Source organism: Manis javanica, chromosome 16, assembly GCF_040802235.1.
Source record: "Manis javanica isolate MJ-LG chromosome 16, MJ_LKY, whole genome shotgun sequence".
In the NCBI taxonomy this organism is placed as follows: domain Eukaryota; kingdom Metazoa; phylum Chordata; class Mammalia; order Pholidota; family Manidae; genus Manis; species Manis javanica.
In genome coordinates this window covers 39331515-39395731 of record NC_133171.1, presented here as the reverse complement: position 1 = coordinate 39395731, position 64217 = coordinate 39331515, and the positions used below count along the sequence as shown (strand labels likewise).

The window sequence follows — 64217 nt, the reverse complement described above, 5'->3', positions numbered from 1 at the left end:
AATAAAAAGGCAAGTTAACAATAAAGTTATAAAATGGAGCCAGAAATGAGGTTAATAAAAAATAGAGTTACGAGTATTTGCTACATACAGATGGGTAACAAATTTAATTCTGAGCTTTCTAATACCTATTACAAAATGGAAAAGTTGATCATTTATTCAGTTCACTGTGCTTGTGTTTAAGACTAAGCCCAAACAATGGCTCAGCAGATGAGTTTATGAAAAATAAAAAAGTTTTCCAAAGAATCCTTGGACGAAAGAACTATGAACAGCATTCTTTCAGCAGATTAGAGTTCTCAACCTCAGGACCTTTGACATGGTAGCTGGGTAATTCTTTGCTGTGAGGGAAGTCCTGGGCCCTGTAGGATCCCAAAGAGCAATTCCTGGACTCCCTCCACTAGATGATAGTCTCCAACCCTCCAGCTGTGACAACCACAAATGTCTGCAGACATTGCTAAATGTCCTCCAAGGCCAGAATCACACCCCCACCCACAGTCCCCACCCTACTCCCTGTCCTTCAGGAACCAGTGTAGCAGGTCCAACAGGGGGAAAGACTTTTTCTTAGACAAATGGCATTATATTGAAACACAGTTCAAAGAAAACAAGATCTATTTTGGTTAGAGCAATAGTCCAATTACTCAGCCATATATTGGCCTGACTGATCCACAGGTTAATTGGTGTAACTAATTGACATCCACTGGTCAGAACTTTAAGAAGACTGTTCTCTCAGCTGAACTTCTGATAGATGTTGGGTTGCAGTAACTTCAAAATTGTCATTTTAGGTAAATACTATTCCATGTTGTGTTTTTTTATTGCATTGATGGCCCTAATTTTCCCATCTTCCTGTCCCACACCCTTTGGTGATATCCTCCCACCCCAACTCTGGCTTAGCTATGTGGTTTTCTTTACCTTAGCCGATGGGAAAATAACAAACAATTCACACAGAGCCTTGAATAAAGCACGTTCTCTTTCTCTGTTTTTCTCTCTCTCATTCCTGCCTCTGACTGAAGGACAAATCCAGACTAGCCCACTGGAAGAGAAAGGACTTTGTGGAGAAGAGGTGAGTAACCTGCCAACCTGCTTTCCCCAAATGCATCAGCAAGACCAGCCTAGCAGAGTGGAGCTGAACCTACATCAGCAGAATAGCCCACGTAACCCTTCAACTTATGAGAAGTAATAGCCAGCAGGATGTAACTGACAGTTGCCAATTAAAAACTGCTATTCTAGAAACAGGTTGACAGATACCCTTTTTGATAAACCGAGGATCCAGTGAAGGATTCACTTTTGCTCTGAAGGAGTTGACAATGTGCCCACTGGAAATGCTCTGTATAGTCCCCAAAAACAAAGGACCAGTGATCAGAGGGGGGGACACCGTTTCACAGCTTACTATAAGAAATGTGTTGGTGACTTTTTGGAGAATAATATCTGATAATAAAATATATGGTGGTTTGAGCAGGCAAAATTTTCAGCCACAATGAAAAAGATCAACACTTCTTTTCACTCCTAGGACAAATATATATTGATTTGCTCCTCTGGCCTTAGTATTGTGCTGGACTTTGGTGCTAAATAGAATAGACACCCTTGGAGCCAAGGGGTGAGAGCAGCCCTGGGGTCACATACAGGACTGGTTTAAAGCAGAGGCTGGGATCCAGGTACCTGGATGGTGATCTTGGCTTGGCCATTTTTCAGCGAGGTCTTTTGCTTGTGCAAATATATACATAAATTGGGTAGAACCTTGGCAAATTGCTCTCCATACCTTGTTTTTCTTATCTGTAAAAAGAGGATGATTACACTAACAGTACTTAACTTGCAGGATGGCTGTGAGGCTTGACTGAATGAATTCACGTATATTGTTTACCAGAGAGCCTAGCACAGAGAAAGTCATTTTGGAGGCAGTTCCAACGGGTGAAGGGTGAGGAGGGTGCTGGAGTCAGACTTGTTCAGTTGGAATTTGGGCTCAACCACTTTCCTAGCTATGTGCCCTGGGAAGATGTTGTATTATTGCTTTGCTTAATTTTTTCATAGCACTTGCCACTATCTGAAATTATCTTGTTTACTTGTTTAGTGTTTATTGTTTAGTCCAAGATTTCTTGTCTCCATGGAAGTGGGGTACCTGACACAGAATAGGTCATCAATAAATATGGGTCAAATAAACAAGCAAAGTCTAAATGAAGGGACAATGCTACAATTCTTTTTTTTTTCCAGAGAATATTTGCATTTCCTCTTGAAGAATAGTTGACATACATTATATTAGTTTCAGATGTACAACATCATGATTTGCCAGTTATATGCATTACCAAGTGATTATCACACCAAAGCCTAATTACCCCCTATCACTATATAACACTTTATTACTATTTTCTATTCGCCTAAGAGCTCCACAGGACTGTAAAGTCCACAAGAGATGGGGGACCTCTTCTATGTTACTCTTGTAGCACCTGGGACAGCAGAGAAAGTTGTTGATGAAGGTTGTTCCATCAGTGCACTCAAACACTCAGGTAAAAGGAGCTATTCAGAGAATTTGGAGTTTGAAAGAAACAGATGTAAGACAATCCAGTCTCTTAGTCCTATAAAAATAAGAATTAATGCAAAAACTGAAGGAACAAGATGGAAGCAGACTCACAGACTCCAAGAAGGAACTAGTGGTTACCAAAGGGGAGGGGTGTGGGAGGGCAGGTGGGGACGGAGGGAGAAGGGGGACTGAGGAGTATTATGTTTAGTATACATGGTGTGGGGGATCACGGGGAGAACAGTGTATCACAGACAAGGGACATAGTGGATCTCTGGCATCTTGCTGCACTGATGGACAGTGACTGCATTGGGGTAAGGGTGGGGACTTGATAATATGAGTAAATGTAATAACCACATTGTTTTTCATGTGAAACCTTCATAAGAGTGTATATCAATCATACCTTAATAAAAAATTTTTAAAAAATTAATGCAAGATGGGGTGATGTAGACTCTAAGTCTTACCCAGGGAATCTATTAAAAACTGCTGTGTATATGACTTTGCTCAGCAGACCCTTCCTGGCTCTTTTACTATGGCCCGCTCTGCTCCCCTACCTGTTGCTTCTCCAAATTCCAGTTCCACCTCCATCATGGCTGAGAAGCCGCTGAGAGTCTCCAACAGCAGAACAGCTCAGGCAGTTGTGATTTAGGAGAACATATGGATTTTCTCACTTTTACTTTCTGTCTTTCTAATTGAAAATTGGCACAGACAGTGATAACCACAGTGGAAGGAGGGACAGGATGGTGCAGGTGAGAGAGGTGTGTACACGTGAGTGATGGGGTATGACAATAGTCAAACATGGAGTGAAAGCAAAGGAGAGGACTGCACATCCTAACCTACTTACAGGTATGGCATGAACAAATAAGGTTCGGGCAAAAAGTTATCCATAGAGACTTCGGAACAGGATCTGTGCCCTAAAAACATTTTTTGAAGTTATTTTTTTGATGTTTCTTGAATAATTAAAAAAATTACCTACTAATTATAGAGCATAGATTTATCTGACTACTAAATATTTTAGTAACTGTAAGGCACAGATTTATCTTACTAAATAAACTAGTCACCATAGGGGCAGATTTGGACTCCCCGTAGCCACTTTCACAAGGAAATATAATGAATGAAATATTATTTAAATATAGAAGATAATTAACAAAGATTCTTGAAAAGCACAGATTATGTGGTGATGAATGCTCTTGAGACACACACCAATTACCAATTCCCTGAAGAAGAAAAAAGTTACCATGGGAAATAATTTTTTATTTTGATTTATAGCAGTAATTAATGTAACCCCCACTTTTCCTCTAAATTTGTTTGCATCCAAAACTCTTACCTTACTCTTTCTTCAAACATATCTGAACACAGTATTTCCTTTCAAAATATCAGCAGTAGCTCCCACAGCCTTGATAAGCTAGAGAGCGTATTCTACTGCCCTCTGCTGGAAGATGGGGTGAGTTATCAGCCATGACTAGGTCACTGGAGCAGAGGAGACGGTCGCTCTTTCTGTACTTCATTCAGCTAGCTATTTTTCACCTGTCAGCTAATATATCATCTAATATAGAAGATAGGTAGATAGATTAGAGGATAGATAGATAGACAGGTAGGTAGGTAGATAGATAGATAGATAGATAGATAGATAGATAGATAGATAGATAGATAGATGATAGAGATGGTATGTAGAAAAAGAGGTAGTGGATAGATGATAGAATAATATTCAGAGACAAGACTGAGTATATTCTGCATATATATTAAATCAGTTTACAGAACTAGCTTAAACTACAAACCTGCAAAATAAAACTAGGGACAGCACTTTAAAAGTGGTAAGCATCTAATGAATAGAGAATGTAGAAGGAGATGATCCTAACCATGTGCAGATCGTTGATAAACTGAAGCTGCTCAGAAGATTGAAAAAAAATCTAGAGTAGAACACAAGAAAATTGGAGTCAAGTAAATAAATGTAGAATAAATGGATGGGTGAAGAAGACCAAGTCACAGCATTATAATTCCTTATTACATTTCTCTCCTGACTCATGAGCCCTCCTGGACTGTAAAGTCCAGAAGGACACTCAATACAACACTCAGTAAATCATCACATTGCTTTGTGCCTTAGTTCAGCCACTTTGAAAGTTTTTATGCCAACATTGCAAGCATACCGAGGGTGACAAACTGTGTGTGTTTTCTTCAAATGCGGATGTTACATTTAATCTCATAATTTTATTGGAACCATGAATTTAATCCAGAGTTTCCACAAGGCTTATGTGAAATATAATGGCTTAAAAAGTTAATCCTACCTTGGGAACATGTTGTATCCTCCCATGCCAGGTACTATTGACATTCACTTTGAATGATGCATCTTGACCCACTGGGGTTGTGTGAGGTTGGAATGATGGCTCAGCAATGTTATCCCAATAACTAGAGCATGGATTTCAGATTCAAACAAACTTGGGTTTCAATCTCAGCTCTAACAAAACACTTGATAACTATTAGAGCAAACTCTTGCATAATTTGTACTGTGTATAAGAGCCCCATGAGGGAGATGCCATCATAATCCTCATTTGCCAGTGAGGAATCTAAGGTATAGGGAGTATCGGGTAACTTTCATGTATTTAAGTCACAAAGTGGTGGAATCAGGATTCAAGTCCAGGGCTCGAAGTTCTAGAATCCTTGCTCTTAAGCCCTCTATTTTGCCACCTCTCTGCCCTGAATCTTATTTCCCTCACTTATAAAATGGTAGTAAAGAAACCCAGCTTGCTGGATTTGGGGGAATATTGGAGGAAAATACATATAATATCATATTTGGGGAAGATACTGAATAAAATTGTTGTTGCTAATATTTTGTCCCTTAATGTCTTGATGCTTATGGACTAACCTGAAATTTTTCCAGTTTTTAAAAGCAATGAATGACTCAATTAAGCCTCTACAGAGCCTTCCTGCAGAATTCAGTGCTGGAAGAGGACCGAAAGAACATCTTCCCCAGCCTCTTCCTTTCAGAGGTAAGATGCCTAGAGAACTTTAAAAGTTTGCGCTAAGAAGCACCAGAACTGGACCCCTGAGCTCCTCGTTGTCAGATGGGTTTGTCATTTCCGTCACTCTGTTTTCCCCTGATTTAGTTTGTCTTCTGAATAGCCCCACCTCCTGAAAAGTTTTTTGAGGAAGTCTAGACTGACTTTGTTGTGAGCTGGAATCTTAAACCTAATGAAATCACACATCAGTTGAAAAAGCACAACAGAAAAATTATTCAGTACTTCTTCCCTATTACGTTACTAGACGTCATGGCATCTGAGATACAGAAGGTTTCTCCTTCCTTTCCTTGATTCAAACATCCTTTCCCCTTTGTCAAAATAATTTCACTCTGAATTCCCAGTATGGTCACATTTATTGCCAGGAAAGCCTCACACACACACACACCACCCCCTACAAAGTTTCATAGGAACACCTGCATCTGAAATGTCTATAGTTTTTGTTGAAAAGAAAATCCCTAGGTCCTACTCCTGATTTAATGAATCTTTATTTTTGGAAGTGGAGCCTGAGAATTTGTATTAACTGTACGCCCTATTAAAACACCTTAAAGTTTGAGAACTACCATCTTAGAGCAGAAAACTAAGGTCAAGCATAGAAGGCAGCAAGGAACTCCTCTGAAGCCAGCATTCCCAGGACTGAGGAGTCTGTTTTAATTCTCTAATTTTCTTCTCTTCCCCAACTTCCCCTCTACCCCGGTCCACCATAATATTCCATCTTTTTCTGCCTCTCTTTCTCTTTCTCTCTCCTTTCTGCCTTTTCCTTTCTTGGTTAAAACAGAAACTGTGTAGACCAGAAAATGTCTATGAATTTCAGAACAGTGTTTATGGATATGTGTAAGTGTGTGCTAAGGATTGTTTATTTTAATCACATCTTAAGTTATTGCAGCATATTTAGATTTAACATCATAATTCCTTTCAACACTGGAAAAATATCCATGGAAATCACTGGGTTAATTAGACACAGCCCTAAGATAGCTTCTGTTTTCCCTACCTAACTGAAAGTTTGTACACAACCAGAGGGGCTATGAAGGTGCCGATTTTCTACCTCTACATTTTAACTAAGGGGAGAATCCCATGATCAGATCTGGACCAGCTCATCCTATTTGGACTTATTATCAATGATAAGAATCTCCATGTCCTGAGTACACAGAACAGGTGAAAATCAATTTATTCTTAAGCGTCAGTATTTAGAAGCAATGTAAGATCCGAAGGCCACTGTAGAGATGTGTTAGAGTTGTCATTCCTGACTCATAGAGCACTCTTGAGCAATGCAAGTGCCTCCGTACCATTTCAGGGGTATAAGGAGAGATGTCTTGTTTCCTGATGACTCCATTAACCATTACATAATGTCTCCCACATAGAATGTTTACACTCCTTGGTTGCCTTCAGCCCTTGATGTGGTTCCTCTGAAAAATCAAAATGTTACTCTTCAGATCTTTCTTTCCTGATGTGCTTGCTGTTCCAACTTGTGTAAGTAAATAACAAATGGGAAGTCCTTGCTACATCCTACTTGTAAGTTACAAAATTATGGTTCATTCATAAGCCCTCTAGTGAAATAGGCTTTTGCAACTCTAAGTTGGAAAATTTGAGGGGATCTCCAATTTACTTCAGGTTACTTTGACTGTACTAATGAAGGCATTCCAGCTGCATGTGCTCTGTTTTTTTAATATTCTAAATTCCTACTCCTGTAAATATTTCCAACCAGAAGTCTCACCATCTATCAGTACTGAAGAAATATTAACATAGATTGGAAGGATGATAGGTTAAGTAATCTGGTCCTCACTCCCCATTTATCAGTTAAATTATCTTTTTAAACATTTTTGAAATATGCTTTGCTTCACAAATATACAACAAATAGCAATTTTACTAACCTGTGTATATTGAAGGCTCATTTTATCAGCTAACTAGCAACATGAAGGAGTAGGTCATTCATATATATTTATGAATGTTTTCCTTTGTTATAAATATACTTTCTCTTTTTTGCCTCCCACAGTCAAATGGAATAAACTTTTTCTAGTACCTTCTCAAAGATATATCCATGTTTCTTTTTATTAGAGAGCCAAATTATTGCCTAGACTCAAAATTCCCCATTCAGTTAATCAATAAATGTTTATTGAGAACTTACTGTGTTCTAGACACTCTTCTAGGCACTGGGGATGTATCAACAAATAACACAAACAAATGTTCCAGCCTTCGGGGAGCTTACAGTCTAACTTGTGTTACTAATGGAAGTAGAAGATCTAGGAAACAACAAGATTTGGGTTCAAATCCTTATTTTTCAACTTGTTTTCTATTAATCATTTCACTTCCCATAGCCTCACAGCTTTCCTTCCTATTAAATGATTGTTTTTTTTAATTACCTGTAACCCCTTTATTCAAGTGTTTTGAAATCTAGTAAGAAAGCATGGGTACAAAAAGTCACATACACAAGAGAATGTAAGAGGTATCTATGGGTATACTGAGGGATAAGCCATGTTGTTACCCTCAAGGAAGTGTTCATTTTGCCTAAGAAGATGGCTATGCCATAAAAGATACAGCGATTCTTAATTACTAAACTTTGTGGTGTTGATTCTAAGTGCAGTTGGACCAATCAGTGAGCACTCAGCTAACCAGGAGAGGATTCAAGGAGGGGTGGAACTCGGACTGGCTCCCAAATACTATTACAATTAGGCAGAGAATAAGAAAAATCTAGATGTGGAAATGGAATGATAAAACTGATGTACAGAAGATGAGAATTGTTTAATAGGATTGACAGAAACAACCAGCCAAATAAAGGACATGGAAAAACAAAATCTGGCCTCAAAGACCTAGAAGAGTGATGCAATAGAGAGCCCGTGGGATTCTCAAGCATGGAGAGATGCTGAGAAATTGTCTTAGGAAGGTCTGTGCTGGATGCTGATTCTACTGCAAGTTTCTCCTGACTTCATCAGCCTCTCCCAGGGACTGGAAGCCTTCCCTTTCCAGACCTAGTGAACTTATAAAACCTGGTAACAAGGGGAGAAACATATGTACCCCTTGGGCACCTGAAGAAAACTGGTATGACTACACTGCTGAGTTCTCTACCGATATCTATTTGGGAAGATGAAGTTTCAATCTTTTGACTCAACCTTCCTCCATCAAGCTAAAGGATAATAGCTTAGTCTTCAGACATATGCTCATTCCATGAGGTATGCCAAATTTGAAAGGGAAAATGTAATTAACACAAATGAGATATCTTAATATTGTGTCTGCAGAGATTGTCTTATTGCGAATCTCAGAGTAATGTGGTCAATCAGTTAGGGAAAAGTTTAGCAGAAAATCCAAATATCAGTGGCTTAAGTGAGATAAAAGTATCTTTCTCCTTTATATAAAAAAAGAAAAAAAATTGAGAGGTGGCAGCCCAGGGTTGGTATAGTGACTCCAGTCATCAATGCCAGGCTTCTCCTATCCTTCAGTTTCATTATCCAAGCCCTAGTTTCCAACTTTAAGATTCAGATTATGGTCCAAGATGACTGCCATCGTATCCACATTGCTGACAGCAGGAATGGAATGAGGAAACGAGAAAAGACAAAATACACCCTCCCTCCCTGAGTCTGCGCTCTCTGAGCGGCCCACTTGGTCTCACCACACTACGCTTAGAGTTCAAGGGTCATATGACTATATAGTCGTCAGAGGCTGGGAAAGATAGCCTGTCAGCAAGCTTTAGTCCTAGCAAAACTGAGCTCATTAAGTAACTGCGTTTGAAATTCTGAATGTAAAGTCTTTACAAATAGGAATAGAACACAGTGAAAAATAGAGCAACAGTTGAGGTAGTTAAAGAACAAGATGGCTAAGCATTTTTTCCCAGTTAGACAAGAAATCAAAACAAGGGCCAGCTGCCAAAACTGGGCCTTTTCTTCTGCCTTGTAGGTTGCTGAACTACGTGTTAATATACAATTCACTCAGATTCTCCAAATATTAACATTCTACCTCACTGGCTTTACAAATATCCATTTGAGAATAAACTGCAGACATAATGCTGCTTTATCTCAAGATCCTTCAATGTATGTCTTCTAAAAGCAAAAGCATTATTTTATATTGTCCCAACACAATTTTCAAAATCAGGAACTTAGTATTGAAAGAATACTATTCATCATCTACAGCCTTATTTAAATTCTACCAATTCCACCAATAATGTCTTTTATAGTAAAAGAAAATATCAGCTCATCATTGTCATATCTTTTTAATCTCCCTTAAAGTGGAAGGGTTCCTCAGTCTATCTTCTATATTAGCAGTCATTTTGTAGCATTTCTTTCAAATTGCATTTTCCAGTTTTTCCTCTTCATAAGGGGAAAACAGTGACTTTACAGTGGAGACACCCAGCAGACACCCTTTCAGTCAAGCTATCAACATTAGTATCACCAGCCATGGCACAGATCGACATCATCTGCCTTCTAATATGATGCAATGAGAACACATAATTTTTGTGCTATTTCTGTGCAAAATGCATAATCTGAATCTGATATCATTCGTTTATTGCTTGTAATATGCCAAAACCATTCAAACAAAATGATTTCTTTTCCCTGCTTCCCTTGTCTGTCTATTGTAATGGCATGACGAACCATGTGTAATTACTTCACAAGTACTGAATTCAACTACCTTATTTTCTTCAAGATCTAAAGAGCCTGCAGGAGAAGGGTTAGCACTACAAAGAATGACAAGAATGTTTCTCACTTATGATCGCATATGGTTTTCCGGGCTTCCCTAATTGCCTTCACCCTTTGTATGTAACCAGTTACGTTCTTCTGTCTTTTTGTATATAAACATGTACACCCAGAATCTGGAAAGTTGAAGTGAAAAATTTAGTTCCTATCCAATGTTCCAGAATTTGAAAGAAAATATTGTTTATTGTGTTATTTTTGAACCAATTCCTGAAATTAGTTTAGGCTTCTCACTTGGATCAAAATACCAAAAAAAAGATTTTAAAGTATTTATTAAAATGAAATTTCTGTCTCTTTTCACATGAATGCCCAAAGTATAGTATTCCTATTATTTGCATAGAGAATGAATATATTTTTCCCATTGTGTAATGGCAAACTATGCCAAGATTCAAATTTTCAGAGCCATATGAAGTTTCATTCCTCATGAAACCCAAGTACATGATAATGAAAAGAAACATGTTTTCTTTATCAACATTTGTTTTTTATCTTTCTTCACCATATTTCATTCATTTTATTTGTTTCATTTTGTATCAGAGATTAATCTGGAGTGGCTGATTTTAATTACAAATCCCCTTTATACAGAACTTCTTAAATATGATTTTTAATATAATTTATTCCTAACTTCAAATCCTGTGGACAGGGAATGTCAACAGCTTCTAATAATTTCCTTTTAAAGATCGTATGAGTAATGATCCAGGGAATGGGGCAAATGAGAACCACTGGGAAAAAAAGTCAGAGGTAAAAGCAAACATAATCAGTAAGTGAAAATAGAGCCAGATTTGCTTTAATGACACATGTGATGCCTCTCACTCACTGCAAAGACCCAGGATGGCCCCTTACCATTGCTATTCTCCCTGTTTTCCCTAAAACAAAGATGATAACCAGGCATCTATTGTTTTAGTTCAACTGGAGGTAGCCCCCCCAAAATTATTATGGTAGAATTAGTAGAATATACTTCTAACACATTTTTAATGAACCACATAATGAAATTTCATACCTAGGCTTTGGTATTTTGTTATAATTTCTCTAAAATATTGCCTTCCAGTAATTCGTGTTATTAAAATAAAGGGAGTATTATTGCTGCTTTTTAAAATCAAATTGCTATCTGTAATATTTGAGTGAGTTACGCCTGACAACAAAATCTTTGACTACCTTAGTGAGCCAATTGATCCGTCATCCTATACATATGTCTGGTCACCCAGGAAACTGAATCATGTTTTGTTTTGTTTTGTTTCTTTTTTCCTTCCACAGGATGACATTGCTTGCTAGATAAAGAAACAAACTACTAGATGCACTTTGGAGGTATGTACTGACTCCTTAGCACCATCCTGGAAGGTCCATTCCTTTCCACATCCCGGAAAGTCCACAGTCCCTCTGCTCAGAGCCCCTCCTAGCTCTGGTTGGCTTCCCTCTGGTTTATACACAAAGGCTTCAGGTCCCAAGTTCAAGGGGTTCAAGTTGAAGATTCACCTTGAGTCATTTCATTAGTTTTAGAACTCTACCTTCAAACATAACCATGGGAAAATTTCAATCAATCAAATGCATATTCCAATAGCATTTAACATGGTTTCCCAGTTGCAACTGGGAAGGGCTTTCTTTATATTCTCACAACGCCTGGTACTCATTCCTCCTGTCTCTTTTTGTGTATTTCTTTCTCCTCTGTTTCTCTCAAGTTTTAGCTGTACATCCATCTTCTAGAAACCCTCTCTGATTAAAATCATATTCTAACTATTACTGGCTTCCCTCCTATCCATTTTCCTTTTAGATAGGGCCAGGCATTTCCATATGTAAAAGGGTTTCAGCCTCATATGCATTGCTTCCCTAATTAAATACATATTCCCAAAAGACAAAGGAACCCTACTTTGATTATACTATGGCTAGTGCAGTACATGGGACAATACATGGAACACATACACTTCAAACTTTGTCCAGCACAGCAAAGCACCTAATAAGTGTTACCCATCATTTATCACTACCTAAGGTGATAAAGAAAAATAATAGGCATCTAACAAATGTCCATATATTAATGCATAGTCCATATAGTTGATCTTAACTGTTGAGCTCCATTCTTGCATGGTTAAGTGACACTGATAAGAAAGTTAGACATGTGTAACAACTACAGAGAATTAGTAGTGTTTTCATCAGTTTCTGTGAGTCATAAAAGTTGCCAAACCACCATAATGGCAAAACTATAATCTGGTTCAATCAACTACAATACTTCATTGTTTCTACATGCCTCTTCTCAGAAAAAGAGCAAACATTTCATCTATTAGTACAAAACTTTTCAGAGTCTGTAGATGTTAATGTGTATGTCTTAGGGTATGTGCTTGTGCAGTTGGATGCTTTAGACCAGTGGACCTGAGGAACTACAGAGAAAGATGCATAAGCCATTTCCACAGTGACGACAGCTAGTAGTGAACTGCAAAAGCAAATTTGGTGGAGGGGAAGAATTGGAAGGTAGAAGAACTGGGGTTTTGTCCCACTCCTACCACTTAAGAGCTCAGGCAAGTCACTTCACCTTACTGAGCTCTAACTTTCTCTGTAACATTATGGGCCTGGCACAATGGCCCCTTATGCTCCTCCCAGTTCAAGCCTTTGGCCTCTGAAATGGTCACACAGAACAGTCAGAACATTGTTTAACTCAGTTCTTAGAGTGGAATTTACTTGAATTGCAATTGATACTGAGTAATATATGTTATTAATGTTAATGTTATATTATGTTATTATTTGTTACTATAACAAATAGAAAATGTATCACTCTAAAACTACATAGATGTTTTTTTATTTCTCAGACCTTCAGGAAAAAAATAGATCAATAGTACTAAGGCTTCTCTCTGTTTTTGAGTATTCAAGACTTGTTTGAGGATTATGATTGAAGATCTCTTAGAAAATTACCGTTCTTCTAAAATGTCTCATTTTAATGGTTGGACCTGCATACTCTAGTCCTGGGTTTCTCAGTCTCAGCATTATTGACATTTTGATAATTGTGTATGATGGAAACTGTTGCCTAATGTTTAGCAGCATTCCTGGCCCACTAGACGCCAACCCACACCCTGAATTGTGACAACTGAAAAATCTCTCCAAACATTTCCAAATGTCTTCTGGGATGAAGTTCACCTCCACTTTGAAGGTCACAGCCTAGACAGTCAACAGCCCACCTCACGCTGGATCTGTTTCCTTTCCTTTTCTGTCCATTGTCTGTCTTTCTCCATATATTCATCTTCCTTTCCTTTCCTCTATTTGATTTCTTTTTTCTTCTCCTTTTGTTTTTTTCTGTCTCTACTATATGTGACTTAGTTTTGCCATTGTCCAAACCACTGGCCCATGGAAGTTAAAAAAAAGTTGGCTCTGGGCCTTGATGAACACCCATAGGATGGTATAAGGTTAAAGGGACAGTTTTGAAGCCAAAGTTGGGATCAAATCCTATTTCTGTCATTTACCAGTTCTATGACAAATTGGAAGAGTTTCTTCACCTGAAAAACTACAGTAATAATGCCTTTTTCACAGGCCTTATGAAGAGTAAATGAAGTGAGTGTAAGTACTTGATGTGTTTAGTTTAGGGCATGGACATGGTGAGCTTCAGTAGTGGCAGCTACTATTTAATAACAATAATATTTAAAAAATAATTACCTATTTACTAGGAAGAAGGAAGTTGTATTTCAGTCACAATGAAGAGATTTCAAGAGTAGAAGAGCTCATAATAGAAATTAAAGCATTATTATTGTTAGTTATCAAAACAGGTAGAATCTAATCAGCCTGAAGAAAATAAATGTGAAGAGCAAAGTTAATGATGATTCTCCTTTGAGTCTTTCTGCCCAGTTAAATCCACAAATTGCTAATTTAATTGAAGCATCTATAATGTGACCATTTCACATAGGAATAACTTCATTTATTCTCAAATGTAAGCTGGTGGTAAACTAGAATTTATTAATATCATAATCATCTCAAAAGTAATGGCTCCCTTCTTCTATTGAAGAAAAAAATGTTGACTGGAAAGAATAGTTTGACTCACTAAATAATGTTCAGAGAAAATTTTTGAAACACTCTAATTTCAAAAGGCTAACGCTGGTATGCTGCTTCCTTTCAAACTAAAATGAGTTGGAAGGCCTTGGACCTCTGGTCTCTCTTTGCAGCCAAAGTCATTTTTTACTTTGGAGTCACTTGGGTACAGGGTCACTTTGCAGCCAACATCATCACATTCTCTAGATTATGTTCCTCATTTTCTAGTACTCTCCCCAAAACTGAACTGAAATTAAAAGTATTTGCAAAAATGACATTAAGCTCACTGATAAAAAAAAAGAGTCATTGCCCCCAGACATCAGGTTAAAAATAAACCATGGTCAGACTTGTATTACAGATTTGTGAAAAATCAGTGAAATCTGCCAGGTAAAGGGAGCTTGGGAACAGATCCTTATTAGCATGGCCAAGTAGCTGACCAGTTGCTGACTGAGCCAACTCTCTCCATGAGCTGCCGTTCAACACATAGGCACACGCAGTCACAGAAACTCACTCCTGGATTCTGAGACCCAGAGAGATTGAAAAAAAAAAAAAAAAGACCAGCTAAAGCCAGATAGGGCATTGATGTCCAGGCCAAGACTAAGCCTCCTTATCAGTACACAATTCAATGCTCTTTGCTTTCTTTAAGCCAAGGACCAAAAGGTAGATGGGGATAAGACATGTGGCCCTGAAGATAGGCTTCCACCGGTGAGTACATAAACCAAGACCTGGGAACACTCAGGGCGACACCTTCGGGACAGAGCCACCACTGGGAAAATATGGATGAGTTTCTCCTGTTAAGAAATGAGGAGTCTGGGATTTTTAGAGCCCGATAGGGAAACAATAGACTCTCCTTCACACGCATACACACAGATATGCATTTGATTTACTAATCGCCAATGATGATTTTTACTTAAATAAAATAAAACTCCTAAACGAAACAGTAAAAATGGTCAGAACAAGGGCATCTAAACACTAGATAGAATGTTGTAAGTTACTTAAGGCTTAACTTAGAAACTAAAATACTACCTAGTGTGGTTTCATAGTCAAGATCACAATCTCTTCACATCCTATAGTATTTCACTTCTTTGACTAAGGCTGTGAAATCTTTCTAAGCAATTTCCTTCTCTGATGTATCTTTATAGCTGCATAATGCATTGCAAAGAATAGGTACTTGATAAATACTTAATGAAAAAAAATGGACCCCAAGAACATCAGGTGGCTTCAGTAGCTGCAAATATGACCTAATTCAAATTCCCATTTCTCTGGAAATTTCCAGATAGTTTTCACACTGAAGACCCTTTATTTCATGTATTGACCAAAATTCTGAAGGAAACAATGAGAGAGAAGTTTAGAAACTGCCCATGCTTGGTTGGGCCCTAAAATATATTTTTTAACTCTTTTTTTTAAGGTCATGATGGTGGAGTTGATAAAAATATTTTATAAGACAGCAGGAAAAGAACGTGCTTCATAATTTCTTTATAAATAATAGTACAAGTTTTATAAAGAATCTCCACATTCCTCTGCAATTAAGGGAAGATTTGCAAAGGATTGCCTATTTTTTGTTGTTTAAAAATTTACTTAATATACCTTGCTCTCAGTTAAAATGACACAGATTTGGCATGATATGGAAAGCAAGAAGATTTATTTATACAAAAGAACCCAGACATAAGTTACTGTTCACTGTTTAGAGCAAAAAAACTCTAATAGCTTAAAGAGTTTTGAAAATTGCTCGAAGGGAGTCTGGCTTGGGGTGTGATCATTGGATAAATCTTCTGTAAACAGTTTCTTTTAGGGATCAAACAAATGTGCTTTAAAAATAATTGCAAATGAAAGCCTAAAAGGGCCTTCATCCATACCCTAAATAAATAAATTTCCTTTTTTTTTTCATTCTATAAAGCCACCCACAGAAATTCTATTAAATATGGGAGTGGGGGAAAGCACTAAGGACAGAAGCAAAACAGTCAGAAACTGACAGACCAATAAGCCTACTGAGTGTAATTACTATGATGTTATTTGTACTAATAGGAGTCAGATAACATATGCAGTACCTGCAAACACAGGCTCAGTAAATGTGTACAATTCCCCAATCAGATAATGCTGACACAGATGCAGAAAAAATGGGATCGTCCACATATACCTCTCAATGCCAGTACGTTACAGTTATTAATCTGCTGAACTCCCAGTGCAATATCAAACTGAGCACTTGAAGCAGAATCACAACACCTTGGCATTGTACAGGACCTCCCACCCAGCATCGCACAGGCAGGCTTCCTGCCCAGCATTAACCCATCCCTGATGGAGGTCGCCCAGGCTCTGCTCCCATCCTGCAGGGACTGGCAGTTCACCACAATCAAAGCTGCCCTGTTCAGTTCTTCAGAAATTTAGAAAAAAACTTTCTCACACTGACTTAAATCAGCCTCCAGGGGTAATATCTCTCTGTTGATCTTTATACTGTATCTTTAGAAGAAACAATACTTCTTGCACCTAAAATGCTTTCATCACATTTGGGCCAGCACTTTCTGTATGTATATAAATATATATATATATATATATATATATATATATATATATATATATATATACACACATATATATATATGAGACAAACACTGACTTTTTCCTCAGTTTACTCATTCCCCATGACCAACCCCAAATACTGGACGACAGAGATCATATCCCTAAGTTTTCATGCTCTCGGGTATCTATCCCAGTTTTCTCAACTCTTTCTCCCTTGACTCGGCTTCCTACACTTTCTTCAGTTCAGTTGCTTTCTTTGAGAGACTTTTGGATTTACCAATGGCAGCCTTCAAGCAGGTCAGCCCTGGTGAACACAATGTCTGAAATGCAGTGTGACCAGCCTACGAGGACTGTGGCATCACATTTTCTCTGGACTTGAACACATGATTTTTACTAAGCAAACTGGGATTTCACTCACTATCTGTGTTTATCAGTCTCAATCATTATTGGGTATACTGCTGAAAAGTAAGTATCGTGTTTCAAAACATGTCACGGCCATGAGACCATGGAAAACTGCTGGTATGTCCATATTTTTCCTCTGGCAGTCTCTGATCCTCCCCTTCTCATTTATGTTTGCGTTACTTTTGTGTTTGTTAAACTATGGCCTTGGGGATTTGTTCCAGAATATTAGCCTGCCAAAATATTTTTTTAATCCCTCTTCTGTAATCCAGTGTACTGACTAGTCTCCAATGTTTAACACCTGAAAAATAATGAATACATCCTCTAGTTCTTCTTCTGAGTCACCATTTTAAATATATATATATTAGAAAGAATTAGACTAAGGACAAAGTCCCTTGGCAAACTATTGGAGCAATTGCCTCAAATTGGTTTTCATTAATCAATCAGCCTCTTTGTGGGAGAGCTACTCAAATAGCAGTCGGTCTGTGATGGTAACAGGAAATACAGCGTAACGAGCATTTTCCTGATGCTGGAGGTCATAAGCATTTTTATGTGTATTATCTCATTTAATCATCAGGACCATCCCCATGCGATGCCCTTATATATGGAACTATGTTTCATATAATGAAACTGAGTCTCAGGGAGGTTAAGCAATATTCCTGTTCTCCAAGGGAGTAAGTGGCAGATCTTGACGTCCCATTCCAAAGCTCATGTTCTCCGTCAAAAGGTAGATAGCCTCCAAACACCACGGCATCACTCGACTCAGATTGGGGAGCTGATGGAAAACATTTTAAAAGTCTCCATGAACTCCAGACACATTATGTCCTGATACTCGGTTGTAGATCTATAGCCAAGGGAAAGGAGAGCACACAGAATGTCCTTCCTGAATCCATGCTGCCTCCTTTCTCTTCCAGAGTGTATGACTAACCACTCTGACAACCTTAACTATCCCTTTTCTGGTGAAACAATAGCACGGTTCCTCACCTGTAGTGTCTAGTACCCATCTTTTTCCCTGTTTTCTGAAAAATGAAGTGTTTTCTAGCCTCTGTTATTAGACATTGCTTCCCTTGTGCATATTTTATCAAAGGTTATGGACCATACATTCAAGATCAAAACTGCAAACTCTTAGTACATTAAGATGTAATTCTTCTAGACTTAGAGGCTTCACCTCTTTGAGTGCTTATTAGGTAAAGTACTAAAATGATATCCTCTTCCTTCAAGCTGTGTTTTTATCCTTCCTTTGTTTTTTTATAAAATGATAGTCCTAAAAACTTTTATGTGTGTGATTAGCATTTATCAAAAGATTGGGGTCAACTCTTTAAAACTCCCTCTTACAGGGTCCCAGAGAGCTGAAACTTTTGCTGCAACATGTTCGAAAAGGAGCCACTTTAATTTTAAACTTTCCATTAATTGCTGTTTGATGCTTTCATGAATTTCATAAAGTCCATTTCTAAGGAAGAACTTGGCTATCACACAGTAAATGTGCCTCATTTTATAGATAAGAAAACAGGCCCATATATGACAAAGGAGGCAGGAATATACAATGGGGAAGTAGCAGTCTTTTCAGTAAATGGTGTTGGTAAAAAACTGGACAGCTACATGTGAAGAATGAAATTGGATCACTGGCTTACATAATACACAAAAATAAACTCAAAATGTATTAAAGACCTAAATATAAGACCTGAAACCATTAAACTCCTAGAAGAAAACATAAGCAGTACACTCTTGAACATAAGCATTAGAAATTTTATTTCTGGATGTCTCCCTAGGCAAGGGAAACAAGCAAAAATAAAAAAGTGGGACTACATCAAACTAAAAAGCTTCTGCACAGCAAAGGAAACTATCAGCAAAATGAAAAGGCAACCTACTGAATGGAAGAAGATATTTGCAAATGATATATCTGATAAGGGGCTAATATCCAAAAATATATAAATAACTCATACAACACAGCACCTCAAAAAATAATAATCCAATTGAAAAATGAGAAGAGGACCTGAATAGACATTTCTCCAAAGAAGACATACAGATGGGTAACAGACACATGAAAAGATGATCCACATCACTGATCATCAGGGAAATGGAAATTAAAACCATTATGAGGTATCACCTTACACCAGTCAGAAAGACCACTGTCCAAAAGACAAGAAATAATATGTGTTGGCAAGAATGTGAAGCAAAGGGACCCTTCATGCAATGTCGGTGGGAATGTAAATTGTTGCAGCCACTAGGAAAACAGTCGAGAGGGCATCTCAAAAAACTAAAAATAGAATATCATGTAACCCAGTGATTCCACTTCTGAGAATTCACCTGGATAAAACAAAATAACTAATTCAAAAAGATATGTGCACTCCTGTATTTATTGTCACATTATTTACAGTAGCCAAGTTATGGAAGCAACCTAAGCATCCATCAAAAGATGAATGGATAAAGAAGATGTGCTAAATATACACAATGGAATATTACTAAGACATAAAAAAGAATGAACTCTTGCCACTTGTGACAACATGGATGGACTTACAGGGTATTAGACTAAGTGAAATAAGTCACATAGAGAAAGACAAAGACCATATTTCATTTATGTAGTATTTAAGAAACAAAATAAAAGAACAAACAAAACAGACTCATAAACACAGAGAACAAATTGGTCGTTGCCATAGGGGAGGGGTTAGGAGGATGGAAGAACAGGTGAAGGGGATAAAGAGATAAAAACTTCCAGTTATAAAATAAATTAGTCACAGGAATGAAACTACAGCATAGGGAAAACAGTCATTAATACTGTAATATCTTTGTACATAGATGGTAACTCTACTTAATGTGAGGATTTAGTAATGTATATAATTGTCAAATCACTATGTCCTACATCTGAAACCAAAGTAACATTGTATATCAACTATATTTCAAGTTTTAAAAGAAAAAGAAAGCAACACAGGTGGGAAGTAAAAGAATCATCTTATGTTAAAGAAATAAAAAGTCAGAAAGTAAATATTCTCTATTTTTATCAAAATGCATAAATGAATTTTAGGAAGTAGTTCCATTGTAATGTTAATTTCTCCCAAATGTCCCTTGTACTTAAGAGACACTTCAGCCCTGATGTTACACATTGTATGTGTTTATTCATGCTTTAAAGGTTATATTTCTGCTCTACATCTTTCCATGTCTTTATTTGCAAATTTTTCCTCACAGATATGTATTGGTCTATTGGTTGCATTTTGAAACCAAATTGTTTAGTGTTCTCACCCATTGAGATTGCTCCTTCTTAAAGCAATAATATGGAAAATGCCCACAATGAGAGAAATACCTGTCTTCCCACATTAGTCATGCCAGAGAAGACGCGCACCTCTCACATTTTGTATATGAAATATCCACTGGTATTGGAAACAATTGTTCTATTGCTGTTTGCATCATTTACTCCACACCCTCCACCCCATCTTCCGTTCCTTAACCTCTTTATCTCCAGGAGATAGAAGTATGAAAACTTTCCCCTCGGCAACTTCATACCCCACAATTAAACAGAAAAGCATAAGGTCTCAGAACATCTAGTGAAATAAAATTACTACTGCTCCTCAAAACTCAAAGGAAAAAGTAAGAGTTTCCACAGTCATAGTTATTTTCATTCTTACAAGTGATTTCAACTAAGTATCACATTACAAATTCACAAGTGTACCATTGATTTAATATTATGGTTAAAGTAAGAAATGCTACTTCCTTTTCAGTGTTTGCCTCAATTTGTATAATCATGAAGAATGCATCTATAGAGTTCCACCCTCATTTAATTTTTTAAACATTCTTATGCACCACCAGCCCCTCCTATTTTGCTCATACCCACATCACTAAAACCGATATGGGTTACAGCCCTATAAACGCAAGGGCAGGTGCTTGAATGGTAATTTCACACATTCTACAATAGTTTTCCCAAATTTACGTTAAAAATACATAATTGTGGTTCCAACAAAATATGGGAAAGTGTCAAGATAGAAACATGGCAGAAAAAGAGACCATCACACACACAAAAAAGTTCATCTGTCACATTAATCAACTGGGTAGATGATAATTCTTCAGATGAGAAAGAGGTGGGTGTAGGATCTGGACGTAGCAAGTCAGTGGTCCCTTTTCTCTCTTCCTTTGCGTGTTTATAAATCCAGGACAAAAAATAACTCTGGAAAAACTTAATGCTCCGAAAATACTATCTTCTTAATTTCGAAGGAGTGGGGGTGGGGAGTAAAGCAGGAAGACATTTGGGGCTGTGAAGTGGGGATTCCCACCTCCACTTTCTGACCAGGAGCTAACCCGAGTCCCTAGCTGATGGAAGCCTCCACTTACCTAACACCGAGCTTCATGCCTTGAGTAGATAATGAGAAATTAAACTGTTTTACAAAGCGACAGTATCGACGAGACCTCCTCACAAGTGTTATTTTAATGAATTCGCACCATCATTCCCGTTTTATAGCTCAGTACATGGAAGATGAAGCTATGAAGTAGCTCGTCCAACTGCCCCGAATGGGGGTCAGGGTCCTGATTTGACACAGTAATCCTGATTCTAAGTCTTGGCTTTTCCCTTTGTATTATCTGTGCTTGCGGGAGATGGAAAAGGGAAACCCAGGCGGGCCATGAATGTGTAAAAGAAAAAAAGGTAGTTGGTCCGTCAGGCAGCCCCACGGGGAAATTGCTTATGAGGTCTTGAGTGATAAGCACCAAGGCGAGGAATAGGGGAAGGAAGGAAGTCCGAGAATATTAGGTGATTCGTAATTAGATTTTTAGAAAACAGGAAACATGAGACATGAGAGTGCTCACGGTTGACGCTGATTTAATGTCAAAAGATGTTTTTAGGTAGTATTTTTTAGTTATATACCTGCGCCGAGAACCGCCAGCAGAGGGCTCCATGCTAGGTGTATTAGCTTTTGATTGGTGTGGCGCCTTCGTTAATCGGAAAATATACCCTTTATCTGAGGCTGGGAAAAGGAGGGTGTTATTAACTCTCCTCTCTGCTGTACAAACGGCAACATAAACGAAAGGGGAAAATACGAGTATAACTCTCTGGGACGTGTCCAGTACGCTTCTATTGGGCTAGCCTGTGCATGCCCCGAAAAATAAATATGGGCATAAGGCAGGACGAAATGAAAAACGAAATACGATGGAAATGCATGTTTCACTCGTTTATTTTTCCCTTCAAAACCGCAGTCTCTATTACCTTTGGGCTCGTTGTGGTTTGCATGTATTGAGTCTGCGGGAATCTTTTCCTACATCACGTGGAGTTTAAAGCAAAATGCACCAAAGGGAGCAAGAAAAGACGGCTCAAGTTAGGAAAATTTTCTCAGTAGAGATTGAGCTTTTATTTGTATATTTTTCCAGGCGTTTGAACTTTTTAGGTGTGAAACAATAGCTCTTAAAATAAGTAGGTGTAATAAGAATGGGATTTTTAAAATGCCCTTAGCCATAGGTCAAGAATCTAAATAAATCGCCGAAAAAGAAATCGAATTGCCGTGCAGGATCTGCTTATACAAAATACCGACAGAGGGCGCTGTTGCCCGTTCAATGACTGAAGGAAGACTCCCTAGGAAAGATTCTCCTAGCAATTTCTAGGATTTTTTAAAATAATGCCCACGTTGAAAAATTGACTAGAGATTTAATTATCGCTGTGTGTTTCTTTGGGTCTTTCTTTATATATGTGTATATGCTTTTTAAATTTGTGCTTCGTTCTTAATAAAACCAGATTTGTTATTTTGAGTTTCCCTAAAAAATTTATATTTGAACCAAATATTTCAAGTCGTTTCTAATTTTAAAAATGCCTAATATTAGCATAAAATAAAATTACTTATGCGAAATTTAAACTTATACATATATAAGGCCATCAAAGAGTTATACTAACAGTATATAAAATAGTTTTATACATAAAAGTATCCCTCTGAGTTTTTGTTGTTGTTTTAAGATGTGTACTTGATTTAGTTTAGACTGATCAATAATATGTCAAAAAGAGATGAAAAAGTGTTAAAAGCAGGTGGAGAAAAAAAAGATTTTTTTCATTGCTTTTTATTTGGGTTGAAATCATCTTCAGATTTTAAAAAAAGGTAATGGAGTTATTTATTTGAAAGGGAGATGACAATAATTCCCATTAATAAATTCGTGTCTAGAAAATCTGAACTTACAAGTCTATAATATCTATCTTGCAGAATATTGACCTGGGACTGATTTTAGTTCTGAGAAGGGTGGAAAGGGAGGGTAAAGCTCATTTCAAGTCCCACCATCAAAATAAAATTAGGAAGAATGCCTTTCCATGTCCAGACCAGCTCTGGGAGCAAAGAAGAAAATCTCCGTTATTGCTCCCAGAGGAAAGCTGTATAGATTTTGTATGATTTCGGGTGTTAATATTTAAAGTAGAGGAAATAGGAAGGAAGGAAGGAAGGAAGGAAGGAAGGAAGGAAGGAAGGAAGGAAGGAAGGAAGGAAGGAAGGAAGGAAGGAAGGAAGGAAGGAAGGAAGGAAGGAAGGAAGGAAGGAGGGAGGGAGGGAGGGAGGGAAGGAAACAGAATGCAGGGAATAAAAGGAGGGAGGAGGGAAAGGCAAAACATAAGAATTAGAACTGGAAATTTAAAAAGGGTTTTATTTCTGAAGACCCTTCTTAAGTACCTTCTTTGTGTTCCTTTCATGTGACTTGTCGTTTTTAAAAAACTAAATAAAACGTGCGGAATTGTTCATTCTGCGTTATATGAAGCGTCTCCCTGGTTTTCATCGAACGGATATCCACCGCGGGTGTGCGGAGCCCTCTCCTCCAAGAGTGCTCGTCCCTGCTCACACCCGGCGCGCTCAGCACTCGTGAGATTTACACACAACCGCCTTTTGCAGATTCACTCTGATCAGGTTTAATAACTTCCACCCCATATTGCCCCGTCCCTCCTCATTCCCTCCTGCCACTTATTTTCTGCCGCAGGGACAGAGCTCCTCCACTGGACTTCTTTTCTGGCTGTAGGGATCCTTCTGCACCCTGAAAGGGAGTAGAAAAAGAAGGGGGGAAAGAGGGGAATGAGGGGAGTATTCACTTGGTGATGAAATCTGGAAACACTGGATCTTAAAGGACACCCATTTTCAAGGTTTGGTTAACTTTGTTCTTGTTGTTTACGATTTCCTTTAAAATGAACTATACAAATCACCTTGCTAGGAAAAAAATACAACTCAAAACAAACAGAAAACAGACATCCTAAAATATTTTTCACTGTCTCTTTGAAGAACATTCTGCTTAAATCTTCCAAAGTTTAGGTGATCGTTTCTTAATTCTCCATAAATAAAACCACTTAAAAGTTGTAGAGGACAGATGCAAATATAAAATGTCCTGTGCCTCTCTGCAAAGAAGGCTCAAAATTAACATCGTGTGAATGTGTATGTTGCTCCCAACATCCGAAAAAAAAAAACTTCATAAAATGGAGACTCCAGTCAAGAAAAGAATGGCACATGGAATCCGTTGAAAATACGCACAAACAACCCCTAAAATGACAAACGGTACAGACTGAGGTGTTCATACAGTATTTAGGTTTCCAAATACGTTGGGCAAAGTGATCAGAAAATATTAGAAATGGTCACTGTGGTGAGCTGGCTTTTTTGTTCTGCAATGACAGAGGTAGAACTTTAAAAAAAAAAAAAGTTGTGTAGACATCAACCCAGACAGATCGCCCTGAAAATCCCCAAATCCATCTTTCAAAATACCCTCCTGCAGAACACACATAAATTGGAGCATTTGTATTTTTAAAAATCTCAGTAATGGCTCCCCTTTTAAAATCTACACAGAAAATGGGGGGCTGTTGACCCCCTGGTTTCTCATTATGAATTGTAAAGACTTCAGTCAGTGCCTACAATGATTCATCATTTTCAATATAGAGGTTTTAATGTGTATATTTATATTAATTTCACTGAACAACTCTCTCTCCTTTAAATGCTTGAGTCTGTAGAGTCTGCGTGACCCAGGGGTGCTTATATAACTAAATGTGGGTGTCTGGGTGTAAATACGTGTTTATGATTTTTATAATATATATGTCTGTGGGTTACATCTAACTCCTGTGTGTGTAATGTTTTTCTCTCTGCTGAGGCTTACTTCTCCAGCCTATTGTTTGAGACAACAGATATAAGTTGCGATGGGAGAGGAGCGTCGGATTTGGTGTGTATCCCCCATTTCCAATTATAGATGGATCATTACAGACAGCGGAGTGCTGAGAAGCCAGACATCTGCTCCTCACATGAATGCACTCACCTCCTAGAGACCAGGCTGCCATCATGCTCTGGAAGCTCGTGGAGAATGTCAAGTACGAAGATATCTATGAGGTGAGCTGACACCCCCAGATGCGTCTTAGAGCTTTGCAGATAGAGAATTGGAGCTTCTTGACACCCCAACTGATAGATATTTTTAAGCTATTTACTCGTAGATTTCCGGTCGGTTTTCTCAGCTTTCTCTTAACTTTTAGAAAAGCTAGGTTGGGGAGAACTTCGCTTCTGAAAATGTTAAGGACTTTAAGGTTGAAATCTGACTACTTTAACTTAGAAGATTTATTTTATTTTATTTTTATTTCTCTCTTCCTACACCGCCCCCCCCCCCTCCTTCGGCTCTGATGGGAAATGTGGTGCTACTGAATGTGGGCAGAGAAAACGAGAACTGATTAAGGCGAAGGCTCTCCTCCTTTTGAGCGTGGGAGAGAATCAGGTTTTCAAGCCTCATTCGTAACGGACTCGGGCTTGTAATTTTTATTCTCAATAAAATTTCTAAAGCCGGTAACAAACGGATCAAGTAGGGGACGGAAAATTAGGAGGAGGAAGTAGACAGATGGATAGATGCGTGCCGACAGAGCGAGCCCAAGGCTAGCAGCCGTAGCAGACATTTTTTTTCTCTTTTCTTGTGTTTTGCTTCTTTGAGGGTCCTTGCGTCCAAACCACCCCCATGTTTTGGCATTTTTAAGAAATGCTCTGCCCCTCTTCAGTGCGCACGGTTCTTCAGCGCTGAGGCTAGCGCCCCTCGCCCTCGGGCTGCAGGAGACGCCGGGCGGGGTTCGGGCGGCGGCTGGGCGGCTCTGGGGCGCGCGGGCCAGGCGGGCGTCCCGGCGGGCGCACGGCGGGCCGTGCACAGACTACCGGCGAGGCCCGCGCCACTTCTCCCGGCGCGGAAGGGCCTCGGCGAGCCCGAATCAGGGGCCAGGGGCCAGGGGGAGCAGCGACTCCGAGCAGACGTCGAGGGAGGGAGGAAATAAAGACAAGGTTGGAGGAAGGCGCAGAGGGGTTAGAGAAGCGGGCGGTGGGAGCCGGCGAGCTGGGCGGCGGAGATCGCGGAGAAGTTGGAGAAGGAAGGAGGAAGGGGAACAAAGTCCCAGGCGACCGGCGCGAGCGGCGCAGGGTTGGCGGGACGGAGCGGTGGCGGCTGGACGCACAGAAGTTCCCGCGACCTGCGCGGGGAAACACGGCCCGCCGCGCCGGGAACGCTCGGGAGAGCCGGGCAGGCCGCCGCAGTGCGGGGACCAGGGGAGCGGGACGCGCAGCAGCGACCGGCCGGCTCCTCGCGAACCCGCTGGCCCCGTCCCGAAGGGCGGACAGGCCGGGACACGTGGCTCGATGCCCCCTGCGCTCGCACCCAGGGCCCCCAGCTCTGCCGTCCCTGACTTCTGATTTCGGGGTGTGCGTGTGCGTGTGTGTGTGCGCGCGCGTGAGAGTTCCTTCGCCTGCCTGCGCAATGATGACTGGGGTTTTCCTTTCCTCTTTGTGGTTGTGTACCGACTGTAACGAAGAGCCGCGCCTCCGCCTGGTGGGTTTGTTTCGGTTCGGCCTCCTTTCTTTATCTACCGGGAGAAATAATGGAAAAGTCGAAGGCGCTAGAACTATCCGAAAGAGTGTGAGCGCCCGAAGTGGGCATGCCACTGGCGGGGACGGGGCGGCGGCGTAAATAGCTCGGGGTGTACGCAGTGGGGTTTCAGTGGGTTCTGTAAGGTAAGCAGGGGAACACTTGTTCTTTAAGAAGAGTAAACTGGCTAAATGGGGAAAGAGGGAGGGAGAAAGACAGAAGGGAGGGAGATGGCGAGAAGAGGGAGGGGTGGAGTGGAAGAGGGGGAAACGAGAGAATAAAGGGGACGGAGAGGGGATGTTGCAGGGATTCCTTTCTGCCTAAATTTTCAACTCAAAAATATAGAAGAACCCGCAGTACGGTGGAAGCAGCCTATTTAAGGCCGGAGGAAGGTTGAACTTTAACAGAAATGGCAGTCAGGCCAGTTGAACGGGTTCCTGAATCATCCAAAAAGGTTTTCTGTTGCCCCTGGCTTTGCCTGGAAAGGCTGTTTAGTGTACTTCAAGACTGATTGCATATATTTTTAAGTTGAGGTGAAAATCACAGACTGTATGAACACTAAAGAGGGAAAGGTTGCATAAGGGGTGAAAAGCCCCCATCTCACCTCTATTCTTTAATAAATAAGCATTATCTCCAATATTCAGTCGAAGTCTGCAAACATCACTGTAAACAAGCCGGTTTACTTTTCTCTCCCCTCCAAATGATGAGGCAACGCCTTAGCCTTTTTCTTTATTTTCTTTTATTATTATTTTTTAAAATCTGCACTCAAAGCACCGAGGGCGATCAGTTCTTCCCATTAGGAAAGTCCTCTCCAGGAACAGGGACACCTACTTTCTACACAAGCCCCCAGCGATGCTTTCCCTCCGTTCCTTGTCCCAGGGAGCAGGGGGCTGCTTTACGCTGTCCCCGGCTCAGTTAATTGAAGTTCTGCCTCTTTCCTGCTAAACTTTTTCCCCAGTCTGCCTTTGCCAGCCCCCTCGTCTGATTACATCTAGTAATTCTCCACTGAATGAACGTCATTTACAATAGTAGGGGAGCTCTGTGCTCGCTGCTGCTTCACGCTCCATTTGTCCTCCATTCTCCCTTTAAAGTACTCGTGTAATATTAATAGTCATGAATATCAATTATTATGAGGCGGTGTAGGCAAGCGGAGGGAGGAAGGGGCGCCGGAGCAGTCTGAGCCCAGCTTCGGGTGGAAGAGGACTGCATCTGGAGCCCCGAAGAAGGGCAGAAGAAAAGAGGCCCCAAAAAGACAGCAAGAGACCGATAAACAGCTCTGTGTGTGACAGGCATTGCCAATCTTGTTTAGGGGTGGGGGTGGGGGTAATTTTTTTTTTTTTTTGATGGCTTGTCCTGGAAACACCTCAAGCTCGGCTCCTGTGTCCAGCTCGTTTCTCTGCTGGACTCCCTGATTTTTTTTTTTAATCATTGTTTGATTTTGAGCAGTAACCAGGCTTTTTTTTCCAGATGTTAGTCCACACCTATTCATCCATGGTGAGTTTGGATTCACGTTGTACCAGAATTGCATGCTCCCTCCTCTCACTGTCTCTCTGTCTCTCCGTCTCTGTGTGTGTGTCTCACTCTCTCTGTTTCTGTCTTCCTTTGGGCGCCTTTGGCTTGGTAATTTAGCACCATAATTGGACGAGGCTGCAGCTGCTTCTCTCTGCATTGTGTTCTCCGTCTGAGCTCCATGAGTCAGCTGGGGAGGGGGGAGGCCAAACAGAAAAACTTTTTGTCATTGCAGCTTGGAAATTTAGGTGATTATTTCTCCAAAAAGAATCATGGGGACTTTACCATGGCATTGCCACAGAGGAGAGGGAGAGACCTAAACACCCCCTCTCCTAGTGCCCATCTCCGTCCCCTTAGGTGACCACTCCAGAGAGGACCAACAATAAGTTGTCTGGGCTTCCCCCCACCCCCTCCCATCGCAACCCTGGGTCCTTCATTTCTCACCCTAGGGTATAATCGCATTAGATATAGAAAAACAACCTCAGAGAATAACTCCTGAGAACCACAACTCCACTTAACATGGGCTAAGGATATGATTTCGAATGAGATCCATTTCAATCAAACACTATTTAAATGAATTCCTCTCCAGGAGGGAGGAGTGAGGGGGTCCTCAAAGCAAGCAGACTCCTCGGAGCTCCTGGAACTATCAGGCTGTGTGGGGAGCTCCTGGGGAGCCGGCTGGGCTGCCAGTGAAAGCAGAAGTTGGTTTTGAACAGGCGGAGCAACATAGGAAATAGTACGAAGTTGCATTTGCTATGCTTTGGGCCTCCGGAAGAGTTAGAGAAACAGTTTATAACACTGAGAAGAGCAAATACCAAATTTAAGACTCCTATATTTTGAATTAAAGAATTTAGAACCTCCCTCCACACGTAGTTACTTTACCCTCACCCCTTTTGCTGGCTTTGCACTCCCAACAGAAGGCTCAGATGGTTAAGTGGGTGAATCTCCCCATTATGCCCCCCAAAAGCCTCGCCTTTGGAATTGCTGGAATCATAAGCCCTCTGAGTCCAATCGGGAGTATAAGATTCAGACTTTTGCTTTCCCCGTCCCGGGAAGAACACACAGAAAATAGGCTTCTCCATTTGTCGCTTGTATTTTTTCTCCTCTCTCTCTCTCTCTCTCTCTCTCTCTCTCTCTCTCTCTCTCTCTCTCTCTCTCTCTCTCTCTCTCTCTCTCCCGCCTCCCTCCGCCCCCCTCTTTCTCTCTTTCCTTCTTTCCGCTCCCAGGACCGGCACGATGGCGTCCCGAGCCACAGCTCGCGGCTCTCCCAGCTGGGCTCGGTGTCCCAGGGACCTTACTCCAGCGCCCCGCCGCTGTCCCACACCCCGTCGTCAGACTTCCAGCCGCCCTACTTCCCGCCCCCCTACCAGCCGCTCCCCTACCACCAGAGCCAGGACCCCTACTCCCACGTCAACGACCCCTACTCCCTGAACCCACTGCACCAGCCCCAGCAGCACCCCTGGGGACAACGGCAGCGGCAAGAAGTGGGCTCGGAAGCCGGCTCTCTACTGCCCCAGCCTCGGGCCGCCTTGCCCCAGCTCTCGGGCCTCGACCCCCGGAGGGACTACCACTCGGTGCGCCGGCCAGACGTACTTCTGCATTCCGCGCACCACGGCCTGGACGCGGGCATGGGTGACAGCCTCTCGCTGCATGGCCTCGGCCATCCCGGAATGGAAGACGTCCAGGTAACCACAAACAAACAACAAACAAACGAAACAGACAATAAATAAATAACGAATGCCCCGGGAGTGGGGAGAAGCAACTCCGTCTCTTTTGGCGGAGGTAGTTTCCCTCTTAGAACAGGACCAACTGGACGGAACATAGATAACTGTTTATGGCTGTATAGTGGCAGTTTCTGGAGGTCCAATTATGAAAGCTAGAATCGCTAGAAATGAAATCATGAAGGAGCAAAATGTGTGTTCTGATGGCTGAGAATCACCAGAATCAAGACTGGACACTTTTGTCTTGCCCCAACTGCCCAACTCCTTCCTGTCCCTGGTGCTTTGTGCCAACAAGCTGAGTACCCTCCCCAAGAGCCCCCACCCATCCACCCTATGTCCCATAGTGGGCCTGGCCAGCTGATATGGCAGATGAAGACCTGGCTGCCTAGAGGCTGCGACTGCAGCATGGAGGCGCCTTCCTCTCTAGACTCCTGAGGTTCCTGCTAGATCTGTAAAGACTTTGTTAAGCATGACAATGCAGAGTGGAAGAAAAACCTGTGCTATGTTTCTTTCAGCCAGGGCTTACTTTGAATGTCCCATAAGCAGCAGAAGCCCTTTTCCAAGATAACTGAGTTCCAGAGTCATCAACCAAGAAATAGAGTATTTGTGAGAACAGACCCAAAAAGCCCTAATGCTATTAGGGAGTCCATGAGGATGCATAGCATTTTGGAGATTCTTTTCACCTTTTGGTCCATGAAAAGACTGTGGATCAATATTCTCCATGTCCCTCTTCAGTCTTCCCCCTCTATTAATACTCTCCTCTTCCCAAAGCCACCATCCTAGTTGAAGAGACATCACGTGTTTGTTTCTTAAAACAAAAGGCTCAAAACACTCCCCCCACCCATCCACTATCCCATCTGCAACCTACACAATAGAGCCTGATTTGGTTGAGAATACTTGGCTAAACTAAACAAAGAAACATCAAAGAAATGACTTCTAAAAACTGTCTGGGTGATTTTGAACAGGTCTCCTTTTGCTCTGTACTTTAGTCTCCAGAAAAGATAAATATGGTTGAAAGGTATTTGATTGACACTTCAGTCTCATTGGCATAGTTGTGTATATTATGCATCATTATAGACATACCTCTAAAGCAAAAGAAAATGAAATGGGAAAGGGAAAAGGGTACATAAGGCCTTCTCTAACTTTTTGGGGTGGCGGGATGTGTTTTGAACATTTAAAATGTGACAGCATTTGTGTGTAGTCAATGGTGGTTTATTGTTTTAAAGGAAATTCGGTTATTGTTTCCAAAAATCATGGAATCACCTGATTTGTGGCTAGATTTACCTGTAGTTGATAAGAATGATAGTTTTGTTGATTTAACCCATCTTGACTATTCCTGTCTGGAGATATTGCTCATTTCAGAATATCATAGGAGAAAGGAAATATTTAATAGTTTTTTTTTTAAATGCTTGGACTAATACGTGTCTTGGGGGAAAAGTTTTTAAATTAACCTTTTTGGGCACGGTTCAAAGTGCTAGATAATGAAAGTGAATCAACTCATCACCATTGCTGTTGGCAATGCTGACACTGGCCGAGTCACCATCCTGCAGGCCCGAATGGCTCAGGCGACAGAACCCAGGAATTCCCCCAAAGAGGAAATATATTTCTTTGGTTTTCGATCTTTATTGATTGATTTTTGTAAGATAGGATTGCAAAGCGTTTTGAGTGTTTAGCAAGTGCGAAGGGAGAGAGAAAAAGAGGCCAGGTCAGGGTGCATTCGGAAGAACATGTTCTTCAAAACGTCGCGCGGCTGGCGGAGTTGTTGCGGGTCGGGAACACAGCCCGCGGAGGTGGAGGTGGAGAGAGCCCGGAAGAGAGAAGGTGAAGGCCGGGGCCCCCGAATGCACCCGCCCCACCCCACCTGTGTCCCGTCCCTCCCCCAGAAGCAGCCCAGCTGGTCGTCCGGCTAGGTGCGGAGGCCCGCGGGACTTTCTCCCGATGACCCTCAGGGCCAGAGGTCGCGGGAAATTCACCCGCGCCTGTCCCAGGAGGGAAACAGCAGGGTTAGAGACGGTCTGTCTGCGCGGCGATGACAGGCCTCCAGAGGCTGAAGAGTGCTTGACGTGCACAGGGCAGGTAATAAGGAAAAACGGGGGCCGTGCCCCTGCTACCAGACCCCCGAACCCCAGAGGCCGCGCCTCCTCTGCTTCATCTGGGGGAATCCACTTCCGAGTTAGGAGTCTCGGTGCAGGGGCTGCAGTTACCTGCAGCTACGGACTCGGGTGGCTGCGCCCGACCGGCCTTTAAGAGACCAGAGTGCCTGGGCCTGGACCCCGAGGGCCTGGTGTGTTCCGGGTCCCCTATCTCCACCGCAGCCGAAGACGGGGTCCGGAGGAAGCTGCTGGCTGCGGGCCTCCCAGCGAGGGGGACTCACCTGGGTGAGGCTGGGGGTGGTTGTGTGACCCAGACACACGAGGCGTGGGGCCACCGCCCCGACCGTGAGAGGAGAGGAGAAGAGCTAATTAACCAAATGCTTCTAATATTTTTTTAAATGAAACTATAAAACCCTGTCAATTTCTATTTCAATTTACTCACAGGGGCTATTAAACTAGCAAATCGCTGTTTGGGTTCCGGGTATGCTACATTTCACCCATTGTGCGTATGTGAGTGTGGGGAGGAGGGGCAGTGTTAAAAACTCAGAAAAACAGCATCAGAAAGAAAGCGGGGGTGAGATGACACCTACTTTGGAGTTGGTGTGGCTGCCCTGAACGCTTACTTTCTTTTGCCCGTCGGGTCACCTCTACTACCCATGCGTATGAACACAGAAGGATGTTAAGTCAACCCCTCAACACACCAACACACAGACACCCACAGACAGACAGACAGACACACACACACACACACACACACTAGTGTCTTAAAGCAACCCCTGGTATCACTTTTAACTAAAGAAGTCTAGTAATTACGAGTCTGAGTTGTTTTTCTGCGCTTCCGCATGCAGTCCTAATTAAATCTTTACGATCCTCCCTGTGACGATTAAGCGCCAGCATGCTGCGTGAATATCCTGTACAAAAACCCAGCAGGCGGCCGTAATTAGATAGAAAATCAGACAAGAGCCTTCTCATTAACTACCACAACTACCCCACGTCGCTGATGAGGCGTATATACATATTTACGTACCGACGTGAGGGTGAGGTGTGGGGCGCACGGTCCCGGCCCGTGAGATCGCCGGTCTGCCCACCCACAGACACAGGCGAATATTTCTGTCCTGCGTGGACACATCGCCCCTGCAGACACGTGAACATAGCGAGGCGTGAATCCTGCGTGCGCGTGTGCGTGGTGAGGTCTCCTGAGGAGTTTCCAACAAGTTACCTGAACTATGTTTTTAGGAAGCTTTTTACTGTTTCTCAATATGTACATGGCATGTTACAACACGGAAAACGGTTCTTATGGAGAGTAACAAGTTTTCCTCACCTTTCTGAGAACAGAATAGTGACTGCTAAAAACGAAAATATATTAATGTGCCCCCCTCCATGATTAGATCATCTCATTTCTGACCCGTTGCTGGTTTGGGGTAGACAGTCTCTTCCTTGTGATGAACACACGCGCTGCCTGGGGACTCAGGAAGAGGGGGTGGGATATGCTGGGAAAACACCACCTCACTCTCAAGCCCTTTGTATTTTATTTCTGTATAGAGTGGGTGACAAATTGGTTCAAATTTAGGTGTCTAAGGTTCAAGGAAAGCAGCTGTACATTTCAGAGGGATCCAGTATTTTCATTGAGAGGTAGAGAGAAGGAATTACTACTTTTGGACGCCCTGGGATGCACAACCAGAGCTCTGTTTTCCCGCATCCCAACAGTAAGAATCGCATTCCAACCGCTATTCCCCTCAGAAGTGCTGCCAGCACCCAGGGTTGAAACTTTCCTTCTCTGGGATGAGACGGTGGCACAGAAGATGAACGCTCTTTGCTATTACCTAGGTACTGACTGGGGGGATCCCGGCTTCGTGTGTGTCTGTGTGTCTGTGGTTACTGCTCCTGACAGGTGTGCCCCTTTCTGGGAAGCAGCAGCAGCGGGGGTGGGAGGGGAGCAAATTGTGCAGGATTCTCCCAAGGATTGTCATGTAGCTGGAAGTCCATAGAGCATAGCGACGTGTATGGACTGCAGTGGGTGTGCGGTCCTGGCGGCTTGCAACCGTGTTCCTATGTGTTGCTGTTTGCATTCCATTCCAAATTGCTCAGACTTTAATTAAAATCCCATAATGTAAACTATTATGTATCTGTAAAAACACTCTGGGGTGAGATGCACTGGGATAGAATAGAAAACAGAAATTGCTCTTACTAATATTGGTGAAAATCAGCTGCCAAATTTTCACAATTCAAAAGAGCAAATAACGTAAAATTGTATGTGTCTATGTAATATCTATGTTTAGTATAATAACTAAACCAGTACTGCATCCCAGATGTCTCTCACAGTTTCCTTTTTCCTCTTCTTCCACTGGAAGAATTTATAATTTGAGTGAATTTCATTTCTATGTTGATTTGGAGGTAATAATGATAATAATAAAACCTCCCTTTGTGAATTAATGGAAATGGAAATAACAGAAACTTCAGTTTGGAATGACATGATTTATGTGTGTGATTCTTTAATATCCAGTCAATTTGAATAGTGATGTTTTTATATTCACAGTCAGTTGAAGATGCCAATAACAGCGGCATGAATCTATTGGACCAGTCTGTCATAAAAAAAGGTATGGATTATTCCTCTCAAGAGTAAGCAAAGTTTTCCTGTGCATTCATGTCTTTATGATGAGTCTTCACTTTGGGGGCATTCATTATTTATAAGACGCAAATGTTTGTACACAATCATAGGACAGCATCTGTCTGGGTGAAAAGGCATGTCGGGAGGAAGGAAACTGCAGGTTGGGGTGGGGAGGGAAAACTGCAGGCAAACACCTCGATGAGGGGAGATACAGAGACAGAGACTGTAGCCATTTTTCTCATGGTGCATTTGGTAGCAATTCTAGATACATCTTAAATAACTGAACTACCGTGGAGTATGGAACTGTCTGGGAAACACCACTTTCAAAAATGTGCTACAATCATTTTAGTGATAACTGGACTGTTTGCTGAGCTAAACCCTAGATCATTGAGACAGCTCCTTCTCTCCTTGTTTTTGTGTTTGATTTTTTTGGTGGTAATTTTCTTCCCAGTTCTCTGTGTTTTATGAGTTTTCTTAGTCTTATTTTTTTAATTGGGCCAAATGTGTTGCTAAATATGCGCATCTTGAGAAGCTGAGACAGCCTATGCACATTTCTAAATCTTCCTACATATGCATTCATGATTTAGTGTGACTGTGGAATCACCCCATACTGTTAAAGGGCATGTGATATTAACAAATGTTTGCAGTCTCTTGTACAGCTGTAAGCAAAATAATTAACTAATTAAACTAATTAAATGTAATTACAATAACTCATTTCGGGCGTTTTGCAGCTGCTTAATTTTTCCCCCTCTTCTCTGACAGTCACTGAGAGAATGCCTGCCGAACGTCACTCACATGCCACAAATTTAAGAGCTTGAATGTGTAAACAGGGCAATCTTTAATTATCAAAATAACTGATATTTGGAGATACAATTTTAATTCCTGTCACCCATTCTTATGGATGCTGGAGAAGGCCTGTCCTTATGTTTGGTGTCAACAATCCCCAGCTTCAGTCATTTATGATTCATTTGAGCCATATGACATTCACAAAAACAAAAGAAAAGATGCTTTGGAAAGTAATTCAGTCAAGCCAACATAGTAGGAAGGTTGTGAAGTAAGGATTTCAAACAGGGTGAGGTCGTCTTAATTTTCTTCTTTGTAACAAAGGCAGGAAAAGTAGTGTTGAAGGATGGGAGGAGGGAGGGGAAAGCTTGAAATGATGACATTTGGCTTTGGAATGTAATATCCTGAAAAAGAATAGTAAGGTTTGGGGCAAAAATGTTAAGTGTTGCTCCAAATGTCTCTCTCTTCTTCAGATAGTATTGCTTTGGATTTTAATGCCAGCTCTCGGGTTGCTCGGACACCCAGGCTCAGTGCTCAGATTTGCAACTGTGCTGACAGCTCACTTTCACCATTTCCTCTTGGGACTTCACTTTTGGCTCCTTGCTAGTTGATGGGGTAGGGGGAGAAGGGGAGGAGCTTCCCCGCGCGCTTTTTTGGTTTCTTTTCTGTTTTAGTTCCTTCTCCTTTTTCATGAAAAAGGCTAAAGCCCCCCATAGCTCAGCGGTGTGCATCCTAATACAGCACTTAGGCTGACGTGAGGTATGCCCAACAGATGACCAATCAGAAATGTTATTCATAGCCAGGCCAATAAAAATATTTGGAACTTAGCTTGCCTAACAAGATGGAGCTGAAAATATTCTTAGGTGTGAGACACTTTGGTTTCAGGGCTTGTGGATGTCTGTCAGTGAAATGTGAACATTTATGTTATATAAGGGTATCTCCAGGAATGAGAAAATGAGAATATTGCCTAAATTGCTGGTTCTATTTTGGGAACATGGGATATTTTTATGGCCCCAAAAGCTCTTTTTCAAAAAAGTGCAGCTTAAAACATCCAAGTGGTACCCCAGTCACTTAGTGATTTAGGGGGCATGGTGTGAATATGAAGTGTCTGGTCAAACTCCATTATTTAGTTTTTCAGGTATTTGCTTTATTACAGAAAGATCCTAATCCCATATTTTTATCTTTAGCCAAGGGCAAAATAGGAATAAGTGGTTGCTTTGCTTTTCCAGATTGCTATGAACAACTTAAAATAAGGTTATGAGTTTAGGAACTCCCTCCTTGTCCTCTGGTCTCCCATCTTTGACCCCACCCCACCCCAACCTTTCTAAGGGATGTCTCCAAGAGATTAATTTTATAAAAGACGTGAGAAAGTTTTCTGAACTAAAAATTACACATTTCAACAACTGGCAGGGGACTCAGTTGCTTAATTTATTTTCTAATGGGCTTGCAGAGAGGTTTTTAAAATCCTACCTCATTAATAAAAGTGCAGCCACTGGTCTGGGATTGGGTGTCTCTGCCACTGTGTATGTGGGAGCCAGAAGATTTGGGCATAAAGGATATATGCCTCTATGTCCGTCTAATTATGGAGGGCCCCCTTCTAAAATGTAACCTGTACAATTTTTTACCTGTGTTGATATCACCCCCATAGATTATAGGCTAGCTCTCTTGTTATGTTTGCTATCTGGGCTTAGCTGACATTTCTGAAGTAATTTAGTTAAGAGGAAATGAGTTGTTCCCAGTAGAGAGAGCAAACGAGTGGAGTGAAGGTAGCCAGCGTGATAAATGGCTCTTTCATTTGAAGATCTCCAGAGCTCGTTTACGGCTAATTTTCTGTATTGGCCCCCTTTGAGCTATTAATGCAATCGGCAGGGACCGTGGCCCCTCTCCTCTTAGCTGCCCCATTAGAGCTCCCATTAAGCCGCCAAGTCTCAACTCCATGGCAGGAGTGAGGGGGTGGATAATGAAAGGTGCTTTTTAAACTCTCCTAATCTAAACCGGCAGAGGGTGGTTAATACGATTTGAAGGGGGCTGGTCAATGAGCAATCAATAAAGTAATAATGAGAAGGATTCGGTACATTAACAGTCTAAAAATCCAACGAGACATTAAAAAATCATTCTTAACTCTCAGTTCCATTAAGATTAGGAATCTGGGAAGGGGAGGGGGCGGGTGGTGCCCAGTTTATAGAAATGATCACTGCCACCATCCTACAACCTGGAAAAGGCTCATCTAGGCTTTCAGAAAAGGTTTTTCGTGCAGTCAGCAGCCAATATGCAATCTGGTTGACACTTTAGACAGCAGAAAATACGCTGGGATTTCTTAGAAAGGCTAGCGTGGCTGAAGTCCAAGGTTCAAATGCTGTGACTGTGGGGCATTTTCAGTGGTCTTAGGGATATCCTGTTTGGTTAGTTTCAGTTCACCCTCCATTCTCTCCCACTTTTTCCCCCGTTAGTTCTGGCCCCTTCCCCACATAAACACTTAAGATTGGTGTGGATTTTCCTTGGGGGTGGGGGGAGGGGTGTGGATAAAGAAATTACCAGTTTCAAATTGCAGTGGGTTCCGTTGGGATTTCTTCCTTCTGACCTAGAAGGTAAAAATCACCGAGAGTCGGTCAGAGCTTCTGAAAGGGTGTGAGTTTCCTCCCAAAGGAAGAGGTTCACATTTCCAGAGTGACTTGGATCCCAATAGGTATTTATTCAACTGGAAACTCTGAGATACATTCCAGCCACCCGGGGAGTAATCAGAGTTCACAGAATTTCCAAGCTAGAAAGGTTAGACGCTCTTCTCCAGCCCCCCACCTTCATTCCCTTGTGTGGAAACTGAAACAGAGAAAAGATAAATGACTTTCTCAATGTCCCATGAATCAGGTAGGTGATGAGACCAACTTAGTTTCCAGTTTCTTAGACTTTGCCCCTAAAAGATGCCAACACTGGATGTTGTAATTTTTTATGTTCCAGCTTTCTTTGTGGGAATCCTATTTTTCTTCCCACCAAGTTGCTGGTTCTATTTTGGGAACATTTATATACATGTGGAATAACACTTAGCCCTTGGGTAGATGAGAAGCAGGGCAAATATGAGGACAGGTGAGAAGTAATTATTTCAAACAATGCCCAACCTCTTCATGGCTTCCTAGTGTAGTTTATATATTTAAGTCCAAGTACCTTTCAAAGGGTCTCACCCTGGAATCTATTAGATGGGTTCATTCCTTCCCTTCTCCCCCACCAGCATATCAGACCCAGAGAGGGTTTGTGTCCAGTCAAAGATCTCAAAGCTAGGTTTCACACTTGAGTTTAGAGAATGCAGATTAAGAGCTAAAGTAATAACACTTTGGCTCCATATAGTTCATTAATGAATAATATTTTCTCTAATCAGTTTTCCTTCCTCTCATTAAAAAAAACCTCCTGTCACTGTAATGAAGTATTGATCATTTTTTAAGCCTTTTTTCTTCTCTTCAATATAATGCAAGGGAAAAGGGAGGAGAGAAAGTTTTGTGGGTGTTACATCCAGAAGTTGGCCATGCTACCCAACTGAGAACTGAAGAGGAAAAAAAACCGGTTTTAATGTATTCACAGAAAATTGTAAACATGTAAAGAACTGAAAGCTTCATGCTGAGTTTTGCTATGCTCCATTTCCTTACCATTTCCTGCTGTCGCTTTAAACCTATCTTAGTCATCTCTGGGTTCCATGAGCAGGAACAGTGTGCTCATAATTACTAACAAATCAACCGGGCCCTGTTGCTCTCTGAGTTTATTGATAAGCTGGAGAAAAGCAGAAGGGAAAAGATGAAGAGAATAAAATATGGAGTTAATCAGCTGAGCTAAGCAGGTGTGAGAGTGGGGTGGAAGGTAGGTAACAGTGCTATGGAATTAAAGGAAGTTGGAACAAGAAATGTGTACAGTCTAGTCTGGGTACCAAGACGAAGGACAGACTAGGAGGGAGATTTAGAACTTGAGGATGAGAGAATAGAGGGTGAGAACACGATTGGCACTGAAATTAGAAAATGGAAATATACTCTTAAGCATGTCTGCTCAAAAAGTCTGAGTCTTTGGGGGAAAACAACAACTGCCACCCCCCAAGCAGTGTTCTGAGAGACACTGACTGGATTGGTGATACTTAGGTGATAATGTATATGCAGAAAGGTAATACAGCTCATGGGAGGGAACAATATACTTTCCCCAAAGGAAATAGCTTTTGTCAGGTAAATCGGGCAATTAACAATAGTGAAATTAGAGGTCGGGTTATAAAGTGTCTCTAAAAGTCCAGGCTTTTCAAGAGATTTGGCACTTGGGACTCTGAGAAACAGATGAAATTCCAATCATCAGGAGATATTCAGTTGTCCAGTATGGGAAATAGGAAATCAACTTACAATTCTCAGCTGAATGGGTTTTTTTCCTGTTAAAATATTCTTTCACATAGTATTTGAATATAAAAATACTGCTGAATATCGAAGATGAAATTTTTAGACAATACATTTCTACAGTTCATACCACATTAACACTTCAAAGGGCCATCTATATTTGGGGAACAGTTTTTCCAAGGTTATCTAATGCCAATTCCCATGTTAATAAATTATTTGTTTGTAGTGCTTGAATATGAATCTGAAATACAGAAATCAGGACTGCTGTGAAGAATAGGATAAAAATCAATGTAGATGTTGTATGAAACAAGTGACAGGGTGTTCCCATCCCAATCACTGTCTATTAAATGACTTTAAATCCATATTGTATAAAATTTAGTTGATATTTGGTTTTTCATTGCTTCACTCTCAAATGGGATGCAGCTTTACTGGTCAGTAAGGAGAAAGTCCCTTCCATGCCTCCCCACCATGTCAGTGCAGAAGATCCACTCTGTTATCTAACATCATTCATCTGCCCTAGGTCTTGGTCTCTGTAGACAGATCGAGGAATCCTAAAATGTCTACTAAGAATTAGCAAGAGGGAATTCTTCAGTCCCCTCATCCAGTTGCCTAGGAAAGCCCTTTTCCACAAGGTGTTTGTAAAGGGCTAATAATGGTAAATATAAGATTTGAGACCCACCTACCTTTTAGGATTCTGAATGGTGGAATCTGTGGTAGAGAGAGTAAGTTGTTACAGAAATCTGCAGTGTTGGTTAGTCTATTCTGTACAAGGGACATTTTGCAACTTGACAGATAGGGTTCTAGGCTCCAGGTTATAGAAAGAACGTCTTTCCCCTACCAGGATGAGACAGAGTCTTTATTAAAGACGAAGAATGGAAATCTACTTTTTCATGCCAGAGGCATGTTTCGATAAATTCCCTGGACTGGTGATCAACAAATACTGTTTGAAGATTTGGGGGCTTTATATCCCAACGGAAGAAGCTAAGGTGTGGTGCAAGTCACGAGGAGAAATCACATGTCCAGTGGCTTCTAGAACGTGCAGGAGGAAAATGGGCTTCAGCAATGTAGCAGTCCAAGGGATTGAAACAACCTAGGAAATGCAAGGTTGACCATTCACTGCTCCTCATTCCCTGGCTTCTAGTTCTCCTGAGCCCCACCTCTTCCTGAGGTGCAGATGACACTGAAACACAATTAAACAGAAATACAGGCTGGACAGGCTGAATGCGCCTGAGTAGCAGTGGCAACCAACTGTCAGCTCTTATTAACTTCTGCATAAAACATACCTTGAGTGCGGTTTGTTATCAATTACTTGCCGAAATGAAACAACTGGGGCAAGGCAAGACCTCCGCTCAAATGAATTAGAGTGATTGGTTGATTGATCAGGGCACCTGTTGTAAATCAGAACTGCTCCAAACAATCACCAGCCGGTGCTTTAGGTTAATTTGTAAACAAAATTCATGTCACTGCGGAATTGTTTTCACTGGAGAAGAGCATTTGGGTTCATTTCTAAATGAATTTGTTGTTATGATGTACGAGAGCATGGGATCCACTTCAGAGAAAAGAATAGCTCTTTTGGACCCAACTCCCCAGCTTAATGGTATTATTGGCTGTTCTTGGGCATAGTGTCTTATGGGACACACACTCCTTATACTCTCCAGTGATGATCATAGACTTGGACCCAATAGGAATGGAGGCAGGAGCTCCCATTAAGAGCATTGGTACTACCATTTTATATCATTGGTAGTGATAATCACCTTCAGGCCTTAGAACCAAATGTAGTAATTATCCTCACGAGACAGATGATGAAACTTAGATTCAGAGAGGATCAGTGAGATGTCTAAGGTCACACAGCCAGCACGTGATGGAACAGGATTTGCCCAGTTTCACAGCCCAGTCCAAATTCTGCGTTGCGTGATTTCTTGATATGTGTAGTGAGCGGGTCTGTGAAAAGCGACTTGTGTCTACGTTACTACACTTGGAGTAAGTTTCCAGAAGAGTGACGGTTTTTCCATTTGTTTGTACACAGTGCTCTGAACGCACTGCAGCCTCACTGGAACAAACACTTCCTCCTCCAGCTTCCCACTTGGCGCCTGTCCTGTGGCTTCGCCCTGCGCACGCACCGACACATTCTATCAGCCGGTCACCAGGATCGAAACCCGGTCACCTTTATGGCATATTTTTTTTTCTCTCTAGTTCCGGTTCCTCCCAAATCTGTGACCTCTCTGATGATGAATAAAGATGGCTTCCTTGGAGGCATGTCCGTCAACACCGGCGAGGTGTTTTGCTCGGTCCCGGGTCGTTTGTCTCTGCTCAGTTCGACTTCAAAGTACAAAGTAACTGTGGGGGAAGTTCAGAGACGGCTTTCACCCCCCGAATGCCTCAATGCGTCTCTCCTTGGCGGCGTCCTCAGAAGGTAAAACCCCCAAACCAGTTTTTACGGGGTGAGCGGAGAGCGCTCGCGCGGAAACCCCAGCGCAGCCAGACGCGGTCGCCTAGCAACCGGGAGGCCGAGCGCGGCCCCAGCGTTGCGCGAGCGGTGAGCCGCGGCCGTCACGTGCTCGGGGCCGCGCGCGCAAACGCCGTCGCGCCCCGCCCCGCCCCCAGCGCGCCCTCGCCCTCGCCCTCGCCCTCGGGAGGTGCGCGCGCCGTCGGCTCTCCCTCGGGTGTAGGGACCCTGGGAGCTTTTCAGTTTCTCTGCCGAGCACCTGGCATCCGGCTCCCTCCTGCCCTCAGGACCCTTGGAGGATATTCCATAGAGTGAGCGAGACCCAGAACTTAGGCGCATTGACCTAAAACAGACGTTTCAGGGAGTAATGTCTTGTACCTGCAGTGCACTCTGATACCCATTTTGTTTTAAAATGTAAAAACCAAAGCTTGCCTTTGTTATACAGACCAAATAAGCTGGTCTATATAATTTGGTCTATAGTTATTGAACAGACAAGTTGGTCATGACCCACAAATGCATTCTGCCCGTAGTTTGAAAATCTCTGTTGCAGACTTGTGACCCCTTTCTTCACCCCCACCCATAACAACAGTGATACTACGTTAGAGGTACTAATAGTTATCCTATGAGGCCATTGATACGCTTCTCAGTATTGGAGGAAGACAATCCTCCTTGTGGGAAATGGGGGAGGAGGTAGCTTTTAAGATTTAAAGCCTTGCCTGCCAATGCCTTGAACCATCTGCTACATCCCTGGTAAGAGTGACATTGTATGAGATGAACTTTTCTAGTTAGCCTATTTTAGGGGTTGAAAGTCCCTTTCTTTTCTAAAAGTGGCTGTGTGAACAGCACAGCAAGGAAGGTCAGAGTAACTGGGTTTTTTTTCTTGTATTTTCGCCTAGACTTTAGCACATATAGGGAGAGCCTTGGGAGGAGTAAGGGTGCCGACCTGCCGATCCCCTAGACTTTTCTCGCTTTGAATCTTGCTCTGCTCTACTTTTGTGCAGTTTTCAAGTCCTTTGAGCCCCAGAGTATGAAAGTTTCTTTGAATCACCCCCTAGGCATTGAGCATGTGTATATAAATTTGCTATGAGATTAAGTGAGATATTAATGCAGTACACAGCGCTTATCACATAACTAAACTCCCTAAAGTGTTAGTTTTACTGTTATTGTGATTACCATCATCATTAGTTTCATGTTTCCTTCTTCCTCCCCCTTTTAGTTAACCCAACTCTGTTTCATAGAAAAGAAAAGCTTCCTTGAAAAGCCCCTTGACCCCTTCCTCAGAACGCCCACCTGTTTCATCTAATCCCTTCTCCTCTCTCAACCACCCAGTTCTTTTCCTCTTGTCACCAAGGTTGTCCTTTCCCATTTTCTGCTCACCCAACTGGCTCCATGACAAGGAAAGAGCTTGTGTCTGTGCATGTCCAACTTCTGCCTTCTCTGGACCCACAACTCTACCCTAATTATTCCCATCTGGTATCTTTTTTTTTTTCTCATGGGATTCAACTAAGAAAATGGCTCAATTTTTTTATGCTCTGTATTGCAGAAATTGAGCAAACCTCAGCAAACTATCAGCGAAAAACCAAAAGGATGGGGAGGGGGGAGAAATGTGCTAACCTCAAGTTAAAACCTCTTCAAGCTCCACTGGGCTTTAGATTGCTAAGTCTAAACTTTGTTTCAGGAACACTCTGAGGTTAATCAGAATGTTAATTCTTGCAATTTCAGAGCCAAATCGAAAAATGGGGGGAGATCTTTGCGAGAAAGGCTAGAAAAAATCGGTTTGAATTTACCCGCGGGCAGGCGCAAAGCAGCAAATGTCACGTTACTCACCTCCCTGGTGGAAGGTAAGCAAGATGTGTGGCCATTCCACGAAGTGGCTGAGTTTAACTGTTGGCTGGAAGGCTGACATTTTACACGTTTCATGATTAACTGGAAATCATTGCAATTGTTGTGCCCTTATGAGTTGGATGTCAAGCAGCTGCTTGAGAGAAGTTCAAAGGTCCTTTTACTTAGAGGAAGCCGGCAATTCTAGAGCAGCAAAGGGATGTGTACGATGGTCCCTATACTCCAAAGAGTGCTCAGGTCCAGGCTCCAAGCCAGTGCAGGAGTCACATCTGCCAGGTGCAGAACAGTGTCTGAAACACCTTCTGTATGAATTCTTGCAAGCAAATCTGTAGGCAGCAATATATTGTATACCCCTTCTCCTTTCCAGATTTTACTCTGAATAGTCAAATAGTAGAAAACACATTGTCAATTTATGAAACTATTGTTGCATTCATGACCCATAATTGGTATTTTAAAACTCATGTCACTCCCAGGGTCCTATCTCCTGCTGATTACCTGGGACTTACTGTTACTGAAATATAGTTTAAGGCCAATGATGCCAAGGGAAAAACTAGGGGTGGTAGTGGTGAGAAAACGTGGAGGGGGTCACTTATTATCTGTACTGTAAATTCATCAATTGTGAATTAAAAGGCCACAATTATAGTAAGTACATTCTAGTTTGCTCATGATTATGGGGTTGGGGGTGATATTTATAGTACATAATTAACAGGATCTTATACACAGTCTAGAAGAAGAGGATCTACAGTTGAATTTGTGGGTTGGGAAAGAGAGAGGAAATATAGCCAGATAGTCCTAATGGAAGAAGTTGTAGAATTTTCTCTAAAGTGTAATATGTAGGTGTTGGGTTTTTTTCTTTATTTTTATGGATGTGATACTATGACATTTTTGTGGAGAATTGATTTTTGGATAGGGGGATCCTACAATATTTATGCACCAACCATAAAGTCATCACATTTATGGGTATTGCACTTTGCCCTCTTTAAGGCATAGTTGCCTGGCCCAAATTCACCCTCCAGGGGCAGCAGTCACCAAATTTCCAGACCACACTTACTGGCAGTTGACGCTCAGCCAGGGAGTTTTACTTTTTGCCCTTCAGGGAAATGCTGTACCACAATCTTCATTTTGAAAAGAAGTTAAGGTAATCTCAGCCTAAGACATGGATTTGGGTGGAGAAGGGGGGAAAAGTGAAATTCCAATATTCACTTGGCAGTTTTCAGTTTTATGAATCGTAAGCACCATGCCTGAAGTCTTTTGTTATTACTATGATAATAATGATTAAAAATAAGTCATGTTCTTTAAAAATAATGTAACTATGGGGTAATTCAACATATCTCTTTTTAATGTTCCGGATATTCCCTTGAACCCCTAAGGCTGTTCTTTAAAGGGTTTTAATGCTTTGTTTGAAAGGGGGCTTCCCCATAAGCTGAGGGATCTCTCAGATGTCCGGGTTTTCTATAGCTAGTGTGTCATCTTTGTGCTCTCAAAAGTCCTTAAGTAGGAGGATGATGACAAGAACCCCTCAGGAGGAGACACCTGAAACCTAACTAGCAAGAAAATTACAAGAAGAATAAATATTTCATTGCTGGATAGAAATACTTGCTCCATATATGTTTTGCACTTATTCTTTGATACATGTGGACATATACACACATGGATTTATGTTTGTGTATATGAGTTATTAATAAGAGATTTTTTTCTAACACAATTATAGGAAGATAAAGGTAGGAAGACTTTTACATTTTAATTACATCAGGTATAACAGATGCTTTTAAAAAAGGCAGGGGTGGAATCTGGCTTGAATATCCAGCCAAATGTCTAGGTGCGATTTTAAGGTGGTTTCTCAATATTGGCCCACCCTTCCTTTAAGACAGAACATGGGGTTTGGGAGACTGGAAGCGATTTGGGGATATCTAGCTAGGACTTGACTGAAAGGATAATCAGGGAGAGGCTAGAAAGAGCTGAAGGATCAAAGTTTATCCCGTCAACTTATGGCCTGCGAATCCTTTTTACTTTGGCTATCTTACACCTTTTTACCCCCAACAGCTGGCCTCTTCTGTAAATAGTAACAGAGTTGACCAGAGTGTCTCCTGCCCTAGGATGACTAGGGACTGGGTGCTGATTATTACCTCTGCTGCTGTCTTTTCAGGAGAAGCTGTTCACCTAGCTCGGGATTTTGGGTACATTTGTGAAACGGAGTTCCCTGCCAAAGCTGTTTCTGAGTATTTGAACCGACAGCACACGGACCCCAGTGACCTGCACTCTCGAAAGAATATGCTGCTGGCCACCAAGTAAGTGTCCCAGCCCTCAGCCTGACTCCTATCCAGCTAAGCCATGTGACCTCCTTTGCAGGGCAGGGAAGGAGCTCCATGGTAGAAGTAGCTTTTGAAGCCTGTCGTTTGCTGGCTAGGAAGCCCCCCAGGCTCCTCCCTGCTACTGCTGGCCCCAACCCGCCCACACTAGAGTTGATTATGGTCTATATGGGTTTTGTCTCTGTCTCTTCTATGTCCAAGTTTCTGGGGAATGATGGCTTTATTATTCTGAATCCAGGCTTTTTACAATTCCCTCCCCCCACCCTGGGGATGTCAGGCGTACCTTCTCCGGGTGAGCCCTTGCTGGAATCCAGTTCTTTCCAGATATTTCTGCCTGAGTTTCACATCTCTCTGCCATACCCACGCTCATGGTGTCTGTATGTCACCCACGTGTACCCATCTCGACCCGCAGCTCTAATTATTCTCTTTCCAACGTTGCTGTTTGGCATCTTCCACAGACGTAAAATTTACTGCAACTCCAGAGGGGAAAATAGTAAATCTCTGGCTAAATTTAGGTCTAGAGCTCATTTGAACTTTTACAGTGGGTTTTCTATTTATTTGATTTACTCCTGTCTTTGGCTTCGGTGTCATATTGTTGGTGTTTTATGGCCGGCTCAGGCCTGCAGTGGGCGGCTCTGCGTGCGCCCACACTTTTCTCTCGCAGGCGCGGCCCAAACAGCGGCACTCATTTATTTAGTGCTGGAGGACGCGGTTTGTTCCGTTGACAGCGTAATTTAAAGAAATATATGGAAGGCTGAAAAATCATTTGCTCAAATTTGTCCAGATGTTTTTGAGACGTGATTGGAATTTGATTGCCCCTTTCCGCAAGGTCAAAAAATATTAATGTCCCAGAACTTTAATTGCTTACAGACCCTGCTTTGGTCTTTGAAGATTTAAAATGTTTTACTCTAAGCATTTGTTCTGCCCAGTTCAGAATTTCCTTTTTGGCACTTTGGTAATGAGTACAAACTTAAGGAAAGATTTCAACCATCTCTTCTAACGATCAAAACCTGGCACCCACCCTCTTTTTAGAATATTTTCTTCTGATGCACCAACTAATAATATAACAGATATTTGTTAGTAAATTATGCTCCTACCCCTTGCTCTGCTGTCTGGTGTGTGTGGGGGCGGGGGGGGGGACCCGTTGATGCTTTATAAAAGAGTAAAGGTACTTTGGGAAGAAAATAAAACCAAAGCGTATAAATTATCCAACAGGATTCCACAGAGTATTGTCATTTCCCTAAGGAATGATCGTAACTTCCCCCTTAAAGCCTTATGGCTTCCCTCTTAGGCCAGCATCTCTTAGCCTGGAATATCAGAATTGGGGATTTTTTTCAAGATATTTATTCTTGAATCTAGCCCAAAGCCTCCTGCATTAGAATCAGTGGGGGTGGAGACCTGGATATATTCATTTGAACCCAACAACTAACCTCTGGCTTAAAAACTGCCCTATTTAGGTCAGACCTGTTTCCTATCTCTTTCTTATTGTGAGGATGTATGTGTGTATTTGGAATGGAAAAACCAGTACAGAGAGGATGCCTGCTAGTGTTTTCTACACACCAGCTTTAAAACCAAAAACCTTTTAGCTGCTGCAGGTGTGGGGAGGAGGTATTCTCCACCTAGTTTAGCCATTACTCGCCAAAGGATACTCCAGGGTCACTCCCGTTGGCCTCCAGGTACCTGCCCTGTTTACCTGTTGGCCAGGCCAGGTGTCACAAGTGTGAGACCATCGCAGGGAGTCCTGGGACTGGAGTTCAAAGTTTTTCTTTTCTCACCACCCCACAGACCAGGTGGAGGCAGGCTGACAGGAGAAGTTTACCAGCCTGTAGTCTGAGAAAGGGTTTGGCCTTTGGGATGCCATGCCTCTGATGTCCTGTAGAACCAAGCCATCGGACATTTGGGGCTAAAACCCTCTGTCCACTTCCTTTGTTAAAATTTTCTCAAGTTCAATTCATACTTACGGACAAAGGATTTCTAAGGCTGGGAGAGTCCTCGAAATTGCAAGTGCCTTGAAGAAATAGAAACCTTCAACAAATAAAACCTACCCTCCCCAGTGTCTGTGATTTACCTTTAGGTTTTATTTTAACAATGTAGGAATCCTTTTATACTGACAACAATCGTGTTGTACTAAGATTTTCAGTAGCCTATACTTAAAGAAAGGGGGAAAATACTTCTCTTCCCGCATACTGCAGGTAAACAGATTTTTGCCTGGAATGGAATCAGCATTCTCTCCTGGAATAAACAGTTGCTTGCTCTAGGCCATGCAAGACTCCAGCAATCTGCTTTTTTTCTGGAAGACAGGCTTGTGGCCCAAGGGCCTTAATCTTTCAGGGCTTTTTGAGCCTTATCACCAAGAGGTTGGAGAGGTAGGGGAGAGAAGCAGGCTTTTAGAAGAACTGCCAGGTAAGAGCTAAAAATTATTGAATATAAAAATCAAATGCTACAGTCTAGCATATTTTCCAAAACAGTTTATGCAGTGCTGGAATTAAGGGGGGAATGATTGTAAGGGGGCAAAAAACCAAGGCTTTGGAATGAAAGGGGTGCATAACCTCCCCACCCCCTCGATCCCTCCAGTCTCAGCTGCTGTAGAAGGGAGAGCGCTGGGAAAGGAAACAGAGCGGAATCACCCACATTAGCCTCGGCTCTGCGGTGACCGGCTGCCTCTGGGCTTGTGTGAGCATCTCCTTTTTAATGCCAATGCCAAAGACACTGAGGGTGTTTTTTGTTCCTCTCCCTCCCCTTTGCAGGCAACTTTGTAAAGAATTTACGGATCTGCTGGCGCAGGACCGGACGCCGATCGGAAACAGCCGGCCCAGCCCCATCCTGGAGCCGGGGATCCAGAGCTGCCTCACGCACTTCAGCCTCATCACGCACGGCTTTGGCGCCCCGGCCATTTGCGCCGCGCTCACGGCCCTGCAGAACTATCTCACCGAGGCGCTCAAAGGCATGGACAAGATGTTCTTGAACAACACCACCACTAACAGGCACACGTCTGGGGAAGGCCCAGGTAGTAAAACTGGCGACAAGGAGGAGAAACACAGGAAATGAAAATTAAAAAAAAAAAAAAAGAAAAATGTTTTAAATACAAAAGGAAAACAGAAAAAAAATTAATTTTAGCTTTAAAATATTGGATTGGCTTTGGAAGAATTATATTAGGTAGAATACACATACAATCGAAATTTTAAAAAAAAAGAGCTAAATAACTTCTAAAAAAACTGAGGCGTACAACGGAGCAACAATATCGGTTCTCAGTGTCTATTTCAAGATACACTTGGAGACAACCGTCCGGATTTTCCACTTCGGTTCTTTCGAGTTTAGTAATTACTGATAATAAAAGAAAACCATGATTTTTTTCCCCTTTGGAAAATAAACATGACTAAACATGAGAAAACGCTAACTTATTGGAAGAAAATGGGAGAAACATTGTTGGTGTCAGTGCTTTGAAAGCTGGTTGACTGAGACGCACGAACTTCTTAATTTTTAATATTTTTTTAGGAAACTCGCAGATCCCGCCCTTCTCTCTCACCTCACCCCTCTCCCAGCCACCCTTTTCTACGTTGTCCTCCCTCCCTCGAGCTGTCACGGGAATCTTCCGGGATGAAAATGAGCGTGTTAGCCCTTTTGCGTTGTGTTTCAGTCCCCTTGGTACCCCGCCCCCGGCCCGCCCAGCGTTCTTAACTCACCCGCCCGCTCCCTGGCCGGTTGCCTAATTCGGGAGGCAAGGGCGGGCGGGGCTGTAGGCCTGCGAAGGTGCGGCGACGGCTGCAGGTTTGGGGGCCGGCTGCCTCAGTAGAGGCTCCTGCGGCTGAGGAAAATCCGGATCAATAAGTTGATTTCAGACTCATCATCAGTTCCTTTCATAAATGTTACTAGTGCTCAGCCTTACCAGCAGCATCTGCATACAGAGAATCTTGCATTTGTTATATAATACTTGTGTCATCTGCCAATTTTAAGAACAATAGTAAAAAAGAAAGCACAATATGAATACGTTGATTAGTATGTAATTCCTTCGGAGGGGTATGTACCATTTCATTCTCTTCTGTTTTCCAAAGCTTTGCCCGCATGGTTTATGAGCTTCTTCAAAGAGGACTTGGGCTTCCTACACAATCTATAAGGTACAGAGAAAAAAAATCTGATCCCTTTTTAATCAAAGCCTGTGTGTCAGAATTCTGCAGGTGCACTTCTTTAAAGAAGCTCAAAGGGAATAATTTAGAAAGTGGCCAATAAGAGATTGAAGCAGCTTTGAGTCTAGTTGCCAACAGATACCTCAGCATGGCATTTGGGTGAAGGGTGGGGGCTGCAGAATGAATTTTAGGGGAGAAGAATAAGGGTTCTCGGAGCCCAATATTTTAACAATATTGCCTGCCTTTAAAATGGATTTCATTTATTTGGGCGCTTTGGTGATGGCTGTTTTAATGGGGGGAAAATCATCTTCATGAGTGCTGTGGGGAGGAGGGGGTGGCAAGCTCCCCTGCCTGAGCAACAATTGCTTTCTTACAAGATGCTTTATGAATGAAGCATTGCCCCTCTCCCGGCCGTGCACTTGTTTTGGCATATAGTGGTAAAATAATGCAAAGTGAAAGGAGATGTATTTCAGCTTTGAATTTTACCGTCTGGACAGACTGGGACTATTCCCAGTGGATAAAGTTTCATGCATTTAATATCTCTCACTTCTGGCAGCCCAGCTTCTTTCTCAGGCCTCATCTGAGCATTATCATGAAATAGGATCTGGAACCCATTGTTCCCATCCTGCCAAAAGCAGTGGGAAATCCCCTGTGTAGGGCTGGGGTGAGTGAAACACCTCTCTAAATTTAGTGTCCTACCTGCATCTCTTTATACAAGGTAGAGATATTAGTACCTTTGCAACATCCCTTGAAGATAAAGAGCCAGGTTTCTGTTCTGCAGGATTTATACTTAGGACCCAGTGGGACACTGAGTTCTGCTGGTTGGGTGGGCCTTGGCCTGGTGGGAAGGTTGGAGGGTTGGGGGTTAGGAACCTGACATTTTTGTGGGAGAGGGAGAGAGCCGATTTCAGGTCACCAGGAGGGTCCAAGCAACTGTTAATGTCAAAATCCAGCCCGTGCACCGCCAGCTCCTTTAGGGAGTTCTAGGGGGGCAGGACTCAGCCCTAGTGTTGAAGAAGTACAAAGGCCGGGAACTAGACCGTATGTAAATTGTAGATACTTTCTCTCTCCCCAGCTCAGAAGCCTGCGCCTTTGTCCGAGGGCCTGGCGGCTTGCATTAGATGTGTTCTGATTGCAAAAGGCCAGGAGAAATCACACTGAATACCATCGTCTCCTTTCGTTGCAGGGCAACGCGCCCCACGCGTGTGACGTGCGAGAGACGCGATGGACGCGCCTTGCTCTTACTGTGCAGGTCCCGAGAGCGTGTGGGCCACTCTCGCCCAATCGTGTTGAGGACATAGAATCAGCCGATGGAGGGGCCGCGGGCCGCGCGGGCCCTTCCCGCTCTCGGTCTCACCCTAAGGGCTAAGGTGACCGAGAGAGCCCCATTCTCCAGTAGGCGCCCGCGGGCTGCAGGCGGGGAGGGGTCTCAGTGCTGCCTAGGCCTTTTGCTACCAGCGGCCACCTCAGAAGGCCAGTGGCCTAGAAATGTCCAGGGACTCAGAAGCCCCCCCACCGTCTTTGCCAAAATGAAAACTCTCTTCACCCTCACGCTCCTAAGGGGAGGTGATGGGATACGAATTGCCTTACTGGGCTGTAAGGCTCCCTTCATCGCGCTTCGCCCTCATTCGTGCTTACCTCCCGCGCCCCAGCGAAGAAGAGACCCCCGCGCGCCCCCGCCTGCCTCCCCGCGAGGGGAAAGCCCACTACCCCCCGCTCTCCGCCTCCCTTCTCCTTTCAAGTGCGACCCCGGCCCCCATGCTTTCCTTAGCCAGGCCCGCTACGTTTATCTGATAATTGAGTTATTAAAAGATTTGGTTTCCTTTGGCCCATAAATCAATAAACAGTAGGATTAACGCACGAGTTTGCCTTTTAAGTCAAGGGAAACGTTTAAAGCAAGCCTTTTTGAGCTTTGTTTTCAAACCAAACAGGTGAGTTGCAGTTTTCCCTCCTAACACCTGCACACTTTAGCCATTTTAACACGTGCTCCCTCCTAAATGCTCAGTCCCGAACCAAAAGAGCTAAAGACAGAACGGAGGAGTCAGGATGCGGCAGCGTGGCCCTCACACTTTACACTTTGCAAGCTCCTTTGGAGGTTCTAAAAGTCTCCTTCCCATTCTCTGTCTCACTCTGCCTCCTCCTACAGGTATTGTGGGTCTCAGAGGACCAAAAAAAAAAAAAAAAAAAAAAAGGGGAGGGGTTGGGGGGCGCTGTTTTGGGCAAGGATTCTATCATAAAGTGATTTTTAATTTCTCCCCCAAACTAGGAAAGTAACTTTCTCCTCCACCCCTATTATCTTGCATTTTCCTTTCTTTATGGCTCCACATCCTTAGCTTTCTCCACATTCATATAAAGAACTGAAGAGGCTTGCAAAGACCTGGCTGTTTTATTTCCTTTGGCCAGGGAAAACACTTTCTCTAAAGCAATTATTTCATATCCTATGAAAACCTAGGTCGAATGGAAAACCCCAAACCCCAAACTTACCTTCACATGTTCTTCTGGTATAAAGCCTTACTTAAAAGGAGAACTCTTTTCTTATTTGGAGTGTTTATAGAGATTTTGCCATCACATCTGATATCCTGTATTTGTAATTCCTATGTGGGAAGGACATAATAACCCTAAACCATCTGATGTTGCCTCAAGAGCCTAAATAGTGTTTCCCCTACTGTGCTGATGTAAAATTATCTGGGTTAAAAAAAAAAAGAGTAAGAAGGAATATCAAAATTCGTTTGTGTTTTTCTTTAAAAAGTGGAATGAATGCGAATCTTTGAATGCCAAAATTGACTCCTCTGTCACTAACATTGTTTTTGCCACACAATCAAGAAATATCAATCTATTGACTCTTCACCAGAAGAGCTCTGGAAGGTATCCATGTTAAGTTTGTATATATTTATTTATGCTTAATTTAATGGGAATGTGTAAATATGGCGAGCAAGTAGTTTGGGATTATTTATCTGTGAATCTATCTATACCTCTGTGAATGGGTGGTTAAAAAAAAAAAAACGCTTGGCCCTAGGTAGAATCCTATCTGAATTTTTATGTTCTTTATAGACAAGCTGTTATGGTAATGGATAGAAATTGGTTTATTGTCCAGTGTTGATCTGATTTACATAAATAAAAAGATTGTTGTGTTTTTGTTGTATTTTCATCTTCAGTTTCTTGAATATGGACATTGTTTACTTCTACAGATAGAAAGTTAGCCAAGAAATTTTTTTCTTTTTCTCCTCCATCACCAAAACACAGGCAATGTTTTTATTACAGCATAAATACAATAACTTTTGCTTCTCAGAAAGAAAGGACACTTCTGTTTTCACTAGAAGGTGTTTTTATTTTAAAAATTCCAAATTAACTCTTCTCTCCTATTTCTAACCATATTTGCAATAAAAGCTCATGTTAACTGTATCTCTTGGTTTACTTTGCCCTCAAAGAAGAAAAGGCATCAAATTTACTTCCCAGGTAACTTAAAGACTGGGTAACTAAATGACTCTGCGTCCAAGTCAAAGATGATGCTCCTTTCTCACTGCTAGTGGGATGGCATTCTGGCATAGTGTTCTTTGAAGAAAATGGTTCAGAAGAGATGCTTACAGGGCCATCCGTGTATGGGTTCCTGCACCCTATGCCTTGGGATCTGGAGGAGTTAACTGGCTCATTGCAGGATCTAACCCAACCCTGACTTTTCCAGCAGTGCAAGGCCCTCCTCCCTAAACAAATGAGGAAAATCTCCCTTCACCCAGAGGAAGAGGGGTAGCTGTCTTAGGAAGTTTATTCTTCTTATTTTCAAGGCTGTTCAGAGAAGCCAAAGCTTTTCTTATTCGGGTTAATGGGGTGCAGCCCAGCTCTAAGGGGTTTCAGGGATCCAACACCTTCTCAATCTGCATTTCTTCCCAAGGTTTGGGCATCTTCCCTGAGGCTAGGAAAGTAAAGATGACCAAGATATTAGTAGTTTGGATGAGTCACTGTTTCTCTTTTGACCTCAGGGTTCTTATCTATAAAATGTGGGTTTCCTAAGATCCTTTTCCAGCCTAGTTTAATTATAAAAAATGAAACAGCAGTATGTATATACATTTAAGGATCATCAGCAAAGGTGAATTTTGATAACCCCAGGTTATGAGAGTGCTTAGCATGTAGTTGGTGCTGTTTATGAATAATAAGCCTCCCATATCAATTTTCTGTTTTTCAGGTGAATCATTCCCAGTTGGACTTCCCTATAGGGAAAGACAGAAGGGACAATGGAATCTGCTTTATGTGAGATTTTCACTTCTTGGCTTCCTTATTAATTAAAAAAACTGGGGGAGGGTATCATGGTTACAACTATAAACAACTGAATCAAAGAAAAGCACCCCCCCCACCCCCGCACACACAAAGGAAGAAGTAGAAGGAGGGAAAGAAAAGCAAGGGAAGTGTGATTAAGAGGGCATGCAAACCATTTATCTATAAAGAAAATAGGTATACATCTTTCTCTCTAGCTCAGCCGTATTTCACTGAGTTTCTTTTTCATTTGCTTTTTGGAGAGTGAAGGGTTGGTTACCAGTGGAATTATACAAAGGAGGTGGTGAGTAATTTCCATATTCCATGGCAAAAAAATTTCCTACAGAATGGTTATCTGCAGCTCTGGAGGAACAGACCTGCCGTATTTTATCCCATAGGTAAATTCCAGGCCCTCCCCCACTTTTCCACCACCGAATGACAGAGAGGATCTGAGACAATCACATTTACTAGGTAAAACCCAAAGTCCTGAGAGGCCCAAATATGGTTTAAAAACTCTGGGGAAAGACCTGGGAGGAAGAGGGAAAAGAAAGGGAAAGAGAAGGAAGCCGTGAGATACACTTGCTTACAAAATGGCCTTGGGCTGCTGTCACCGCTCCTCAGCCCCTTTGTTACTGTTTTACCACGCTATGGAAAGAGCCGCAGCTGGAACAGCTAGGCCGTGGACCCTGACCACAGGCCCAGAGCGGGGACCCTAGGTGACCTTGGAGAAGGTGTCCTTGCCACTCCTGACTGCCAGGAGGCAGCCAGTCCTGGTGAGCAGCTTACAGTGCCCCAGAAGTCCGCCTGCTCAACCGCCCGCCGGTATTAGCTGCTTAAGGACCCTGATTTAAAATGCTAGGGGGAAGACTCGATTGTTTTTTTTTTATGAGGCCACATTCTTTTTCTTCATTTTCAAATAACAGCCCGCTGGGGTACCTCCCCGGGGACCTGGGCCAGTCAAAGCTTAGAGCCACCATAGTGGCTGGACCTATGCAACTTGTCCCTTCTTGAGGGCGCTCACGACTCCACAACGCAAGCTGCCTTCCACGCTTGGACTTCGAGGTCGGTTCTCTGTCACGTCGAAGCCTCAGAAATTAAACGTGTAGTGCACAAGTCCATTAATTTTAGTTTCCCATTAATCTATTTATAAGTGACTCAGCGCTGGCTCTATAAATACAGTCCTATAAAATTGAACTCCTTCCCATAAATCTTCCAAGTTGTTTATTTACACGTATTCCCTCATCCTCTAACGAGCCCCATTTAAAGTTGGGAAAGACTTGGGCAGACTCGACCAGCGACGGGGTGCTCACGCTGCCCAGCTTCCCCATCGGAATCGTGAGCGCACGGGGAAGGAAGGAAATGCTCGGAGGCGGAGGGGGTGGGGTGGAGAAAGGAGAAAAACTAATTTTTCCTTCTTGACTTTGTTTCCTTGTTTCCTTCCCAAACTCAACGCTCTCCACATTTCCCATCACAAGCTCCACGTTGATTTATATCGTCGTAAACAGCATTCTAGAAACTATACCTTCTCTCATAGCTTGGGGTGAGCTCCTTTTTTACTTCCCTGGCAGCCACTACTTTTAAATGAGATCTCATAAATGACCCCGTCGCTTTCTTAGGATGAGGTTAGTCAGATGTCTCCGCGGGTTCACTTTCTCGGCTCGGGCCCCTCCTTGTCCCTCCCTGGGTCACAGGTTGTCGCACCCCCGCCGCTCCCGCCGCCCCCCGCAACGCAGCAGCAGACAGCAACGTGGAGGCTGGGCACCACCGCGGGGACACACTCGGGTACGGTCTGCGTGCGCATGTACCACGCGTGCGCCGCCCCCGCCTGCGCCGAGCGCACGCACCGCGGGCTGCTGCCCGGGTCTAGGCACGCTCTATGGGTTGCAAGGCAGGGTGTCAAGAACCGCGCACGCGCGGACCCTCGCGCGCGTACGCACGCACACGCACGCACGTGCCGCGGTGCCCTGGGGCGGAACTTTACCGCTGCCGCCCCCGCCGTCCACGGAGCGGCCGTCCTGCCAGGGTGTCTGTTGAGTACCGTGTGGATCGGGGCGCCGAGTCTGCAAAACTCGCAGCTTGGGCAACCTGTTTTTTTGCAAATTGTTTATACTCAGATTGAGGAAATATTTTTGTCACTTAAGTTCCGCACGTTCCACGCTGGTCATAAGCGCGCACGGTCAGGCAGCGATTTTTTGCCCACTTGTGCGAAACCAACTTATTGGTTCCTGCCCCATTCTACTCTTTTCGCGTTTTCTCTTCTCTCCGAAGAGCTACAGCCTTCTGGGACTGACTAGGCGAGAGGCGTTCAGACCCAAGTAGGGGTCACACCTGCTGCGGTAGTGGCCTCTGCATAAAAATGCTGTTTAAAGTTTTTGAAAAGCAGCATAATAGCCAATGGACTTAGCAAACCGTGACTTGCCCAGACCGCATGGAGGGCAGCTTTGGCAGTCATCTGTGACTCGACCACCGGTTAACGTCCTGGACGTGCCTGTTCACGGAGGTATTAGCCAACGTTTCAAGGATGTGGCTGTCAGATGTCATTAGCCAACGAATTTAACTTGGGAGAAAGGCACGGCCAGGGCATATATGCATAGAATTTATTGGGGAGCTTAGAGTCGGCCCTGTATAACAGTCAAATGGCTTTTCTATACAGACATTTATCAAATAACCCAAGAAAAGAAGCTGGCACATGAGCAGCGGGGTACAGAGGCATGGGAAGGGGAGTTTCTCTGGGACCAGGACTGGGCATGCAAGTCTTTTCGGGGTGGAAACCTGACCCAAATCAATCTAGTACATTTAGGTGGAAGACCGAAATCAGCTCAGTCACTTATAGCGCTCACCGTGCGAACCACTGGGTTCTGAACCCAGTGGAGTGAGTCCAGATGCCCAATGAGAAGCTGGGGAGCTGGGAATCACCTGAGCCGGGAAGGGCCGGTAGCTGTGCAGCTGAGCCAAGGGGATGCGACCGTAATCCGAATATCCAAGGAATGGGGCTTTATAGATCGCTTCTACGCAGTGGTGGATTTTGCTGCAAAACTGTTGACAGCTCTAGGTTTAGAAAAGGGCATGGAGGGGTTGTACAAAATGACTGGGAAAACCCCAATCAATGCAAAGAAAACAAGTGTAAAACCAAACGTTCGTGCTCCATTAGCCAGCCCTCACCAGAAAAAAAAAAAAAATGTTGCAGCGCTAACTTTGAGATCAAGGTCCTACCGGGAAACTAGGTAAGAGAACATTTTGAGGGTTGTAGTTCGGAACACACACACACACACACACCACACACACACACACACACACACACACCACACACACACACACCACACACACACACACACACACCACACACACACACACACCACACACACACACACACACACACACACCACACACCACACACACACACACACACACACACACACCACACACACACACACACACACACACACCCTTCCCTCCCTCCCCCCAATATCACAGTATGGGAACCTCCTTAATACCTGGACTAAACAAAAACACAATTTACCAATATTTTGCCATGAGAGTTCCTTGTGTTAACAAGGAACGATTTTTTTCATTTCTTAGGTTTTGGGTCTCTTGCTTTCAAGAAAGAACTGTTTTGATTAGAGATTCCTAAAGATAGGAAACTTCCAAGATTTGAGGCAGAAACACAGGTTATTAGTCTTTTATGGGTTGTTTTGGATGACTTTTCCTTTTGCCTGTTTAGGAAGGAAGGAAGGAAAGCAGGCGGGAGCCCTACCAACAAAATGGACTCACAAGGGATCCATTCACTTTTATGTTGCATCTAAATATTGTTTTCTTCTCCAAAGATAAGGGCCATTCAAGACAATGAGGCCAAATCATCCAAAGAAGGATCAAGCTGATCTGGGTCCCTGTGACCTTTTACCCTTACTTTAATTCTCAATAGTGAACATCTGTGTTTGGTGGCTAATGTCTGAAAGTAATAAAGACAATTAGAGCGTTTTATTTTTTCACGGGGGAGAGGGGTTTGGGTGCCAGTGGGGAGAGGTAAAAACTTTGTCCATGACAGTGCTTTGCAGGGTGAAACTAGGGGACTGACAGCCACTAGGTCTTGCTGCTTTGTAGGCCCTGAGGAACTGAGCATAATCATCATGTACGATGAAGCTGTAGGTAATTCCTACTGCTTTCCTCAATCTGTGGGCGTTTTGTTTTCTTTTCACAATCCTATCATTTGTCACCTCTATACCAGGGAAAGAAGATAGTGTCCACCTCTCTCCAGCCTTGTTCTGAGTTTACTTCCAGTTGTGAGGACTGTAAGTTAGGTTTCTGCATTTCTGTCTTTCCCACCACTTCCGTGAAGGCTCTTCTGCCTCTTCCACCTAAGAACAAACTAAAATCAAATCAAACCCAAACAGCTTGACAACACAAACACCCACCACATTTTAATCAATTTATTGAAAAGTATTTTAGCTTTCAGTGTGTAAAACTTCGAAATCCACCCATCTTGAGGCCATTTGAAAGGGTCAAAGTTCTGAAAAAATATGATATTCCAGAGATAAACAATGAGAGAAATTTATGTCCAAAACAAATGTCAAGAGGGAAATAACACGTTTTCTCATTACGTGTTGCCCTCCTGGTACTCTACTATGGGTTTTTGATGAACCAAAGCTTGTTTCTTGTAAAGGACATATATCTGATCTTAAATGAGCAAACCTATTACATATGCATGTGTGAAACTACATAATTTAAAACTTTAGGGTAAAAGTTTAATTTGAAAGGTGACTGTCTACTGGAATCTCAGTTGCAGTTAAACTTTCTGCCTAATGGAGGTCATCTGGAAACATTTTTAATATTCTAAAATTTGCAGGAGTGAGTGTATCTAAGAACCAGAGCATGAAACCTTAAAATAAGAGTAGAGTTTTTTTGTTCACTGGGCACTGGATGGCTTCCCTGTATGTCATTACTCTAATGTGTACATAGAAACATGAGTTTGCAGTTGAATCATTCTACATTTAAACACGTATGTGCATAAGCACATGCAGAAGACTGTTTTCATTCATCATTTCTCCTTGATGTTAAACATGTGTTGGTAATTTTGGAACTCTAACTTCTCCAGATCCTATTTGTGACTTTGTTCTTACACGTGCAGTTTAGAAACCTACAAGGTGATAACTAGGTTATTCTTCCTCTCTCTCTTTCTTTGCTGTTAATAACTGCGTCCTTCTTTCTTTCCTCTCCCCCACTGGGTCCTCCCTCCCCAGCATTCTGTCAAGCAATAGGCTGTAAAATAGTTATCCAGACCAGCAGCCAGGCAAGTGCCGTTTGAGAGTAATTTCTGCCCCAAGCGTTTAGCCCAGGGCAAAGCAAGCGTGCTCTCTAACTGATCAACCTGGATATTTCATTATTCATTAATTTACTGTTTAACCAAATCCCACTCATTATCAGAGGCAACGCTTGGCAGAGCCCAGCGAACAGTAGCAGTTGGTGTCAGGCGTGGAGAATTGGCCCATTTGATCCTGGGCTGTTTTATTATTCAACACCACTGACTGAGAAAAAGGCCCATGAATAATAAAGAGCCAAAGCGTGTTTGAACTGAGAAGCATGACACAGCCTTACAAAACAGCAGTTAGAAAATTAAAGGCAAGGTGGCCCAGACTTTGCATTTTTTATCTTGGCTGTGGGCACAGACATTTATATCCCTACATTGTTTTCAATGATGTTTTTTCTTAAGTCCTTAAGACAGAGGCATTTGTTTCAGTCAGTCTCACCCTTTCAAAACAGACCATTTAAGAACTCAGGAGCAAACATGCAGCAAGAAACAAACATGCCTCCAGATGGGAACTTGAAAACGAAATTTCTAACCTTATAATCAGTTAGGTCCTTTGTGGCCCTTCTCAGCTATTGGGGAAGATTTGGCTGATTTTAATTCTCTTTTGGACCTGCCATCATTCATACCCTGGGTTGGTTTAATAATATAATTCATGATGCTGATCAAATGCATGTTAAATTCCTCTTCTGTCAGCTGGTTCCTTGACAAATCTTTGGGACCATAAACACCTGGCTACAAAAGGTACATAGCAAGAGTGTTAGGAAACCTGTAGGTAATATTTAAAAATCTCAGTATGAGAGAAGGACCCATGAAATACATAGGGTGAAGAATGGAGTTTATGTTCCCCAGAAGCACCATTTTTGAGTTACGCAGGCCATGGTGGTCAAGAATTCTTTGAGGCTCTGTTAGGTTTGTGTAAGTGCACAGTGGAATTTGGTGGTGGCCCTGAAGATACGACTGTCTTTAGGACTGACCTGACCTTTCATTCTGTACTCACTCATGTATCCTTTTTATTCATTAATTTAAGTCCTTGAATAGGTATGATGTGACCTAAAACAGTAATAACAATAGTACCTTTTCTATGTTGCCTTCCACTGCCTAGCAGCCCCTTCATTTTATCCACATGCAGCCCTCCTTACACAGAGAAATAGAGCACATGAGCTGTGGCTCTGTAATTTACATGAGCAACCTGGGTAGGAAAAAGTTCCTATGGACCAATAAAGTCCATATGGGCTGCCTATACTCATCACAAGTAATATGTATAATCTCCCAGGATTCTTCATAACCTGGTCAGGAGTGGAACTGCTTGGTGCTAAAATATGTATAGGGTGACATAAAAGGCTCTATCCAAAAGTGGTGGTGGAGATCAATCTTCAAGTGATTTTTTTTACTAAAGTATCATTGGTATACACTCTTTTGAAGGTTTCACAAGAAAAACAATGTGGTTATTACATTCATCCTTATTATCAAGTCCCCCCCATACCGCATTGCAGTCACTGTCCATCAGTGTAGTAAGATGCCACAGAGTCCCTATTTGTCTTCTCTGAGCTACATTGTCTTCCCTGTGACCCCTGACCCACCAAAACTTCAAGTGATTTTTAATTCTGGTAAGCAAAGGTTGAAAGCACTGGGAGGAAGCTTGGCTCTTTCTGACCTCAGGATATTCTCTTGCTTGCCATAGATGGATTTGGAGACTGTTAACATGTTGAGTTTAAAGCAGGACAGAATGTTAGCATAGAAGAGGTTCTTTTAACATCATCAACCTGAACACTTATTTCACAGATGCCTAGAAAATAGGTTACCCAACCTTATTGCATGTAGTTCACAGAACTACGGACCTAGAACTTTAGTCTCAGGGCTCTTCCCTGTACAGATCTTATGGCTTTGGTTTTTATTCTAGATATTAGTGTTGAATTTTTTTTATGTGTCTTTCAGTAGTTTGGAAGAAGAGGCCTTAAAAAAAATCTGATCCCACAGGACTGAAGTACAGTGTTTTTTTCTTCCTTTTATTTTGTTTTATTGAGGTATAATTGACATACAATCTTACATTGGTCTCAAGTATATACCACAGCGGTTCAACCATTACCCATACTGTTAAATCCTCATGCCAACTAGTGCAGTTTCTATCCTGAAGTACAGTGTTTTTAAAACAGATCTCTTATAATGGATACTCTTTCGGCATCACAGTTTTTGGCATTAATTATAAGAAGAGGGTGAAAATTGTTTCTCCAACTTAGTTGGGATTGGAGAATCAGGAAGACATGACAAAGAACTCTATTGTTTTCCTATCTGAGATGGTGAATCAGATCATTCTCTTATTATAAATTATAAATGAAAGCAAGTGTAAGTAAATGTAACTATGAGCATAGTTGAAATTTATGACAAATAATGTCTTGACTTCCCATATGATGCCAGCCCTCATTAAATCAGGAAACCACACACCCTTCAGTAGGAACCCATGTGAACAACTCCCAAAAGACAGAAAATCAGGCAATTAGGCAATTCATCCACTTGAGAATCACAAGATTCCCATGCTCCCTTTTCGTCCAGCCTTACTTCCGATTGAGGTATTAAATCTTACTCTCTAGTGAAGAGTGACTTAGGACTGCTGAGACTCTGATGCCCCTCTAAGTCCCTGAGATTTAGAACTTCAAAGGTTCTGAAAGAGCAGATGTAGGAGGAGCTGGTCTTCATAGCCCCTGGAGAGGAGATATTCTGTTGCAAATTTGGAAAGGGAAGAAATGTTAGCATTTTTCTGGGCTTAATGGGTCATAGGGACAAACAAGCCCAGCATACATAGCACCTCATCTGAGAAGAATTTCTTTCCTCACTCTTTTACCTCCTGTTACATACTTTTTAACTTCTCTTCCCCTGGTTCTCAGCCCTGGCTGCACATTAAAATCATATAGACAGAGTTGTAAAAATACTGATGTCCAAGCCTCTTCCTCTGATTTATTTCATGTGATACATTGGTATTGCTTCAAAAGATCCCCAGGAGATTCTAACAAATCAATGCTTTGTTTTCAGAGAACTTTCTTTATAAGGGGACACTTACCCCATTGTCCTATTAAAAAGTCTCTCTGTGGTCACCCCATATTATAAACTTTAAGTGTAAGGACCATATCTTAATCAACTTACATAAAGCATGGCATGCAGTAGTTGCTTATTTATTCTCCAGATTCTCACTGAGCAATTACTAAATTGTAGAATCTTGGGGATACATCACTAACAAGGCAGATTTGGTCTTTTACCTTGTGACATTAGTGCAATAGTGGCCTTAAACTATTGTTTACCTTGTGACATTTAGTCTTTTGTCCTTAAAGATAAGTATGTTACTCCTGTGTTCGTGAATCTATCCAGGGTTAGCTGATAGCTGGCCAAGAACAGGTAATTACTGAGTGCCTCCTCTGTGCTGACCATTTGCTAGATCCTGGCTACTTTAGGGCAGATGAACCAGGCTGCAAGAGCTCAGTATGGCCAAACTGTTTTATCTGCCCTTTGGAGTGGCCCATCCTGTGTTTCCTAAACCCTGTACACTTGTGATATTTTCATTTAAACCCCGCTTACCAAGGAATCCAGATTTTTTAAATCTGAAAAATTTCTATAAACTGCTAAAATGTTTTATGGTTTCAATCCCTAATACTGCACTCTAGATGGTACATAGAATGAGCTGGTGTTTATAGGTTGCTTCGCTTGCCTTTGCTCTAATTTCATCCCAGCCAGGACATAGTATATTTTTTAGGTAATGAATTTGAAAAATATGTCTGGATATTTTACTATGGTATGCGCCATCAATATTTCTTTCTAAAGCAAAAATAACTATCTGTTATATAGGTCAAATAATTATGGCATATTTGCATTTTACTTTATGAAACGAAATACTTTTCGGTAATTCAAGTCACATCATTCAGTTTGCTCACTGCAACAAGTTTGAGATGTAAGACGTAAAGCAT

The 64217-nt window shown here is 42.2% G+C and overlaps 1 protein-coding gene across 6 annotated transcripts; it reads left to right on the top strand.

Moving 5' to 3' along the window:
* The first annotated feature begins 25157 nt into the window (after nucleotides 1-25157).
* Nucleotides 25158-53853, top strand: TFAP2B (transcription factor AP-2 beta). 6 transcript variants are annotated; one of them, XM_073224102.1, is made up of 10 exons: nucleotides 26377-26972; nucleotides 28389-28415; nucleotides 29657-30115; nucleotides 34781-34841; nucleotides 42184-42403; nucleotides 44159-44277; nucleotides 46425-46566; nucleotides 49335-49594; nucleotides 50640-50702; nucleotides 51898-53853. In XM_073224102.1, exons 1-9 carry the CDS (start codon nucleotides 26814-26816, stop codon nucleotides 50699-50701), a joined length of 1509 nt encoding a protein of 502 aa, XP_073080203.1. In that variant the 5' UTR covers nucleotides 26377-26813; the 3' UTR covers nucleotide 50702; nucleotides 51898-53853. The 6 variants fall into 6 exon arrangements, with proteins under 6 accessions (XP_073080204.1, XP_036858941.1, XP_017503085.1 ...); XM_073224103.1 differs by lacking the exon at nucleotides 26377-26972 and adding an exon at nucleotides 25158-25420 and having other exon boundaries at nucleotides 50640-53853; XM_037003047.2 differs by lacking the exon at nucleotides 26377-26972 and adding an exon at nucleotides 25761-26344 and having other exon boundaries at nucleotides 50640-53853.
* Nucleotides 53854-64217: the final 10364 nt, after the last annotated feature.

Excerpts from the sequence above, each read along its gene's own strand:
- TFAP2B (XM_073224102.1), top strand. The coding sequence starts at position 26,814 with ATGATGACTGGGGTTTTCCTTTCCTCTTTGTGGTTGTGTACCGACTGT. Across the intron at positions 26,973-28,388 it reads CTAGAACTATCCGAAAGAGT|ATGTTAGTCCACACCTATTC; the intron begins GTGAGCGCCCGA and ends TTTTTTTTCCAG. Across the intron at positions 44,278-46,424 it reads ACTCACCTCCCTGGTGGAAG|GAGAAGCTGTTCACCTAGCT; the intron begins GTAAGCAAGATG and ends CTGTCTTTTCAG.